Source organism: Anomaloglossus baeobatrachus, chromosome 9 (assembly GCF_048569485.1).
Source record: "Anomaloglossus baeobatrachus isolate aAnoBae1 chromosome 9, aAnoBae1.hap1, whole genome shotgun sequence".
NCBI classification, from domain to species: domain Eukaryota; kingdom Metazoa; phylum Chordata; class Amphibia; order Anura; family Aromobatidae; genus Anomaloglossus; species Anomaloglossus baeobatrachus.
The window spans coordinates 228,796,878-228,868,966 of record NC_134361.1 but is presented as its reverse complement, the minus strand read 5'-3'; the positions used below and the strand labels follow the sequence as shown (position 1 = coordinate 228,868,966).

The following is a 72,089-nucleotide window of genomic DNA, read 5'->3' as shown; positions in this document are numbered from 1 at the left end:
GTCTGTGGGGGGGGGAGTAATGTCAGGTTTCCAGGTTTTCCAGTTCTCTTTTGACTGCCCTTGCCCTCGGTTAACATGGAGGTTACCGTTCTGTTGCCCTACTTCCTGTCCAGCTGCTTAAAAGGCCGCCTCCCAGCCCAGTCCAGTGCCTGAGTATACTGCCTGCTGTGTGCTCCTGCTGTGTTTGCTGCTTATTCCTGATTGCCTCTGGATTCCCCTAAAAGACTACCTACCGATTGACTCTGGACTGTACCCGGCTCTTCAAGGCTGTGCCCGGATTCCGTTTTACCATCTTCGGTCAGCACTCCGCCTGGTTCTCTTTTGGTTCGTAACCATTCTGGACAAACATTTCCGTACGGACACTCATTGACTTTACCGCTTGCTCCTTATCCCGGCTGCTGCGCATTTAGGCCTTCCGGGGTAGATTGCCGGACAGTCCCTGTATAGGGGTTCGCTCTGGTGGTCTCCCTGGGGGAGTCCGGTGCGTGGCCCCGGGAATCCCCTGCGTGTCTATTCCGGAAAGTATTGTATGTGTTATTGTGTTGTTGTGTTTGTTCTGTATCTACCGTGGTGACATACTATAAAACATCTTGTACCCGGAACTCGTCTCTGATTGTCATTGCCCTACGCTATCGAAATCCTCAGAACATAGAATAAGTATTACATCAGGAGCTTTATATATGGCGGGTGTATTCAGCGAGCTCAGGAGCTTTATATATGGCGGGTGTATTCAGCGAGCTCAGGGGCTTTATATATGGCGGGTGCTATTCAGCGAGCTCAGGAGCTTTGTATATGGCGGGTGTATTCAGCGAGCTCAGGAGCTTTATATATGGCGGGTGTATTCAGCGAGCTCAGGAGCTTTATATATGGCGGGTGTATTCAGCGAGCTCAGGAGCTTTATATATGGCGGGTGCTATTCAGCGAGCTCAGGAGCTTTATATATGGCGGGTGTATTCAGCGAGCTCAGGAGCTTTATATATGGCGGGTGCTATTAGGTGAGCTCAGGAGCTTTATATATGGCGGGTGCTATTAGGTGAGCTCAGGAGCTTTATATATGGCGGGTGTATTCAGCGAGCTCAGGGGCTTTATATATGGCGGGTGTATTCAGCGAGCTCAGGAGCTTTATATATGGCGGGTGTATTCAGCGAGCTCAGGAGCTTTATATATGGCGGGTGCTATTCAGCGAGCTCAGGAGCTTTATATATGGCGGGTGTATTCAGCGAGCTCAGGAGCTTTATATATGGCGGGTGTATTCAGCGAGCTCAGGAGCTTTATATATGGCGGGTGCTATTCAGCGAGCTCAGGAGCTTTATATATGGCGGGTGTATTCAGCGAGCTCAGGAGCTTTATATATGGCGGGTGTATTCCGCGAGCTCAGGAGCTTTATATATGGCGGGTGTATTCAGCGAGCTCAGGAGCTTTATATATGGCGGGTGTATTCAGCGAGCTCAGGAGCTTTATATATGGCGGGTGTATTCAGCGAGCTCAGGAGCTTTATATATGGCGGGTGTATTCAGCGAGCTCAGGGGCTTTATATATGGCGGGTGCTATTCAGCGAGCTCAGGAGCTTTGTATATGGCGGGTGTATTCAGCGAGCTCAGGAGCTTTATATATGGCGGGTGTATTCAGCGAGCTCAGGAGCTTTATATATGGCGGGTGTATTCAGCGAGCTCAGGAGCTTTATATATGGCGGGTGCTATTCAGCGAGCTCAGGGGCTTTATATATGGCGGGTGTATTCAGCGAGCTCAGGAGCTTTATATATGGCGGGTGTATTCAGCGAGCTCAGGAGCTTTATATATGGCGGGTGCTATTAGGTGAGCTCAGGAGCTTTATATATGGCGGGTGCTATTAGGTGAGCTCAGGAGCTTTATATATGGCGGGTGTATTCAGCGAGCTCAGGGGCTTTATATATGGCGGGTGTATTCAGCGAGCTCAGGAGCTTTATATATGGCGGGTGTATTCAGCGAGCTCAGGAGCTTTATATATGGCGGGTGCTATTCAGCGAGCTCAGGAGCTTTATATATGGCGGGTGTATTCAGCGAGCTCAGGAGCTTTATATATGGCGGGTGTATTCAGCGAGCTCAGGAGCTTTATATATGGCGGGTGTATTCAGCGAGCTCAGGAGCTTTATATATGGCGGGTGCTATTCAGCGAGCTCAGGAGCTTTATATATGGCGGGTGTATTCAGCGAGCTCAGGAGCTTTATATATGGCGGGTGTATTCAGCGAGCTCAGGAGCTTTATATATGGCGGGTGCTATTCAGCGAGCTCAGGAGCTTTATATATGGCGGGTGTATTCAGCGAGCTCAGGAGCTTTATATATGGCGGGTGTATTCAGCGAGCTCAGGAGCTTTATATATGGCGGGTGTATTCAGCGAGCTCAGGAGCTTTATATATGGCGGGTGTATTCAGCGAGCTCAGGAGCTTTATATATGGCGGGTGTATTCAGCGAGCTCAGGAGCTTTATATATGGCGGGTGCTATTCAGCGAGCTCAGGGGCTTTATATATGGCGGGTGTATTCAGCGAGCTCAGGAGCTTTGTATATGGCGGGTGCTATTCAGCGAGCTCAGGAGCTTTATATATGGCGGGTGTATTCAGCGAGCTCAGGAGCTTTATATATGGCGGGTGTATTCAGCGAGCTCAGGAGCTTTATATATGGCGGGTGTATTCAGCGAGCTCAGGAGCTTTATATATGGCGGGTGCTATTCAGCGAGCTCAGGAGCTTTATATATGGCGGGTGTATTCAGCGAGCTCAGGAGCTTTATATATGGCGGGTGCTATTCAGCGAGCTCAGGGGCTTTATATATGGCGGGTGTATTCAGCGAGCTCAGGAGCTTTGTATATGGCGGGTGCTATTCAGCGAGCTCAGGAGCTTTATATATGGCGGGTGTATTCAGCGAGCTCAGGAGCTTTATATATGGCGGGTGCTATTCAGCGAGCTCAGGAGCTTTATATATGGCGGGTGTATTCAGCGAGCTCAGGAGCTTTATATATGGCGGGTGTATTCAGCGAGCTCAGGAGCTTTATATATGGCGGGTGATATTCAGCGAGCTCAGGGGCTTTATATATGGCGGGTGTATTCAGCGAGCTCAGGAGCTTTGTATATGGCGGGTGCTATTCAGCGAGCTCAGGAGCTTTATATATGGCGGGTGTATTCAGCGAGCTCAGGAGCTTTATATATGGCGGGTGTATTCAGCGAGCTCAGGAGCTTTATATATGGCGGGTGTATTCAGCGAGCTCAGGGGCTTTATATATGGCGGGTGCTATTCAGCGAGCTCAGGGGCTTTGTATATGGCGGGTGTATTCAGCGAGCTCAGGAGCTTTATATATGGCGGGTGTATTCAGCGAGCTCAGGAGCTTTATATATGGCGGGTGTATTCAGCGAGCTCAGGAGCTTTATATATGGCGGGTGTATTCAGCGAGCTCAGGAGCTTTATATATGGCGGGTGATATTCAGCGAGCTCAGGGGCTTTATATATGGCGGGTGTATTCAGCGAGCTCAGGAGCTTTATATATGGCGGGTGTATTCAGCGAGCTCAGGAGCTTTATATATGGCGGGTGTATTCAGCGAGCTCAGGGGCTTTATATATGGCGGGTGTATTCAGCGAGCTCAGGAGCTTTATATATGGCGGGTGCTATTCAGCGAGCTCAGGAGCTTTATATATGGCGGGTGTATTCAGCGAGCTCAGGAGCTTTATATATGGCGGGTGCTATTCAGCGAGCTCAGGAGCTTTATATATGGCGGGTGTATTCAGCGAGCTCAGGAGCTTTATATATGGCGGGTGTATTCAGCGAGCTCAGGAGCTTTATATATGGCGGGTGCTATTCAGCGAGCTCAGGAGCTTTATATATGGCGGGTGCTATTCAGCGAGCTCAGGAGCTTTATATATGGCGGGTGCTATTCAGCGAGCTCAGGAGCTTTATATATGGCGGGTGCTATTCAGCGAGCTCAGCAGCTTTATATATGGCGGGTGTATTCAGCGAGCTCAGCAGCTTTATATATGGCGGGTGTATTCAGCGAGCTCAGGGGCTTTATATATGGCGGGTGCTATTCAGCGAGCTCAGGAGCTTTTATATATGGCGGGTGCTATTCAGCGAGCTCAGGAGCTTTATATATGGCGGGTGTATTCAGCGAGCTCAGGAGCTTTATATATGGCGGGTGCTATTAGGCGAGCTCAGGAGCTTTTATATATGGCGGGTGTATTCAGCGAGCTCAGGAGCTTTATATATGGCGGGTGTATTCAGCGAGCTCAGGAGCTTTATATATGGCGGGTGTATTCAGCGAGCTCAGGAGCTTTATATATGGCGGGTGATATTCAGCGAGCTCAGGGGCTTTATATATGGCGGGTGTATTCAGCGAGCTCAGGAGCTTTATATATGGCGGGTGTATTCAGCGAGCTCAGGAGCTTTATATATGGCGGGTGCTATTCAGCGAGCTCAGGTGCTTTATATATGGCGGGTGTATTCAGCGAGCTCAGGAGCTTTATATATGGCGGGTGCTATTCAGCGAGCTCAGGAGCTTTATATATGGCGGGTGCTATTCAGCGAGCTCAGGGGCTTTATATATGGCGGGTGTATTCAGCGAGCTCAGGAGCTTTATATATGGCGGGTGTATTCAGCGAGCTCAGGGGCTTTATATATGGCGGGTGTATTCAGCGAGCTCAGGAGCTTTATATATGGCGGGTGTATTCAGCGAGCTCAGGGGCTTTATATATGGCGGGTGTATTCAGCGAGCTCAGGAGCTTTATATATGGCGGGTGTATTCAGCGAGCTCAGGAGCTTTATATATGGCGGGTGCTATTCAGCGAGCTCAGGAGCTTTATATATGGCGGGTGTATTCAGCGAGCTCAGGAGCTTTATATATGGCGGGTGTATTCAGCGAGCTCAGGAGCTTTATATATGGCGGGTGCTATTCAGCGAGCTCAGGAGCTTTATATATGGCGGGTGCTATTCAGCGAGCTCAGGAGCTTTATATATGGCGGGTGCTATTCAGCGAGCTCAGGAGCTTTATATATGGCGGGTGCTATTCAGCGAGCTCAGCAGCTTTATATATGGCGGGTGTATTCAGCGAGCTCAGCGGCTTTATATATGGCGGGTGTATTCAGCGAGCTCAGGGGCTTTATATATGGCGGGTGCTATTCAGCGAGCTCAGGAGCTTTTATATATGGCGGGTGCTATTCAGCGAGCTCAGGAGCTTTATATATGGCGGGTGTATTCAGCGAGCTCAGGAGCTTTATATATGGTGGGTGCTATTAGGCGAGCTCAGGAGCTTTATATATGGCGGGTATATTCAGCGAGCTCAGGAGCTTTATATATGGCGGGTGTATTCAGCGAGCTCAGGGGCTTTATATATGGCGGGTGCTATTCAGTGAGATCAGGAGCTTTATATATGGCGGGTGTATTCAGCGAGCTCAGGAGCTTTATATATGGCGGGTGCTATTCAGTGAGATCAGGAGCTTTATATATGGCGGGTGCTATTCAGCGAGCTCAGGAGCTTTATATATGGCGGGTGTATTCAGCGAGCTCAGGAGCTTTATATATGGCGGGTGCTATTCAGCGAGCTCAGGAGCTTTATATATGGCGGGTGCTATTCAGCGAGCTCAGGAGCTTTATATATGGCGGGTGCTATTCAGCGAGCTCAGGAGCTTTATATATGGCGGGTGCTATTCAGCGAGCTCAGCAGCTTTATATATGGCGGGTGTATTCAGCGAGCTCAGGAGCTTTATATATGGCGGGTGTATTCAGCGAGCTCAGGAGCTTTATATATGGCGGGTGTATTCAGTGAGATCAGGGGCTTTATATATGGCGGGTGTATTCAGCGAGCTCAGCAGCTTTATATATGGCGGGTGTATTCAGCGAGCTCAGGAGCTTTATATATGGCGGGTGTATTCAGCGAGCTCAGGAGCTTTATATATGGCGGGTGTATTCAGCGAGCTCAGGAGCTTTATATATGGCGTGTGCTATTCAGCGAGCTCAGGAGCTTTATATATGGCGGGTGCTATTAGGCGATCTCAGGAGCTTTATATATGGCGGGTGTATTCAGCGAGCTCAGGAGCTTTATATATGGCGGGTGCTATTAGGCGAGCTCAGGAGCTTTATATATGGCGGGTGCTATTAGGCGAGCTGAGGAGCTTTATATATGGCGGGTGTATTCAGCGAGCTCAGGAGCTTTATATATGGCGGGTGTATTTAGCGAGCTCAGGAGCTTTATATATGGCGGGTGTATTCAGCGAGCTCAGGGGCTTTATATATGGCGGGTGTATTCAGCGAGCTCAGGAGCTTTATATATGGCGGGTGTATTCAGCGAGCTCAGGAGCTTTATATATGGCGGGTGTATTCAGCGAGCTCAGGAGCTTTATATATGGCGGGTGTATTCAGCGAGCTCAGAAGCTTTATATATGGCGGGTGTATTCAGCGAGCTCAGGAGCTTTATATATGGCGGGTGATATTCAGCGAGCTCAGGAGCTTTATATATGGCGGGTGTATTCAGCGAGCTCAGGAGCTTTATATATGGCGGGTGTATTCAGCGAGCTCAGGAGCTTTATATATGGCGGGTGTATTCAGCGAGCTCAGGAGCTTTATATATGGCGGGTGTATTCAGTGACCTCAGGAGCTTTATATATGGCGGGTGTATTCAGCGAGCTCAGGAGCTTTATATATGGCGGGTGTATTCAGCGAGCTCAGGAGCTTTATATATGGCGGGTGTATTCAGTGACCTCAGGAGCTTTATATATGGCGGGTGTATTCAGCGAGCTCAGGAGCTTTATATATGGCGGGTGTATTCAGTGACCTCAGGAGCTTTATATATGGCGGGTGTATTCAGCGAGCTCAGGAGATTTATATATGGCGGGTGTATTCAGCGAGCTCAGGAGCTTTATATATGGCGGGTGTATTCAGCGAGCTCAGGAGCTTTATATATGGCGGGTGTATTCAGCGAGCTCAGGAGCTTTATATATGGCGGGTGTATTCAGCGAGCTCAGGGGCTTTATATATGGCGGGTGTATTCAGCGAGCTCAGGAGGTTTATATATGGCGGGTGTATTCAGCGAGCTCAGGGGCTTTATATATGGCGGGTGTATTCAGTGAGAGCGGCTATAGGGGCGAGGAAAAAACATCACAAAGGGATCGATTCAAGGGGAAGGGGTTAATGCTGTTCATTATGTCTCTGCAAACAGTTATAAATAAAGTTATTTAGAAGGCTGCTTATCAATGTCCTGGTTTCAAATAACTTTATTTATAAAGTGTATTCGTTACAGGCTTATTATATCGGGTCACTGCTGATGCAGAACCTCTTGGCTACCCGCTCTGACAGTCTGCGGTGCTGGGACTTGTAGTACCACAAGTATCAATGTCACAATTACCGGTCCACTCTGCCCTCCAGGTCCTGGATCTGCAGCTGATAATGCTCCTTGCTCCCCTCAGGCACCGGCTCCGGTTTGCTCGGCTCCGGCAGCGTCTTCTTCTTCTTGGCGCTTCCCTTTTTCTTCTTGGGCGGCATCTTGCTTCTCTCCCGATGTCTCCGTGTAGCGTCCTGTTACCTAGCAACCAAGCCCCGCCCTTTGATACGCCCAGTGTAAAACATCACTAAAGCCACGCCCACACCATGACAAACACGAGAGGGCGGGGCCTCAGGCTGCAGACTGCCCGCCTGCCAGCAGACACCACGTGGTATATCCGCTCAGTGGTGACGTAATCAGCGGTTTCTAATTTTGAATGTTACCATTTTTTTCTTTATTTATTATTATTATTATTATTATTTTCTTGGGGTAGAAAATGGTGTGTGTGTATATATATATTTAATATGTTTTCATTGTTGGATGTTATTTTATTACTTTATTTTTGGATGGTGTCATTATTATTAATTATTATTTTTGTTTGTTATTGGTTATTTATTTTTTATATTTCTTATTATTTTTGGAAACTTAATTCTAATTTATTATTGGTTATTATTTTACTATATTATTGTATTTTATATTGGTTATTATGGTTAGATGTTATGTAATTTTTGGTTATCATTATTATGCATTTTTGGGGGGGAACGTTAAATATATACTTTTTTTCATTTTTGGCAATATTATTTTATTATTGGATATTTTATTTTTGCATGTTTATTATTAATTTTATTTTTGCATGTTTTTTATTATTTGATTATATTTCTATTGGTTGCTGTTGTTATTATTATTGGTGGTGGTTATATCCTTTTTATTAGATGTTATTTTTTTATTTTTGGATGTTATTATTACTTTTGGGTGGAGAATGTTGTTGTTTTTTTTTTTTAATTTTTGGCTATTTTACTTTTGGATGTTATAATAATATTATTATTGGATATTATTGCTTTTCTATTTTTTTAGGTTTTTATTTTTTTATTAATTATTTTTATTACTAATTATTTGTATATTTTTATTTGATAATTAATATTACTAATTTTATTTTTGTATGTTTATTTGATATTATTTCTATTGGTTGTTATGTTATTATTGCTGATTTTTTTTATACTTTTATTAGATGTTAATATTTTTATGGTTAATTATTATTTATTATTATTATTATTATTATTGTTGGATATTACTTTTTTATTTTTGGATGTTTTTATTATTTATTATAATTTCAAGTTAGTTTATTTTTGTATGTTCTTTTTTATTTGATATTATTTCTATTGGTTATGTTATTATTGGTTGTTATAATATTTTTATAAGATGTTATTAGTATTATTTTTATGTTTGGATGTTATTATTAGATTATTGGATTCATTATTAAGATTGTTGATTTTTATATTACTGTTATTAGATGTTAATATTGTGTTTTGATGTTTATTATTGGATATAACGTTTTATTATTAATTATTATTTCAAATCATTTTATTTTGCATGTTCTTTTTATTTGATATTATTAATTATTAATATCAAATAAAAAAACCAAAATAATTTGTAGTAATAATGTTATTTCTATTGGTTGTTATGTTGTTATTATTATTATTATTGCTGATTTGAGTTTTATATTTTTATATTTGGATGTTTATTATTATTATTAGATATTACTTTTTAATTTTGGGGTTTTTATTATTATTATTATTTTCTATTGGTTGTTTTTTTATTATTATTGGTTATTTTTATTAGATGTTATTAATATTTGTATGTTTGGATTTTTTTTATATATTATTGAATATTAATATTATTTTATTAGATATTATTTCTTCACTCATTCCCATCCCTAGGGGTCTTGAAGGTGATTGGTCACTTAGTTCTGCTGTATACAGGGATAATATAGTATAAAGAGTCTATGGAGCCCGGTCTATTCAATAGGAGGAAACCGCAAATAGAGATCTTGACGAACCGATACAGAAGCTTCATTGTGAAATGGTATCTCTATTACACGAGTCGCAATATCCGCCAATAGTGGAAGACCCCTTTAATTCTGCCCACTTCAGTTTGTGCACAGATGGTCCAAGATGGCAGCACAGGGGCCTCCGGGTATAAATGTCATGTAGTGTGAATTATAGGATCTTCCACTGTCAACTGATTATTATTATTATTTATTATTATAGCGCCATTTATTCCATGGCGCTTTACAAGTGAAAGAGGGTATATGTACAACAATCATTAACAGTACAAGACAGACTGGTATAGGAGGAGAGAGGACCCTGCCCGCGAGGGCTCACAGTCTACAGGAGGAGAGAGGACCCTGCCCGCGAGGGCTCACAGTCTACAGGAGGAGAGAGGTCCCTGCCCGCGAGGGCTCACAGTCTACAGGAGGAGAGAGGACCCTGCCCGCAAGGGCTCACAGTCTACAGGAGGAGAGAGGACCCTGCCCGCAAGGGCTCAGTCTACAGGAGGAGAGAGGACCCTGCCCGCGAGGGCTCACAGTCTACAGGAGGAGAGAGGACCCTGCCCGCGAGGGCTCACAGTCTACAGGAGGAGAGAGGACACTGCCCGCGAGGGCTCAGTCTACAGGAGGAGAGAGGACCCTGCCCGCGAGGGCTCACAGTCTACAGGAGGAGAGAGGACCCTGCCCGCGAGAGCTCACAGTCTACAGGAGGAGAGAGGACCCTGCCCGCGAGGGCTCACAGTCTACAGGAGGAGAGAGGACCCTGCCCGCGAGGGCTCACAGTCTACAGGAGGAGAGGACCCTGCCCGCGAGGGCTCACAGTCTACAGGAGGAGAGGACCCTGCCCGCGAGGGCTCACAGTCTACAGGAGGAGAGAGGACCCTGCCCGCGAGGGCTCACAGTCTACAGGAGGAGAGAGGACCCTGCCCGCGAGGGCTCACAGTCTACAGGAGGAGAGAGGACCCTGCCTGCGAGGGCTCACAGTCTACAGGAGGAGAGAGGACCCTGCCCACGAGGGCTCACAGTCTACAGGGAATGGGAGATAGTACAATAGGTGAGGACAGAGCTGGTTGTGCAGTGGTCTACTGGACTGAGGGCTATTGTAGGTTGTAGGCTTGTTGGAAGAGGTGGGTCTTGAGGTTCCTCTTGAAGCTTTCCACGGTAGTGGAGAGTCTGATATGCTGAGGTAGAGCGTTCCAGAGTATGGGGGATGCGCGGGAGAAATCTTGTACGCGATTGTGGGAAGAGGAGATAAGAGAGGAGCAGAGAAGGAGATCTTGTGAGGATCTAAGGTTGCGTGCAGGTGAGTACCGGGAGACTAGGTCACAGATGTAGGGGGGAGACAGGTTGTGGATGGATTTGTAGGTCATGGTTAGTGTTTTGAACTGGAGTTGTTGGATGATGGGAAGCCAGTGAAGGGATTGGCAGAGTGGCGAGGCTGGGGAGTAGCGAGGGGAGATGTGGATTAATTAGGCCTTAGAGTTTAGAATAGCTTGGAGGGGTGCAAGAGTGTTGGAAGGGAGGCCAGAGAGCAGGAGGTTGCAGTAGTCGAGGCGGGAGATGATGAGGGCATGCACTAATGTTTTTGCTGATTCTTGGTTAAGGAATGCACGGATCCGGGAGATATTTTTGAGTTGTAATCGGCATGAGGTGAAGAGGCTTGGATGTGTGGCTTGAAGGATAGAGCAGAGTCGAGGGTTACTCCCAGGCAACGAGCTTGTGAGACTGGGGAGAGTGAGCAGCCATTGACATTGATGGAAAGGCTTGTTGGAGGAGATGAGTGAGGAGGAGGAAAGACAATAAACTCTGTTTTGTCCATGTTAAGTTTTAGGAATCGCGCAGAGAAGAAGGATGAAATAGCAGACAGACATTGTGGGGTTCTGGTTAGTAGAGAGGTGATGTCAGGTCCAGAGAGGTAGATCTGTGTGTCATCGGCATAGAGATGATACTGGAAGCCGTGGGACTCTATGAGCTGTCCCAAGCCAAAGGTGTAGAAGGAGAACAGCAGGGGTCCAAGAACTGAGCCTTGGAGGACCCCGACAGATAGGGGGCGAGATGAGGAAGTGGTGTGAGAATGGGAGACGCTGGAAGTTCGGTCGGTTAGGTATGAGGAGATCCAAGATAGGGCCAAGTCTGTGATGCCCAGAGATGAGAGAATCTGTAGTAGGAGGGAATGGTCTACTGATACCATTTCCCAGTATCCTTTCTGGCTTTCTGGATCGGTTCTACTAGGTCTCTGCTTGCTGTCATTTAAGGAACGGATCCCCATTCACTTCAGTGGAGCAGAGCTGCAATACCAGACACAACCTGAGGACGGAGGTGGCGCTGTTTGTGGCCGGATTTATAATGCATGCAGTATGGGTCAGAAATGCCTCCACCTCGAGTCTCTGGGATCAGCGGAGGCTGAGCTCGTATTCTCCATGAATGACAGACCTCTCATTATACAGAGCAGCATGGCCGCCCCGCATGGTTCCCCCAATTAGTAAATCTTACCCCTTCTACACCGGCCAAGTGCGGCTCCGGGGGACTGGAGTCCGTCCAGATTTATGATCTGCTTTAATTAGTACATAATTAATGTAAACCTTAATTAACGGTCGGCACAGCGGGTCCGTTCCTAGGCAGAGCGTTTCCCTGCAAGAAACATGCTGCGTCAGCAAAACTTTTTTTTTTTTCTTCTTCGCTTTTTTGAGAGAGAAAAAAAACAAAAAAAAAACAAATAAAAAAAAGAAGGGAATTTTGTTACTTACCGTAAATTCCTTTTCTTCTAGCTCCTATTGGGAGACCCAGACGATTGGGTGTATAGCACTGCCTCCGGAGGCCACACAAAGCATTACACTAAAAAGTGTAACCCCTCCCCTTCTGGCTATACACCCCCAGTGGGATCACGGGCTGCTCAGTTTTAGTGCTAAAGCAAGAAGGAGGAAAGCCAATAACTGGTTTAAACAAATTCACTCCGAAGTAACATCGGAGAACTGAAAACCGTTCAACATGAACAACATGTGTACCCGAACAAAACCAACAATCCCGAAGGAAAACAGGGCGGGTGCTGGGTCTCCCAATAGGAGCTAGAAGAAAAGGAATTTACGGTAAGTAACAAAATTCCCTTCTTCTTCGGCGCTCCATTGGGAGACCCAGACGATTGGGACGTCCAAAAGCAGTCCCTGGGTGGGTAAAGAAATACCTCATGTTAGAGCTGCGAAGACAGCGCTCCCCTACGGGGAGGCAACTGCCACCTGCAGGGCTCTTCTACCTAGGCTGGCGTCCGCCGAAGCATAGGTATGCACCTGATAATGTTTGGTGAAAGTGTGCAGACTCGACCAGGTAGCTGCCTGGCACACCTGTTGAGCCGTAGCCTGGTGTCGTAATGCCCAGGACGCACCCACGGCTCTGGTAGAGTGGGCCTTCAGCCCTGATGGAACCGGAAGCCCAGCAGAACGGTAGGCTTCAAGAATTGGTTCTTTGATCCATCGAGCCAGGGTGGCTTTGGAAGCCTGCGACCCTTTGCGCTTACCAGCGACAAGGACAAAGAGTGCATCCGAGCGGCGCAGGGGCGCCGTGCGGGAAATGTAGATTCTGAGTGCTCTCACCAGATCTAACAAATGTAAATCCTTTTCATACCGATGAAGTGGATGAGGCAAAAGGAAGGTAAGGAAATATCCTGATTAAGATGAAAAGAGGATACCACCTTAGGGAGAAACGCCTGAATGGGGCGCAGCACTACCTTGTCCTGGTGGAACACCAGGAAAGGAGCTTTGGATGACAGCGCTGCTAGCTCAGACACTCTCCGAAGAGACGTGACCGCCACTAGAAAGGCCACTTTCTGTGAGAGACGAGAAAGTGAAACATCCCTCAGAGGCTCGAAGGGCGGCTTCTGGAGAGCAACTAGTACCCTGTTTAGATCCCATGGATCTAACGGCCGCCTGTACGGAGGGACGATATGACAAACCCCCTGCAGGAACGTGCGCACCTGAGAAAGTCGTGCTAGACGCTTCTGAAAAAACACGGATAGTGCCGAGACTTGCCCTTTAAGGGAGCCGAGCGACAAGCCCTTTTCCAACCCAGATTGCAGGAAGGAAAGAAAAGTAGGTAACGCGAATGGTCAGGGGGATACTCCTTGTGCAGAGCACCAGGATAAGAAAATCCTCCACGTTCTGTGGTAGATCTTAGCAGAAGTGGACTTCCTAGCCTGTCTCATGGTGGCGACGACTCCTTGGGATAATCCTGAAGACGCTAGGATCCAGGACTCAATGGCCACACAGTCAGGTTCAGGGCCGCAGAATTCCGATGGAAAAACGGCCCTTGGGACAGTAAGTCTGGTCGGTCTGGTAGTGTCCACGGTTGGCCGACCGTGAGATGCCACAGATCCGGGTACCACGACCTCCTCGGCCAGTCTGGGGCGACGAGTATGACGCGGCTGCAATCGGATCTGATCTTGCGTAGCACTCTGGGCAAGAGTGCCAGAGGTGGGAACACATAAGGGAGCCGGAACTGCGACCAATCTTGCACTAAGGCGTCTGCCGCCAGAGCTCTTTGATCGCGAGACCGTGCCATGAACGTCGGGACCTTGTTGTTGTGCCGCGACGCCATTAGGTCGACGTCCGGCACCCCCCAGCGGCGACAGATTTCCTGAAACACGTCCGGGTGAAGGGACCATTCCCCTGCGTCCATACCCTGGCGACTGAGGAAGTCTGCTTCCCAGTTTTCTACGCCCGGGATGTGAACCGCTGATATGGTGGATGCTCTGTCCTCCACCCACAACAGAATCCGCCGGACTTCCTGGAAGGCTTGCCGACTGCGTGTCCCTCCTTGGTGGTTGATGTATGCCACCGCTGTGGAGTTGTCCGACTGAATTCGGATCTGCTTTCCTTCCAGCCACTGCTGGAAGGCTAGTAGGGCAAGATACACTGCCCTGATTTCCAGAACATTGATCTGAAGGGTGGACTCCTGCTGAGTCCACGTCCCTTGAGCCCTGTGGTGGAGAAAAACTGCTCCCCACCCTGACAGACTCGCGTCTGTCGTGACCACTGCCCAGGATGGGGGTAGGAATGATCTTCCCTGTGATAATGAGGTGGGAAGAAGCCACCATTGCAGAGAGTCCTTGGCCGTCTGGGAAAGGGAGACTTTCCTGTCCAGGGAAGTTGACTTCCCGTCCCATTGGCGGAGAATGTCCCATTGAAGTGGGCGCAGATGAAACTGTGCAAACGGGACTGCCTCCATTGCTGCCACCATCTTCCCTAGGAAGTGCATGAGGCGCCTTAAGGAGTGCGACTGACCATGAAGGAGAGACTGTACCCCTGTCTGTAGTGACCGCTGCTTGTCCAGCGGAAGCTTCACTATCGCTGAGAGAGTATGAAACTCCATGCCAAGATACGTTAGTGATTGAGTCGGTGACAGATTTGACTTTTAAAAGTTGATGATCCACCCGGAAGTCTGGAGAGTCTCCAGCGCAACATTCAGGCTGTGTTGGCATGCCTCTTGAGAGGGTGCTTTGACAAGTAGATCGTCCAAGTAAGGGATCACCGAGTGTCCCTGGGAGTGCAAGACTGCTACCACTGCCGCCATGACCTTGGTGAAAACCCGTGGGGCTGTCGCCAGACCAAATGGCAGAGCTACGAACTGGAGATGTTCGTCTCTTATCACAAAACGTAGAAAACGTTGGTGCTCTGTAGCAATCGGCACGTGGAGATAAGCATCTTTGATGTCTATTGATGCAAGGAAATCTCCTTGAGACATTGAGGCAATGACGGAGCGGAGGGATTCCATCCGGAACCGCCTGGCGTTCACATGCTTGTTGAGCAGCTTTAGGTCCAGAACAGGACGGAACGAGCCGTCCTTTTTTGGAACCACGAAGAGATTGGAGTAAAAACCTTGCCCTTGTTCCTGAAGAGGAACAGGGACCACCACTCCTTCTGCTCTTAGAGAATGCACCGCCTGCAGAAGAGCATCTGCTCGGTCGGGATGTGGGGAAGTTCTGAAGAACCGAGGCGGAGGACGAGAACTGAACTCTATCCTGTACCCGTGAGACAAAATGTCTGTTACCCACCGGTCCTTAACCTGTGGCATCCAAATGTCGCAAAAGCGGGAGAGCCTGCCACCGACCGAGGATGCGGAGGGAGGCGGCCGAAAGTCATGAGGCAGCCGCCTTGGAAGCGGTTCCTCCGGTTGCTTTCTTGGGGCGTGAGTGAGCCCGCCAGGAATCTGAGCCCCTTTGCTCCTTCTGAGTCCCTTTGGACGAGGAGAATTGGGCCTTGCCGGAGCCTCGAAAGGACCGAAACCTCGACTGCCACCTCCTTTGTTGAGGTTTGCTTGATCTGGGCTGGGGTAAGGAGGAGTCTTTACCCTTGGACTGTTTAATAATTTCAGCCAATTGCTCACCAAACAGTCTGTCTACAGATAGTGGCAAGCTGGTTAAACATTTTTTGGAAGCAGAATCCGCTTTCCATTCTTTTAACCACAAGGCTCTGCGCAAAACCACCGAGTTGGCAGACGCCATTGAGGTACGGCTCGTAGAGTCCAGGACAGCGTTGATAGCGTAGGTCGCAAACGCAGACATTTGCGAAGTTAAGGACTCCACTTGCGGCACTGCTGGACGTATGACAGAGTCCACCTGCGCCAGACCAGCTGAAATAGCTTGGAGTGCCCACACGGCCGCGAATGCTGGAGCAAACGACGCGCCGATAGCTTCATAGACAGATTTCAACCAAAGGTCCATCTGTCTGTCATTGGCATCTTTAAGTGAAGCCCCATCCTCCACTGCAACTATGGATCTAGCCGCAAGCCTGGAGATTGGGGGATCCACCTTTGGACACTGGGTCCAGCGTTTGACCACGTCAGGGGGAAAGGGATAACGTGTATCCTTAAGACGTTTGGAGAAACGCTTGTCTGGATAAGCATGGTGTTTCTGGACTGCTTCTCTGAAGTCAGCGTGGTCCAGAAAAGTACTCAGTTTAGGCTTGGGATACCTGAAATGGAACTTCTCCTGCTGTGCAGCTGCCTCCTCTGCTGAAGGGGCTGGGGGAGAAATATCCAACAGCCTATTGATGGCCGCTATAAGGTCATTTACCATGGCGTCACCATCTGGCGTATCCAAATTGAGAGCGGTCTCAGGATTAGACTCCTGATCCCCCACCTCTGTCTCATCATATAGAGACCCTTCTCGCTGAGACCCTGACCCGCGTGACGACGTGGAGGGTCTCTCCCAGCGAGCTCGCTTAGGCTGCCTGGGACTGTCATCCGAGTCAGAGCCTTCAGCCTGAGATGCCTGGGACCCCCTTGAAGCACGGATTAACTCCAACTGAGCGGGACCGGGGAACATTGACGCAGCAGTGTCCATGGTCTGAGTAACTGGCCTGGCCTGCAAGGTCTCTAGGATTTTTGTCATAGTGACAGACATCTTGTCAGCAAAAACTGCAAACTCTGTCCCCGTCACCGGGACCGGGTTCACCGGTGACTCTGCCTGGGCCACTACCACCATAGACTCCGGCTGACGAAGTGGCACAGGGACCGAACATTGCACACAATGGGGGTCATTGTAACCTGCCGGTAGATTAGCCCCACAAGCGGCACAAGTAGCGTATACAGCCTGTGTCTTGGCACCCTTGCGTTTTGCGGATGACATGTTGTCGTGTCCTCAGAGCAATATAGGGTATACAGCCAAGGAGCGACCTTACAGTGCAATATATATATATATATGGTATAGAGAAAAAAATACACCAATATAACACTGTGGCACTAGTGGGGCCAGCACTAATGTGCTGCTTACCGCCCGCTTAACGCGGGTGTGTGGTCGCCAGAAATCCCTTGTCTGGGTCTCCCAGAGCCTGTGTCCGTTCTCCAGCCAGACTGCATGTAGGAATGGCTGCCGGCGTCCTGTGGAGAGGGGCGGGCCCTGGGCGTGTGCAGACAACGAGCGGGAAACCTGCGCCCCACTGTGTTCAGTGAGAGGGCTGGAGTATGTAAATTAGACTCCAGCCCTCGGCGCTGACTATCGTACAGCGTCTCTCCCTTGCCCTGATTGACAGGGTGGGGGCGGGAACGAAGCGGAGCTAGGCCGCAAAAGCCGGGGACTAGATTTATAAGCGCCGCCGTCGTAAAAGCACGGTCGGCGCTAAGTCCCCGGCGCACCACAAGTCTCAGCCGCGCCGCCGCTCCAGGGGCGGCCGGCGCGGCAGTCCCCAACACAAAAAGTCCCTCAGAGAAACTGCAGTGACTGTAACCCCAGCGCGCAGCGCTACTGTCCCCGGCGCACTAGCACACCCAGCAAGTCTGGGGTGTGCGCGGCCTGTACATACGGGGACACAGAGTACCTTAATGTCGCAGGGCCTTGTCCCTGAACGGTACCCAGCTCCGTATCCAGCAGGTTCTACGGGTCTGTGGATGGAGCCCGGCCTCAGGGCTTGGGGGCCGGTAAGATCCCACTTCCTCAGAGCCCCTCAGGGGGATGGGGAAGGAAAGCAGCATGTGGGCTCCAGCCTCCGTACCCACAATGGGTACCTCAACCTTAACAAACACCGCCAATAGGAATGGGGTGAGAAGGGAGCATGCTGGGGGCCTTAGAATGGGCCCTCTTTTCTTCCATCCGATATCGTCAGCAGCTACTGACTAAACAGTGGAGCTATGCGTGGATGTCTGACCTCCTTCGCACAAAGCAGAAAACTGGTGAGCCCGTGATCCCACGGGGGGTGTATAGCCAGAAGGGGAGGGGCCTTACACTTTTTAGTGTAATGCTTTGTGTGGCCTCCGGAGGCAGTGCTATACACCCAATCGTCTGGGTCTCCCAATGCAGCGCCGAAGAAAATAAAAATATAATATAAAAAAAATTCCAACAGAAGCAGCCCCACCCTTACCTAGAGGCTGTGACTGGTACTGCAGCTTAACCAAGAATTTCAGAACAGCCTGTGACAACTATGACCTCAACCATTTTTCTCTTTTTTGTGCTTTGTTGTTTTTTTTCGTGGCAAGTTGTAGTTTTTATTGGCACCATCTGGGTGTATACTGTACATTATGGTTTGATAGCTTTTGGTGCAGTTGTAGGGGGAGGGCCAAAAAACTGCAGTTCTGCATTACAAGGGTGTTGGGAACGCTGGAACAATTGCATCAGTTATATGTTGTTGTCAGCGACAACAGCAGCAATCAGAGCCAGCTCTGGTCACTGCCGGCTGTAGAACACAGCTGATACCCACCATGTATAACAGTTTCTGAGCCCTCTACACCCCCCCCACCCCGTGCCTATACATTGACCTTATTTGCAAAGTGATTTTCAAAGGATAAGTAATAAGTGTATGATCCCACTTCATTCTAATGGGGCCTAAATAAGATGTAAACAAATATAAAAGTGTTAATATCTCGAGAATGGGTAAACATTTTAATAAATAGTAAATTGCAAAAATGCATCTTTCTTAAAGCACTATCTGAAAATACCTATTTTTGAAAATGGGAAAAACCCCCTTTAAATCAGCTGATCGGTGGGGGCACAGGGAGTCGGACCCTCACTGACCTTACCTAAAGAGAGGTCATCAGTCGTCCCAGAAATCTCTTTAATGTTTGATTTTTGCTCCCCCCCCTCCACTCGCTGCAGTTCCCCAATGATCCGACATTTTTCAACTAAGCCAGAAAGCGAGATCTTGCAGCATGTAAAACTTTATTTATAAAGACATTCTATCACAAACCTGAGATGTTACCTGTAACAAGTGAATAATGACCTATAATAACCCCAACTGCCAAATATTTACATTACATTATGTTCTAGATTTACAGCACAAATTGTCCTTTTACGACAGTGTTCTGCCATCGGTGGCCCTCCAGCTGTGGCAGGGCATGCTGGGAGTTGTAGTTCTGCAACGTGTGGATGGCTCCAGGTTGCAGAGGACGGATAGAATTTGGATGTGGATAGTATTGTAGTGATCCTGGATGAAGAACAATCACTCCCATCAGATCACGCATCACGTGTTTTTGGTTCAGAAAGTGACGGGAAATCTCTGCAAATACTAAAATCCCCCCCATCCGTGTTATCGAGCGGCCGGAATAATCACACCAGCACCTCCAGTCTAGAAGGGATTGTTGGCTTCTATCATAGTTCCCATAAAGATGGCTGCTCTGTCCTCTCTCTGATGTGACCTTTCCAGTAAATAGTTGTATCCCCCATATTAGAACAACGCTGGATCATCTAATCTTAGAGCTGAGCATTGTGATGTTCCTCTGTTACTCCTCCTGGAAGGCTTTGAATCAATTACCAATTGGGTGTACCAGTTGGGGGCTATTTTTTCACTACACAGTGACACTCCCCAATTAGTGCGGTCAGACCATGTGGTGGGGACAGGCCCGTGCACTTTTCACACCCACTTGTCAATTTATTTTTACACTTCAAGGAAAAATATGGCTAGGTTCACATTTCCGTCAATTTGTATCAGTCACAATCCGCGGCTCTGGTAAACAACAGAATCCGTTTGGCGGATTCCGTTGTTCCCATAGACTTGTATGAGCGGCAGATTGTGACTGATGATGCTGCGTTGCATCCTCCGCCCGACTGATCAGTCGTGGAACGACTGACCGCTGGGCAGAAGGAACGCATCTTGTAACGTTTTTTGAGCAGCGCAATCTGTAAGATTTCACTGCACATGCTCTCTCTGGTTCCCTGCACACGTAACCAGGGTACACATCGGGTTACTAAGCAATGAGCTTTGCTTAGTTACCCGATATTTTCCCTGGCTACGTGTGCAAGGAGTCAGCGCTAAGAGGTGTACGCTGGTACCCAAGGTAAATATCGGGTAACCAAGCAAAGTGCTTTGCTTAGTTACCTGATATTTACCCTGGCTACGTGTGCAGGGAGCCCGACACTTCCCCGCTCGGCTCCGCCCCCTCCCGCACTTGGCATGTACACACACACACACACACACACACACACACCTGTCCCCAGCCATGCAGTCCCCGGCACTGACGTCCTCAGCTCCATGGCCCGGCTCAGCTCCACCCACTCCGCAATCCGCCCCCCGCACACATTCTCGGCGTCCGGCTGCTGTGAGCGATCGGCTGATCGCTCTCTCTTTTACAACAGAGTCCGACAATGAATTTTAATCTTGTCATCCGTTACGCATCAGTCACAAGCGTCAAGCAACACATGTGACTGATGAAAAACAGCGGAAATGTGAACCAAGCCTAACAGAGGAGCAGAAGGCAAAGTTCTAATGAAAAATATATATATATATTATATATGAAAAAATTGTAAAATATAATATATTACACACTAACTTAAATATATATTTAATATAAATAATTTACATTATACATATACTGTATATAACGTGTGTGTGTATATATATATATATATATATATATATATATAAAAATATATATTACAATGTGTATATTATATATAATATATAATAAATATATATACACACACACACACAGATTATAAATATATATATATACACACAATGTAAATTTATATTAAATATATTTTATTTAGTGTGTGTAATTATATATATATAATGTGTGTATATAGATACAGTATATAAATATATTATAATTTGAGTGTGTTTGTGTGTGTGTATATATATATATATATATATATATATATATATATATATATATATATACACACATTCATTTTTTTTTCTAAAAAATATACTTATGAAAATATATACATACACAGATTATATAAGGAATGGAAATTAGACCAGTGGAGATCTGTGCTTTGCTCTGATGAGTCCAAATTTGAGATCTTTGGATCCATCCACCATGTCTTTGTAGAAAAGGTGAACGGATGGACTCTACATGGTTGGTTCCCACCGTGAAGCATGGAGGAGGTGTGATGGTGTGGGGGGGCTTTGCTGGTTCCCACCGTGAAGCATGGAGGAGGAGGTGTGATGGTGTGGGGGGGCTTTGCTGGTTCCCACCGTGAAGCATGGAGGAGGAGGTGTGATGGTGTGGGGGGGCTTTGCTGGTTCCCACCGTGAAGCATGGAGGAGGAGGTGTGATGGTGTGGGGGGGGCTTTGCTGGTGACACTGTTGGGGATTTATTCAATATTGTAGGCATACAGAACCAGCATGGCTACCACAGCATCTTGCAGCGGCGTGCTATTCCATCCGGTTTGTGTTTAGTTGGACCATCATTTATTTTTCAACAGGACAATGACCGCAAACACCCCTCCAGGCTGTGTAAGGGCTATGTGACTAAGAAGGAGAGTGATGGGGTGCTACACCAGATGACTTGGCCTCCACAGTCACCAGACCTGAACCCAATCGAGATGGTTTGGGGTGAGCTGGACCGCAGAGTGAAGGCAAATATTGTCAGTTGTTTCACACTTTTTTGTTAAGTGTTTCATTCCACATGTGATATAATTCATAGTTTTGATGCCTTTAATGTGAATCTACAATTTTCAGAGTCCTGAAAATAAAGAAAACTGTTTGAATGTGAATGTGTGTCCAAACTTTTGGTCTGTACTGTAAATATATATATATATATATATACACACACACACACACATATAGATAATATATATTTTTTTAGAAAGCTGTGTATATATATATATATCTTTCTAAAAAAATATATATTATAATCTATATATGTGTGTGTGTATATATATATATATATATATATATGAAATAACTTGTAAATATACATAATTTACAATTTTTTTCATATACAATATATAGTTTTAGTTTTCTAATGGGGGGTACAAATATTCTCGTCTCTTTTTTAATCTCACCTAAATATATTTATAGACAATATTCCCATCGGATGCGCTTGACCTGAGCACAGAGCTATAGAGTGTCAGTAGGATGATCCCCCCTTATCTGTACAGTAATGATTCCTGTAACAGCCGGATCTGACTCCATCTATGTGAGATCTGCGCCCACAAAAAAAACGGGAAATGTTAAAAAAAAAAAAACCCCCCTCTATGCTTACAGGGCTATTCCCAGATCCCCATCCTGTGGCTGCGCCATCACTATCCGCTGCGGACCCCTATAACGCACCATCGTCCGGTCACTGTGACCCTTTAAGGACCTGTTCACTCGCTGCAGATTTTCCCATTACAAGTCCTCCTACACCCGATATGCTGAAAACCTGCATTACATTTTAACCCCTTCCCAACCAGAAAGTTTCTTTTTTCCCCTTTTTCCACCAGCCATAACTGCAGGAGCGTGCGGTGCCGACCCTCTGCCTGCAGGGGGCGCTAGTGTGACAGGTTGTGCCCAGCGTCGCCGAGAAGCGTGAGGATCACAGCTCGTCCCGTGAGGCGGAGCGCAGTCCATGAGGAACGTTCCCCCGCGAGTCCTTCAGGGTCTTCTGGGATCCGCTCCAGCCGGTCCGCACGTTGTCGTCGTCCCACAGCGTGGAGGTCTCGGTGTCGCTTTTCCAGCTGGGATCCCCGGTGTAGTGAGTGGGGTACACCAGGAGCGGGTGCACCGAGAAAACCTTCAGGTCCCGGTGGCGAAAATGACTTTTATATTCTTTACTGTGAAATTAAAGAGAAAAGGACGTCAGCGGGAGACTGGACACAGAGGGGCCCGACGTCTACCGGAGAACGGACGCCGAGGGGCCCCGACGTCTGCCGGAGAACGGACGCCGAGGGCCCCGACGTCTGCCAGAGACCGGACACCGAGGGGCCCAACGCCAGCGGAGAACAGACACCAAGGGCCCCGACGTCAGCAAGAGAATGGACAACGAGGGCCCCGACGTCTGCCGGAGACCGAGGGGCCCCGACGTCTGCCGGAGAACGGACACCGAGGGGCCCCGACGCCTGCCGGAGAACGGACACCGAGGGCCCCGACGTCAGCAAGAGAACGGACAACGAGGGGCCCCGACGTCAGCAAGAGAACGGACACCAAGGGGCCCCGACGTCTGCCGGAGAACGGACACTGTGAGGCAAATCCCGGGATATGAAGATGAATTATGACTCCAGTCATAATCTCTCATCACTCCCTGGCAGTGCCCCCTCCCTTCTTGTTCTCAGTGTTCCACTTACACCTCCATGGCCATGTCCTGTGATATGGAAATGAGGTGGTGTGGGAACAATGGACACAGGATGACTCCCTGCCGTCACCCTGTAACAAGAGTTGTATCTCATTAGCAAGGCTATGGAAATAGCCAGACAGAACGACTCCAGTAAAAAATGGTTCATATCTCGCAAGCCATATTTCCGATAAATATGGCAACCATAAAAATGGTGTCTCCGCATGCGGACGATGCCGGCACACCCTTTTTATGGGAGCAGGACATTGGGAAATGCCCCAGGCGTGATATCAGCCAATGGGGAACTGGCAGACAGGTCATGAGTCCCCTCGTTCTGTAGCTAAATTCATAACTGTCACAATGAGAGCATTGGCGTCTGCCTACGACGCTCCCAGGCAAAGTTATGGCCAATATCCCCTTTGCTGGATAATTCTGATCCATGCAGGGGGAGTGGCAGTGCTTCCCTGTGAGGTCACTAAGGTAGGAGGGGACCTGGATCTGCCCAGGTTGATAACCCTACTCCGGCCATTTTCCAGTGTTCTTTTCGCTGGGGGCACGTGTAGGAAACATCTGTGGGAAGGATCCTAGAAACCTGAGTACAGCGCCCCCCTGTGGCCAGACGCACAAGGTAACTGCTGGAACTGTGTATGCCTGTTTGTAACCCATGCTTTGATTGTAACTGTACTCTGACATATGTATATTCTGTAGATTCCCTATTGTATATATTGTAGTTTCTAGTGTGCTTTAGGCTGATTAAATTATATAATTAATCTTGGGCTGTTCTGTTATCTCGATCTTGAATCCCACGTCTGTGTGTTCGGCTAATAGTTACCGTAAATCGGTTGGTGGCAGCGAATTGTGCCAAGGATTATTGTGGGGAGGCCAGTGAGATTCGGGGAGATTTTATATATTCCGCCCGCGGAGGTCGGGGGAATATATACCTTACTCTCACCGGGGACCCTTCAATAATCGGCATAAGTAGTATAGCGGCCTCCTTGCTTATTGTCGGGCAATTCCATAATTGGCCTGACTATAAGAGGGGCGCTAGAGAGCGCGTCACGTGCTCTGTCTGTCTGTCGGTCGGGAGGTATAAAGGAGGGGTGACCCCCACTTGTTACCCCCCGATTGTGACGTACTGGTAGCCAGCGCGGGGGATTTCTGAGTGACCCCCCCGGTGGTTCGTGACATATTGGTGGCATAGCGGTGGGATCGAGATAATAGTGTGTGTGAGTGTGAGACCCATACTCCCAGACACTAAAGACTGCCTGCAGCAGCTGTGGCTGCTGGGGTCTTCAGACTAGCTCAACACTAGAGTGTCAGAGTGCAGATACTGTAAGGTGTGTGGAGGCATCAGGTGTCAGTTCTGTGTCAGTGACCAAAAGTCTGCAAGAATGGCTGATGGCACCAGGAGCAGAGCTATGCAACTGGCCAATGCTAAGGCAGGAGCCGAAGAGAGGGAGGACGGTGCTGTGGACAGCAATGAGGAGGTTGCCCACGAGTCCTCCAGGAGCTCGACGCCAGAAAACCGTTCTGCCGAGGACATTGCGCAACCTGGCACTGCTGGACAAGATGAGGAGGAGCTCACCCAAGGTTCCTCAACGAGCCAGATGCCAGCCCTCCGCTCTGAAAGGGACAGTGAATCACCAGGCTCCGCAGCGTGCCGCAGATCACCACGTGCCATTCCACCGAGCCTGGGAGGCTCGGATAGCCTTCTTCAAATGGCTATGGCCCTTCTCCAGGCTGGAGACCAGAAGGGCTACAAGGAACTCCTGGCAGAGCGCAGGGCAGAGCGGCACGCAGAGCGTGAGGCTGCGGAGCGAGAGCGGCAGGCAGCGCGTGAAGAGCGAGAGCGACAGGCAGACCGTGACTACCAGCTGCAGCTAGCTCAGCTCCGGCCCTCATCAGCCACACGTGACCTTCGAGACACCAAACTTCCAAAGGTCCGTGTTGAGGACTTCCCAGTGCTGGAGAAGGATGGAGACTTGGACTCTTTCTTGACTGCTTTTGAACGGACTTGCTTGCAGCACCATCTGGACAAGGACCAGTGGGCCAAATACCTGACCCCCCGTTTAAGGGGTAAGGCCCTGGATATCCTTGGGGACTTGCCTGCTGAGGCAGATCAGGGCTACGACACCATCAAGCGGGCCCTGATCCAACAGTACAACCTCACTCCAGAGTCCTACCGCAAGAAGTTCCGGAGCCTACAGAAGGGACCAAAGGACTCCTGGGCTGACCACCGGCGGGCACTTGCCCGAGCTGCCGACCACTGGACCCAAGGCCTGCAGCTTTCCACCGGACCGGAGATCCTGGACTTGTTCATCACGGAGCAACTCTTGTGGAACTGCCCTGAGGATCTCCGCCAGTTCATCCGAGACCAGAAGCCAAAGGGGTCCACGGCTACAGCTGCCCTTGCCGATGACTACACCAACAACCGGGCTCCTGAAGCCAGGAGAGCAGCCACCAGCAGCACCTGGAGAGGGGGTAAGATGAATTCTGCGACTGCCCCACCTGCCCCTAGACTGCAGGGGGTGTCCCCCTCAACTCCCCTCTCCAGGCCCGTGGCAGAACCAAGACGGTGCCACCAGTGCAACCTACCTGGACACTTCAAGGCCATGTGCCCTCAGCGTCCCAAGGCCCCGGCTCCGTCCCCGTCCCAAGGGCCGCCCAAGGTGTATTGTGTGGGTGGGGGTGGTGGTAGGTCCCTGGACAGCTTCCAACCTGTCACCGTCGGCCGGTCTGTGACCATGGGACTGCGAGACAGCGCCTCGGAGGTGACTCTGGTGCGGCCTGAGATGGTGTCCCCCCAAGACTTGATCCCTGGAAAAACCCTCGCTGTCTCCGGGATTGGAGGCATTGACCCGGCGCTGCCTGTTGCTGACATTTATGTGGACTGGGGCGCAGGGCGAGGGGTGAGGGAGGTGGGGGTAACTGATCGGATCCCTGCAAACGTGCTACTTGGGACAGATTTGGGGCAGATAACCTCCCAGTTTGGGCCCCCCCCAAGGGCTGAACCTTCAGCCAGTACTGACATGACTCCTGACAATGTTAATGTGTTATCTATGAATGATGTAAGGGAGGAGGGAGTGAACTCTGATATTTCTGCTTGCACAGACACCATAGACACACACGCAGCTGCAGCTGTGACAGGGGAGGGGGTCAGAGAAAGGTGTGACAATGCCTCTACAAGTAACCAGCCTGTGAGCTGGGATCTGTTGCCCTCTGCAGGGATAAGCAGAGAGCAGGGTGCTGCAGGGGGAGGACCAGTGTGTGGGGTGGGGGCTACCACAGCAAATGTGGGGTCCCCAGAGATTTCACAGCGGGGTTCTGTTGCTGCAGGAGGGGAACAGGCAGGTGAGATTGGGGCCGGTCCAGGAGCGGAAGTGCTCCCAGGTAAGATCTCGGTGCATGGTTCCCCCACAACCGGGGTGTCAGGAAGCCAGGTAGGTCTGCCTGAACCGGCGACTTGGTCAGGAACGGAGGAGGAGCAGGCACGACCCACGGTCGCAGCGGCTGTGGCCGCTGTCACCCGCAGTGGGAGTGCTGGAAGCCAAGGGGCCTCCCGGAGGTCCGATAGCTCTTCCCCTTCTGACCAAGTGGCAGCCGAGTCAGGTGGAGGCCAGGACACAGGTCCCGGGGTACTGACTGAAGATGTGACAGTCTCGTCGATTCTGGCCACATCTAGTCAGGGGTTTCAGGCAGCGTTAGAAGCTGACGACAGCCTGAAAGCTCTTAAGGAGCAGGCGGCACAGCCTCCCTCGGACTCGGACCCGGAGCGAGTGGTCTGGGACCAAGGACGGCTGTACCGGGCCACGGTCCAGCAGGGTTCACCGGAGGCGTGGCCCAGGGACCGACAGTTGGTGGTACCCTATCCGTTCCGGACGGAGTTGTTGCGGATCGCACATGAGATTCCGATGGCCGGACACCTAGGGATCGCTAAGACCAAGGCCAGGTTAAACCAGCATTTCTACTGGCCAAAAATGGGGGCCGATGTGGCTGCCTACTGCCGTTCGTGTGAAACCTGTCAGAGAGTGGGGAAGGCGGGGCCACGCCCCAAAGCCCCACTGGTATCTCTGCCAATCATCGATGAGCCTTTCAGGAGGGTGGCTGTGGATCTGGTCGGCCCGCTGGCCATCCCCAGCAGCTCCGGGAAACGCTTCATACTGACGGTAGTGGACTATGCCACCCGGTACCCAGAAGCAGTGGCCTTGTCGTCCATTCGGGCTGACAAGGTGGCCACCGCATTGCTGGAGATTTTCTCCCGAGTGGGTTTTCCCCAGGAAATGCTCACTGACCGGGGGACCCAATTCATGTCCCAGCTGATGGAGGCCCTCTGTAAGCAGGTCCAGGTGCGACATCTGGTGGCCAGCCCGTACCATCCACAGACTAATGGCCTGTGCGAGCGGTTTAATGGCACCTTAAAGCAGATGCTTAAGATGTTGGTCGACTCCCATGGGCGTGACTGGGAGCGGTATCTCCCACACCTGTTATTTGCTTACCGGGAGGTTCCACAGGCCTCAACAGGATTCTCACCGTTTGAGCTCCTGTACGGGCGACGTGTGCGGGGCCCCCTGGCTCTGGTGAAAGAGGCTTGGGAAGGGGATTTGGCCACCCCTGGAGTGTCGGTTATCGAGTATGTCATGCGCTTCCGGGACAAAATGCAGGCCTTGACGCAACTGGTACACGACAATATGGCTCAAGCCCAGGCCGATCAGAAGCGTTGGTACGACCAGAACGCTTGTGAGAGGACCTACCAAGTGGGTCAAGAGGTGTGGGTACTGGTCCCCGTACCACAGGACAAGCTTCAGGCAGCCTGGGAAGGCCCATACCTCGTGTACCAGCAGCTCAACCCTGTGACGTACCTGGTCACCCTGGACCCTGCCCGTGGAAGGCGGAAGCCCTTCCATGTGAACATGATGAAGGCACATCATGAGCGGGAGGCATGTGCGCTCCCCGTGTGCAACCTGCCCGAGGAGGGAGAAGCGGAAACCCTCTTGGATATGCTAGCCCAGGTTAGGGCAGGCGGATCCATTGAGGATGTGGAGGTTGGCCACCAGCTCTTGGAGGACCAACGGTCCCAGCTGTGGGCCACCCTACACCCCTTCCGGGGGTTGTTTACCAACCAGCCCGGAAGGACTGACTTGGCTGTCCATCACGTGGACACTGGGGATCATCCCCCGATCCGGCGTTCAGCATATCGGGTCTCCCTGGAGGTGCAGCAACACATGCGCCAGGAGATTGACGAGATGCTGAAGCTGGGGGTGATCCAGGCATCCAACAGCGCTTGGGCCTCGCCTGTAGTCCTCGTCCCTAAGAAGGACCGAACCACTCGGTTCTGCGTGGACTACAGGGGGCTCAATGCGGTCACGGTCGCCGATGCGTACCCAATGCCACGCATCGATGACCTGCTCGATCAGTTGGCCGGGGCTCAGTACCTGACCATCATGGATCTGAGCCGGGGATATTGGCAGATCCCCCTGACTCGCAAGGCCAGGGAACGCTCTGCCTTTATTACCCCATTTGGACTGTACGAGTCCACGGTGATGCCATTCGGGATGAGGAATGCCCCTGCCACTTTCCAGCGGATGGTCAACACCCTGCTCAAGGGACTTGAAGGGTACGCGGCCGCGTACCTGGATGACATTGCCGTCTTCAGTCCCACCTGGGAGGACCACCTAGAGCATCTAGCACAGGTGCTCAGGCGGATCCACCGGGCAGGTTTGACCATCAAGCCGGGAAAGTGTCAGCTGGCCATGAGCGAGGTCCAGTACCTCGGTCACCGGGTAGGTGGGAGAACACTGAAGCCCGAGCCTGAGAAAGTGGAGGCCATCGCATCCTGGCCCACCCCCAGGACCAAGAAGCAGGTGATGTCCTTCTTGGGGACCGCTGGGTACTATAGGAGGTTTGTTCCATGCTATAGTAGCCTGGCAAAGCCCTTGACGGACCTCACCAAGAAGAAGCTGCCCTCTGCAGTCGATTGGACAATGGACTGCGAGACAGCCTTCCGGGCCCTAAAGGACGCCCTGTCCAGCCCGCCCGTGCTACAGGCAGCCGACTTCACGCGGCCGTTTGTAGTACAGACCGACGCCAGTGACTTCGGCCTCGGTGCGGTGCTCAGCCAGGTGGACTCTGCGAGCCAAGAGCACCCAGTCTTGTACCTGAGCAGGAAGCTGTTACCAAGGGAAGTTGCCTATTCCACGATGGAGAAGGAGTGCCTGGCCATAGTGTGGGCCCTGCAGCGTCTGCAACCCTATCTATACGGGCGCCACTTCATCGTGGAGACGGACCACAATCCCCTCAGCTGGTTGCACACCGTCTCTGGGACGAATGGGCGATTGTTGCGATGGAGCCTTGCGCTCCAGCAATACAACTTCACCATTCGCCACAAAAGGGGCCGTGACCACGGTAACGCAGACGGGCTGTCCCGACAAGGAGAGGTCGCGGACGGGCGCACGGGGGAACACCGGAGTGTGCTGACCCCTAGCGCCCTCAAAAGGGGGGAGGTGTGAGGCAAATCCCGGGATATGAAGATGAATTATGACTCCAGTCATAATCTCTCATCACTCCCTGGCAGTGCCCCCTCCCTTCTTGTTCTCAGTGTTCCACTTACACCTCCATGGCCATGTCCTGTGATATGGAAATGAGGTGGTGTGGGAACAATGGACACAGGATGACTCCCTGCCGTCACCCTGTAACAAGAGTTGTATCTCATTAGCAAGGCTATGGAACTAGCAGACAGAACGACTCCAGTAAAAAATGGTTCATATCTCGCAAGCCATATTTCCGATAAATATGGCAACCATAAAAATGGTGTCTCCGCATGCGGACGATGCCGGCACACCCTTTTTATGGGAGCAGGACATTGGGAAATGCCCCAGGCGTGATATCAGCCAATGGGGAACTGGCAGACAGGTCATGAGTCCCCTCGTTCTGTAGCTAAATTCATAACTGTCACAATGAGAGCATTGGCGTCTGCCTACGACGCTCCCAGGCAAAGTTATGGCCAATATCCCCTTTGCTGGATAATTCTGATCCATGCAGGGGGAGTGGCAGTGCTTCCCTGTGAGGTCACTAAGGTAGGAGGGGACCTGGATTGCCCAGGTTGATAACCCTACTCCGGCCATTTTCCAGTGTTCTTTTCGCTGGGGGCACGTGTAGGAAACATCTGTGGGAAGGATCCTAGAAACCTGGGCACAGCGCCCCCCTGTGGCCAGACGCAACAAGGTAACTGCTGGAACTGTGTATGCCTGTTTGTAACCCATGCTTTGATTGTAACTGTACTCTGACATATGTATATTCTGTAGATTCCCTATTGTATATATTGTAGTTTCTAGTGTGCTTTAGGCTGATTAAATTATATAATTAATCTTGGGCTGTTCTGTTATCTCGATCTTGAATCCCACGTCTGTGTGTTCGGCTAATAGTTACCGTAAATCGGTTGGTGGCAGCGAATTGTGCCAAGGATTATTGTGGGGAGGCCAGTGAGATTCGGGGAGATTTTATATATTCCGCCCGCGGAGGTCGGGGGAATATATACCCTACTCTCACCGGGGACCCTTCAATAATCGGCATAAGTAGTATAGCGGCCTCCTTGCTTATTGTCGGGCAATTCCATAATTGGCCTGACTATAAGAGGGGCGCTAGAGAGCGCGTCACGTGCTCTGTCTGTCTGTCGGTCGGGAGGTATAAAGGAGGGGTGACCCCCACTTGTTACCCCCCGATTGTGACGTACTGGTAGCCAGCGCGGGGGATTTCTGAGTTACCCCCCCGGTGGTTCGTGACATATCTGCCACCAATATGTCACGAACCACCGGGGGGGTCACTCAGAAATCCCCCGCGCTGGCTACCAGTACGTCACAATCGGGGGGTAACAAGTGGGGGTCACCCCTCCTTTATACCTCCCGACCGACAGACAGACAGAGCACGTGACGCGCTCTCTAGCGCCCCTCTTATAGTCAGGCCAATTATGGAATTGCCCGACAATAAGCAAGGAGGCCGCTATACTACTTATGCCGATTATTGAAGGGTCCCCGGTGAGAGTAAGGTATATATTCCCCCGACCTCCGCGGGCGGAATATATAAAATCTCCCCGAATCTCACTGGCCTCCCCACAATAATCCTTGGCACAATTCGCTGCCACCAACCGATTTACGGTAACTATTAGCCGAACACACAGACGTGGGATTCAAGATCGAGATAACAGAACAGCCCAAGATTAATTATATAATTTAATCAGCCTAAAGCACACTAGAAACTACAATATATACAATAGGGAATCTACAGAATATACATATGTCAGAGTACAGTTACAATCAAAGCATGGGTTACAAACAGGCATACACAGTTCCAGCAGTTACCTTGTTGCGTCTGGCCACAGGGGGGCGCTGTGCCCAGGTTTCTAGGATCCTTCCCACAGATGTTTCCTACACGTGCCCCCAGCGAAAAGAACACTGGAAAATGGCCGGAGTAGGGTTATCAACCTGGGCAATCCAGGTCCCCTCCTACCTTAGTGACCTCACAGGGAAGCACTGCCACTCCCCCTGCATGGATCAGAATTATCCAGCAAAGGGGATATTGGCCATAACTTTGCCTGGGAGCGTCGTAGGCAGACGCCAATGCTCTCATTGTGACAGTTATGAATTTAGCTACAGAACGAGGGGACTCATGACCTGTCTGCCAGTTCCCCATTGGCTGATATCACGCCTGGGGCATTTCCCAATGTCCTGCTCCCATAAAAAGGGTGTGCCGGCATCGTCCGCATGCGGAGACACCATTTTTATGGTTGCCATATTTATCGGAAATATGGCTTGCGAGATATGAACCATTTTTTACTGGAGTCGTTCTGTCTGCTAGTTCCATAGCCTTGCTAATGAGATACAACTCTTGTTACAGGGTGACGGCAGGGAGTCATCCTGTGTCCATTGTTCCCACACCACCTCATCTCCATATCACAGGACATGGCCATGGAGGTGTAAGTGGAACACTGAGAACAAGAAGGGAGGGGGCACTGCCAGGGAGTGATGAGGGATTATGACTGGAGTCATAATTCATCTTCATATCCCGGGATTTGCCTCACAGACACCGAGGGGCCTGACGTTGCGGCACTTACTTAGGATGGGTGTCTGACATGATGGGTAGGAACTCGTCCACAGGCAGCATCTTGGAGAGCGGCTCCGCGTTCAGCAGCTTCTGCGCCCCCCGCAGGGAGATCATATAACACAGGGTCCAATAGGAGTAATCGGCCTCCACCAGGTTCCTCACGCTCTCCACCGGCTTCTCGGGATCGGTGGTCACTTGTTTCCTTCCTATGTATCTGTAAGAGGAAGAGTCGTCAGTTCTGACCGACATAGAACATCGTCAATATACCGCCGGCGTCTTACATCAGGTCCCAGTCTAGCTCGGCGCTGCGGACGTCGCCCAGGAGGCGGATCATCTTCCTCTTAAAATAGGATTCAAAGCGGACGTCGTCCTCGAACACCAGAGCGACCTCCAGATGCCGATCTGCCATCTGAAAATGTGGATGGAAAACTTTACAGCAGGACGAAAAGCAAACATGCAGTGGACTGTGCTCAGTATCGCCCCCCTGTGGTGCTGCTAAGAAGAGTGGGGGATGGGAGGGGTTGTCACTTGTCAAGACCAACTCATTCATGGTCCATATTTAAAGGGGTTGTCCCAAAAAAGTAAGTAGACTATCAGCAGCTCTTCCCTCCGGTGTATGGGGCACGATCTCCTCCCTGGGGTCCACACAGAAAGGGGCAGATAAAAATTCATGTATTCTCTATGGGACGGATGAAAATTGTCAAGTCCCATAGAGAATGAATAGAGTGGTGTCGCTCCTCCTCGGCGTGCGGTGTCGCTCATCAGTGGTGTCGCTCCTCCTCGGCGTGCGATGTCGCTCATCAGTGGTGTCGCACCTCCTCGGCGAACGGTTTCGCTCATCAGTGGTGTTGCTCCTCCTCGGCGAGTGACTTTCTTTCTCCTCAGCGAGCGGTGTTGCTCATCAGTGGTGTCGCTCCTCCTTAGCGAATGGTGTCGCTCCTCCTCGGCGTGCGGTGTCGCTCCTCCTTGGCGAGTGGTGTCGCTCCTCCTCGGCGTGCGGTGTCGCTCATCAGCGGTGTCGCTCCTCCTCGGCAAATGGTGTCGCTCCTTTTCGAGTGATTTTCCTTCTCCTCGCCGGGCGGTGTCACTCCTCCTCGGTGAGGGGTCGCACCCTCAGTGAGCGGTGTTCCTCCTCCTTGGCGAGCGGTGTTGCTCCTCCTCGATGAGCAATTTTCCTCCTCGGCGAGCGGTGTCACTCATTCTCAGTGCTCAATGAGGGGTCGCCCTCAGCGAGCGATGTTGCTCCTCCTCAGCGAGCGGTGTTGCTCCTCCTTGGCGAGCGGTGTTGCTCATCAGCGGTGTTGCTCCTCCTCGGCGAGCGGTGTTGCTTCTCCTTGGCGAGCGATGTTGCTCATCAACGGTATTGCTCCTCCTCGGTGAGCGGTGTTGCTCCTCCTCGGTGAGCGGTGTTGCTCCTCCTCGGTGAGCGGTGTTGCTCCTCCTCGGTGAGCGGTGTTGCTCCTCCTCGGTGAGCGGTGTTGCTCCTCCTCGGTGAGCGGTATTGCTCCTCCTCGGTGAGCGGTGTTGCTCCTCCTCGGTGAGCGGTGTTGCTCCTTCTCTGTGACCGGTGTTGCTCCTCCTCGGTGAGCGGTGTTGCTCCTCCTCGGTGAGCGGTGTTGCTCCTCCTCGGTGAGCGGTGTTGCTCATCAGCGGTGTTGCTCCTCCTTGGTGAGCGGTCTTGCTCCTCCTCGGTGAGTGATGTTGCTCCTCCTCGGTGAGCGGTATCACTCCTCGGCGAGCGGTGTCGCTCATCAACGGTGTTGCTCCTCCTCGGTGAGTGATGTTGCTCCTCCTCGGTGAGCGGTATCACTCCTCGGCGAGCGGTGTCGCTCATCAACGGTGTCGCTCCTCCTCGGTGAGCGGTGTCGCTCCTCCTCGGTGAGCGGTGTCGCTCCTCCTCGGTGAGCGGTGTCACTCATCAGCGGTGTCGCTCCTCCTCGGTGAGCGGTGTCACTCATCAGTGGTGTCGCTCCTCCTCGATGAGCGGTGTCGCTCATCAGTGGTGTCGCTCCTCAGTGGTGTCGCTCCTCCTCGGTGAGCGGTGTCACTCATCAGTGGTGTCGCTCCTCCTCGATGAGCGGTGTCACTCATCAGTGGTGTCGCTCCTCAGCGGTGTCGCTCCTCCTCGGTGAGTGGTGTCGCTCATCAGCGGTGTCGCTCATCCTTGGCGTGCGGTGTCGCTCATCAGCGCTGTCGCTCCTCCTCGGCCAGAGATGCCATCAGGAGCATTTCCAAGCTCCGTTCTCAGGGCCGAGACCCCCCAAACACCCCCCGTTATCATCTCTCCTATGGATCGGTGGTAGTGATCAATGTTGGGATTAACCCTTCATGTATACGCCTCCCCCTTACCTCTTGCCAGATCTTGTAGTGGCTGAGGAAGCAGCCCACCTCCCCTTTTGTGAGGGTCCGTCCCGAGTACGGGTCGTAGAATCCCGGCAGCAGGTTCACGCCCAGACGCTTGATGTCGCTGCTGTTCAGAGCCCTGCAGGAGACCGGACGAGAGAAGAAGCGTAAAGCACGCGGCACTGTGAGTGTGAACACGAGACATCTGCGTGACTGCGGCGCTCTGACGTCAGGGTGCGCGGGGTCGGCGGGATCTGGCGGCGCGGCTGTCTGATGTGATGAGCAGCGCGGGCTGCAGTCTGCTGCGCTGACAGGTCTCACAGCATCGGCCCCGCTCCCCCCACATCACCGCCGACATTCGCTTCACCCCCTGGGATACTGGTCCACCACACAGCGCCCAGCCCAGCTGCTGCAGAACCTGATGGACTGACGTGAGCGCCGCGTTCCCTGCACGGACAGGTTGTGCGGCAGCTGCCGAAACTCTTCAGGGACCGCAGGGAAACGTCAGGAATAACACTCAGGAAATGTGGAGGTTTATACTCATAAGATCTGTAAGAGATGAACGGCCGAACCTCATCATACACCTCAGCTGCTGCAGAACCTCATAATACACACCTCAGCTGCTGCAGAACCTCATCATACACACCTCAGCTGCTGCAGAACCTTATAATGTAAACCTCAGCTGCTGCAGAACCTTATAATACACACCTCAGCTGCTGCAGAACATCATAATACACACCTCAGCTGCTGCAGAACCTCATAATACAAACATCAGCTGCTGCAGAACCTCATAATACAAACCTCAGCTGCTGCAGAACCTCATAATACACACCTCAGCTGCTGCAGAACCTCATAATACACACCTCAGCTGCTGCAGAACCTCATCATACAAACCTCAGCTGCTGCAGAACCTCATAATACACACCTCAGCTGCTGCAGAACCTTAAAATGTAAACCTCAGCTGCTGCAGAACCTCATAATACACACCTCAGCTGCTGCAGAACATCATAATACACACCTCAGCTGCTGCAGAACCTCATAATACACACCTCAGCTGCTGCAGAACCTCATCATACAAACCTCAGCTGCTGCAGAACCTCATAATACACACCTCAGCTGCTGCAGAACCTTATAATGTAAACCTCAGCTGCTGCAGAACCTCATAATACACTCCTCAGCTGCTGCAGAACATCATAATACACACCTCAGCTGCTGCAGAACCTCATAATACAAACATCAGCTGCTGCAGAACCTCATAATACACACCTCAGCTGCTGCAGAACCTTATAATGTAAACCTCAGCTGCTGCAGAACCTCATAATACACACCTCAGCTGCTGCAGAACATTATAATACACACCTCAGCTGCTGCAGAACATTATAATACACACCTCAGCTGCTGCAGAACCTCATAATACACACCTCATCTTCTGCAGAACCTCATAACACACACCTCAGCTGCTGCAGAACCTCATCATACACACCTCAGCTGCTGCAGAACCTCATAATACACACCTCAGCTGCTGCAGAACCTTATAATACACACCTCAGCTGCTGCAGAACATTATAATATACACCTCAGCTGCTGCAGAACCTCATAATACACACCTCAGCTGCTGCAGAACATCATAATACACACCTCAGCTGCTGCAGAACATAATACACACTTCAGCTGCTGCAGAACATCATAATACACACCTCAGCTGCTGCAGAACATTATAATACACACCTCAGCTGCTGCAGAACCTCATAATACACACCTCAGCTGCTGCAGAACATTATAATACACACCTCAGCTGCTGCAGAACCTCATAATACACTCCTCAGCTGCTACAGAACATAATACACACCTCAGCTGCTGCAGAACATTATAATATACACCTCAGCTGCTGCAGAACCTCATAATACACACCTCAGCTGCTGCAGAACCTCATAATACACACCTCAGCTGCTGCAGAACATAATACACACCTCAGCTGCTGCAGAACCTTATAATACACACCTCAGCTGCTGCAGAACATTATAATACACACCTCAGCTGCTGCAGAACCTCATAATACACACCTCAGCTGCTGCAGAACGTCATAATATACACCTCAGCTGCTGCAGAACATCATAATACACACCTCAGCTGCTGCAGAACATCATAATATACACCTCAGCTGCTGCAGAACATCATAATACACACCTCAGCTGCTGCAGAACATTATAATACACACCTCAGCTGCTGCAGAACATCATAATATACACCTCAGCTGCTGCAGAACATCATAATATACACCTCAGCTGCTGCAGAACATCATAATACACACCTCAGCTGCTGCAGAACATTATAATACACACCTCAGCTGCTGCAGAACATTATAATATACACCTCAGCTGCTGCAGAACCTCATAATACACACCTCAGCTGCTGCAGAACATCATAATACACACCTCAGCTGCTGCAGAACCTCATAATACACACCTCATCTTCTGCAGAACCTCATAACACACACCTCAGCTGCTGCAGAACCTCATCATACACACCTCAGCTGCTGCAGAACCTCATAATACACACCTCAGCTGCTGCAGAACCTTATAATACACACCTCAGCTGCTGCAGAACATTATAATATACACCTCAGCTGCTGCAGAACCTCATAATACACACCTCAGCTGCTGCAGAACATCATAATACACACCTCAGCTGCTGCAGAACATAATACACACCTCAGCTGCTGCAGAACATTATAATACACACCTCAGCTGCTGCAGAACCTCATAATACACACCTCAGCTGCTGCAGAACCTCATAATACACACCTCAGCTGCTTCAGAACATAATACACACCTCAGCTGCTGCAGAACATTATAATATACACCTCAGCTGCTGCAGAACCTCATAATACACACCTCAGCTGCTGCAGAACCTCATAATACACACCTCAGCTGCTTCAGAACATAATACACACCTCAGCTGCTGCAGAACCTTATAATATACACCTCAGCTGCTGCAGAACCTCATAATACACACCTCAGCTGCTGCAGAACATAATACACACCTCAGCTGCTGCAGAACCTTATAATACACACCTCAGCTGCTGCAGAACATTATAATACACACCTCAGCTGCTGCAGAACCTCATAATACACACCTCAGCTGCTGCAGAACGTCATAATATACACCTCAGCTGCTGCAGAACATCATAATATACACCTCAGCTGCTGCAGAACATCATAATACACACCTCAGCTGCTGCAGAACATAATACACACCTCAGCTGCTGCAGAACCTTATAATACACACCTCAGCTGCTGCAGAACATTATAATACACACCTCAGCTGCTGCAGAACCTCATAATACACACCTCAGCTGCTGCAGAACATCATAATACACACCTCAGCTGCTGCAGAACCTCATAATACACACCTCAGCTGCTGCAGAACATTATAATACACACTTCAGCTGCTGCAGAACATCATAATACACACCTCAGCTGCTACAGAACATCATAATACAAACCTCAGCTGCTGCAGAACATCATAATACACACCTCAGCTGCTACAGAACATCATAATACAAACCTCAGCTGCTGCAGAACATTATAATACACACTTCAGCTGCTGCAGAACATCATAATACACACCTCAGCTGCTACAGAACATCATAATACAAACCTCAGCTGCTGCAGAACATCATAATACACACCTCAGCAGCTGCAGAACCTCATAATATACACCTCAGCTGCTGCAGATCATCATAATATACACCTCAGCTGCTGCAGAACACCATAATACACACCTCAGCTGCTGCAGAACCTCATAATACACACCTCAGCTGCTGCAGAACCTCATAATACACACCTCAGCTGCTGCAGAACATCATAATACACTACTCAGCTGCTGCAGAACCTCATAATACACACCTCAGCTACTACAGAACATCATAATACACACCTCAGCTGCTGCAGAACCTCATAATACACACCTCAGCTGCTGCAGAACATCATAATATACACCTCAGCTGCTGCAGAACATTATAATACACACCTCAGCTGCTGCAGAACCTCATAATACACACTTCAGCTGCTGCAGAACCTCATAATATACATCTCAGCTGCTACAGAACATCATAATACACACCTCAGCTGCTGCAGAACCTCATAATACACACCTCAGCTGCTGCAGAATCTCATAATACAGACCTCAGCTGCTGCAGAACATTATAATACACACCTCAGCTGCTGCAGAACATCATAATATACACCTCAGCTGCTGCAGAACATTATAATACACACCTCAGCTGCTGCAGAACATTATAATACACACCTCAGCTGCTGCAGAACATTATAATACACACCTCAGCTGCTGCAGAACATTATAATACACACCTCAGCTGCTGCAGAACATTATAATACACACATCAGCTGCTGCAGAACCTCATAATACACACCTCAGCTGCTGCAGAACCTCATAATACACACCTCAGCTGCTGCAGAACATTATAATACACACCCCAGCTACTACAGAACATCATAATACACACCTCAGCTGCTGCAGAACCTCATAATACACACCTCAGCTGCTACAGAACATAATACACACCTCAGCTGCTGCAGAACATAATACACACCTCAGCTGCTGCAGATCATCATAATACACACCTCAGCTGCTGCAGAACCTCATAATACACACCTCAGCTGCTACAGAACATAATACACACCTCAGCTGCTGCAGATCATCATAATACACACCACAGCTGCTGCAGAACCTCATAATACACACCTCAGCTGCTGCAGAACATTATAATACACACCTCAGCTGCTGCAGAACATTATAATACACACCTCAGCTGCTGCAGAACCTCATAATACACACCTCAGCTGCTGCAGAACCTCATAATACACACCTCAGCTGCTGCAGAACCTCATAATACACACCTCAGCTGCTACAGAACATAATATACACCTCAGCTGCTGCAGAACCTCATAATATACACCTCAGCTGCTGCAGAACATTATAATACACACCTCAGCTGCTGCAGAACCTCATAATACACACCTCAGCTGCTGCAGAACCTCATAATACACACCTCAGCTGCTGCAGAACATTATAATACACTCCTCAGCTGCTGCAGAACCTCATAATACACACCTCAGCTGCTGCAGAACCTCATAATACACACCTCAGCTGCTGCAGAACCTCATAATACACTCCTCAGCTGCTGCAGAACCTCATAATACAGACCTCAGCTGCTGCAGAACATAATACACACCTCAGCTGCTGCAGAACCTCATAATATAAACCTCAGCTGCTGCAGAACATCATAATACACACCTCAGCTGCTGCAGAACATTATAATACACACCTCAGCTGCTGCAGAACCTCATAATATACACCTCAGCTGCTGCAGAACATTATAATACACACCTCAGCTGCTGCAGAACATCATAATACACACCTCAGCTGCTGCAGAACATCATAATACACACCTCAGCTGCTGCAGATCATCATAATACACACCTCAGCTGCTGCAGAACCTCATAATACACACCTCAGCTGCTGCAGAACATCATAATACACACCTCAGCTGCTGCCGATCATCATAATACACACCTCAGCTGCTGCAGAACCTCATAATACACTCCTCAGCTGCTGCAGAACATCATAATACACACCTCAGCTGCTGCAGATCATCATAATATACACCTCAGCTGCTGCAGAACCTCATAATACACACCTCAGCTGCTGCAGAACCTCATAATACACACCTCAGCTGCTGCAGAACATAATACACACCTCAGCTGCTGCAGAACCTCATAATATACACCTCAGCTGCTGCAGATCATCATAATACACACCTCAGCTGCTGCAGAACCTCATAATACACACCTTAGCAGCTGCAGAACCTCATCATACACACCTCAGCTGCTGCAGAACATCATAATACACACCTCAGCTGCTGCAGAACATCATCATACACACCTCAGCTGCTGCAGAACCTCATAATACACACCTCAGCTGCTGCAGAACCTCATAATACACACCTCAGCTGCTGCAGAACCTCATAATACACACCTCAGCTGCTGCAGAACATCATCATACACACCTCAGCTGCTGTAGAACCTCATAATATACACCTCAGCTGCTGCAGAACCTCATAATACACACCTCAGCGGCTGCAGAACCTTATAATGTAAACCTCAGCTGCTGCAGAACATAATACACATCTCAGCTGCTGCAGAACATCATAATATACACCTCAGCTGCTGCAGAACCTCATAACACACCTCAGCTGCTGCAGAACATCATAATACACACCTCAGCTGCTGCAGAACCTCATAATACACACCTCAGCTGCTGCAGAACATTATAATACACACCTCAGCTGCTGCAGAACCTCATAATACACACCTCAGCTGCTGCAGAACCTCATAATACACACACCTCAGCTGCTGCAGAACCTCATAATACACACCTCAGCTGCTGCAGAACATAATACACACCTCAGCTGCTGCAGAATCTCATAATACACACCTCAGCTGCTGCAGAACATTATAATACACACCTCAGCTGCTGCAGAACATAATACACACCTCAGCTGCTGCAGAACCTCATAATACACACCTCAGCTGCTGCAGAACATTATAATACACACCTCATCTGCTGCAGAACCTCATAATACACACCTCAGCTGCTGCAGAACATAATACACACCTCAGCTGCTGCAGAACCTCATAATACACACCTCAGCTGCTGCAGAACATAATACACACCTCAGCTGCTGCAGAACCTCATAATACACACCTCAGCTGCTGCAGAACCTCATAATACACACACCTCATCTGCTGCAGAACCTCATAATACACACCTCAGCTGCTGCAGAACATAATACACACCTCAGCTACTGCAGAACTTCATCATACACACCTCATCTGCTGCAGAACCTCATAATACACACCTCAGCTGCTGCAGAACATAATACACACCTCAGCTACTGCAGAACTTCATCATACACACCTCATCTGCTGCAGAACCTCATAATACACATCTCAGCTGCTGCAGAACCTCATAATACACACACCTCATCTGCTGCAGAACCTCATAATACACACCTCAGCTGCTGCAGAACATAATACACACCTCAGCTGCTGCAGAACATCATAATACACACCTCAGCTGCTGCAGAACCTCATAATACACACCTCAGCTGCTACAGAACATCATGATACACACCTCAGCTGCTGCAGAACACCATAATACACACCTCAGCTGCTGCAGAACCTCATAATACACACCTCAGCTGCTACAGAACACCATGATACACACCTCAGCTGCTGCAGAACACCATAATACACACCTCAGCTGCTGCAGAACCTCATAATACACACCTCAGCTGCTACAGAACACCATGATACACACCTCAGCTGCTGCAGAACACCATAATACACACCTCAGCTGCTGCAGAACCTCATAATACACACCTCAGCTGCTACAGAACATCATGATACACACCTCAGCTGCTGCAGAACACCATAATACACACCTCAGCTGCTGCAGAACCTCATAGATAGTTAATGTTTATCAGTTATTGGTGGCAGGTATCTGTTAGTTTTCCCGGTGTGGGATGTGCATTGTCACCTTCCATCCACGGCGTCCTGCACCCGGCAGGAGACTTCTTGCTCGTGCAGGGAGCGCAGCATTCTCTTACGACGTTCGGGGCGGCGGAGAAGATTGATGAGAAATACCTAAAGCAGATAAACAGGCGTGTTACAGGGGTGCTGTGCAGGGGCCAGAGCGGGGCACTGTGCAGGGGCCAGAGTGGGGCACTGTGCAGGGGCCAGAGTGGGGCACTGTGCAGAGGCCAGAGTGGGGCACTGTGCAGAGGCCAGAGTGGGGCACTGTGCAGAGGCCAGAGTGGGGCACTGTGCAGAGGCCAGAGTGGGGCACTGTGCAGAGGCCAGAGTGGGGCACTGTGCAGAGGCCAGAGCGGGGCACTGTGCAGAGGCCAGAGTGGGGCACTGTGTAGAGGCCAGAGCGGGGCACTGTGTAGAGGCCAGAGCAGGGGTACTGTGCGGGGGTCAGAGCGGGGTAATGTGTGGGGGCCAGACAGTGATGCTGTGCAGGGGCCAGATTGGGGTGCTGTGTGGAGGTCAGAGAGCGATACTGTGCAGAGGTCAGAGAGCGATACTGTGCAGTGGTCAGAGAGCGATACTTTGCAGAGGTCAGAGAGCGGTACTGTGCAGAGGTCAGAGAGCGGTACTGTGCAGAGGTCAGAGAGCGGTACTGTGCAGAGGTCAGAGAGCGGTACTGTGCAGAGGTCAGAGAGCGGTACTGTGCAGAGGTCAGAGAGCGGTACTGTGCAGAGGTCAGAGAGCGGTACTGTGCAGAGGTCAGAGAGCGGTACTGTGCAGAGGTCAGAGAGCGGTACTGTGCAGAGGTCAGAGAGCGGTACTGTGCAGTGGTCAGAGAGCGATACTGTGCATAGGTCAGAGAGCGGTACTGTGCAGAGGTCAGAGAGCGGTACTGTGCAGAGGTCAGAGAGCGGTACGGTGCAGAGGTCAGAGAGCGGTACTGTGCAGAGGTTAGAGAGCGGTACTGTGCAGAGGTTAGAGAGCGGTACTGTGCAGAGGTCAGAGAGCGGTATTGTGCAGAGGTCAGAGAGCGGTATTGTGCAGAGGTCAGAGAGCGGTACTGTGCAGAGGTCAGAGAGCGGTACTGTGCAGAGGTCAGAGAGCGGTACTGTGCAGAGGTCAGAGAGCGGTACTGTGCAGAGGTCAGAGAGCGGTACTGTGCAGAGGTCAGAGAGCGGTACTGTGCAGAGGTCAGAGAGCGGTACTGTGCAGAGGTCAGAGCGGTACGGTGCAGAGGTCAGAGCGGTACTGTGCAGAGGTCAGAGAGCGGTACTGTGCAGAGGTCAGAGAGCGGTACTGTGCAGAGGTCAGAGAGCGGTACTGTGCAGAGGTCAGAGAGCGGTACTGTGCAGAGGTCAGAGAGCGGTACTGTGCAGAGGTCAGAGAGCGGTACTGTGCAGAGGTCAGAGAGCGGTACTGTGCAGAGGTCAGAGAGCGGTACGGTGCAGAGGTCAGAGAGCGGTACGGTGCAGAGGTCAGAGAGCGGTACGGTGCAGAGGTCAGAGAGCGGTACTGTGCAGAGGTCAGAGAGCGGTACTGTGCAGAGGTCAGAGAGCGGTACTGTGCAGAGGTCAGAGAGCGGTACTGTGCAGAGGTCAGAGAGCGGTACTGTGCAGAGGTCAGAGAGCGGTACTGTGCAGAGGTCGCAGACACCCAGATTCATGGAAATATTGTCCAATACATGGAGCATTTCAGGGAACTCTCCTCACCCGAGAGCGTACAATGTGCACAAACCTCATCAAATCCCATTTTGTCGGGGTTCTTCTCGGGCAGGGCCACATGGGGGGACGCAGTGAACGGGAAGCCCTCCACTGCAAGAAAGGAGGACGGAGGAGGATGAGCGCCGATCAGTGCAAATAACACAAACTAAAATTGTCCGATGTCTGCAACCTAAAGGCGCCAGACACGGCCCTGATATTTAGCTTGGCTTCTATATTGCAGCGATGCAGAATCACACACCTGTCAGGAGGAGCTCACTGACAGATCCTCAGTTAACTCATTCTGCAGCCGCAATAGACACAGGCTACAGAAGACAAATGGTGCAACATTTGTAATGAAATCCAAAAATGTATTTTTTGGGGTTTTTTTGGCCAAAAATGGCCTAAAAGGTGTAGAACCCCTTTGAAACCCTCTTTAGCTAGGTCAGTGCTCACCCATTGCCTCCAGTATGAGGTGTACAAAGTTCAGCTGGTCGTCCTCCAGGTCCTGGTGCGGCAGCGGTGGTACATTGATGTATCCGAAGCGATGCTCGTTGGTGACATAGGCTTGTACCCCTGAAACAGACAACGGTTACCAACATCCAACGCCAAAAGACAAACCCTGGACGGAGCCGCCGAAAAATCTGATGACTTTCTATACGCACCGGATGCCAAACACGAGTACGCGAACACAATGACATCATCAAAGGTCCAGGTGTAATTGGGGTGAGGGGGGTAAAACGCCAGTTTTCTGCTTTCTTCCTTGCGCAGGTCCAGCAGAAAGGTGGAGTGCACCATGGGGACAGGGAAGCAGCCGACGCGCTGGCGGTTCTTTGTGGGGTAATAATCTGCCGTCCGACGGTAAAAGCCCTGAAAATAGGAATACATATAATTTCCAGACGTGACTAAGGCTGGAGGATGAAATGCAATGTAACTAGTGATGAGCGGGCACTACCATGCTCGGGTGCTCAGTGCTGGTAACTAGTGATGAGCGGGCACTACCATGCTCGGGTGCTCAGTACTGGTAACTAGTGATGAGCGGGCACTACTATGCTCAGGTGCTCAGTACTGGTAACTAGTGATGAGCGGGCACTACCATGCTCAGGTGCTCAGTACTGGTAACTAGTGATGAGCGGTCACTACCATGCTCAGGTGCTCAGTACTGGTATCTAGTGATGAGCAGGCACTACCATGCTCAGGTGCTCAGTACTGGTAACTAGTGATGAGCGGGCACTACCATGCTCGGGTGCTCAGTACTGGTAACTAGTGATGAGCGGGCACTACCATGCTCAGGTGCTCAGTACTGGTATCTAGTGATGAGCAGGCACTACCATGCTCAGGTGCTCAGTACTGGTAACTAGTGATGAGCGGGCACTACCATGCTCGGGTGCTCAGTACTGGTAACTAGTGATGAGCGGGCACTACCATGCTCGGGTGCTCAGTACTGGTAACTAGTGATGAGCGGGCACTACTATGCTCAGGTGCTCAGTACTGGTAACTAGTGATGAGCGGACACTACCATGCTCGGGTGCTCAGTACTGGTAACTAGTGATGAGCGGGCACTACCATGCTCAGGTGCTCAGTACTGGTAACTAGTGATGAGCGGGCACTACCATGCTCAGGTGCGCTGTACTGGTAATTAGGGCAATATTCGGGTCAGTGGGAACCCGTTTTCCTTCTCGGTAAGGTACCTGTGGAGTTATCCCGCACCAGAAGTTGGAGAATCCGGTCTGGGCGTCCATCATTGGCGCCACCAGGGTCTTGTTCATCGCCATCAGTAACTGCACGGTCTGGGCGTTGGTCAGGACGTTGTCCGCGTCTGTGAACTGGAAGGTGACAGGGTTTGATCCGTGACTCAGACATGTTGCGTTTTTCTTTGCGGACATGTGAACAACCCCATAGACCACTATGGGCACGATCCAGACCCCCCCCCCCACAGGTGGCGCAGGTGTGAACGAGGCCTTACCAGGATGTAGTCGGCCTGGCTCTCTCGGGCGTAGTCCAGGGCCTCCTGGCGGAGCCTCATCACGTGCTCGTAGCGCTCCGGGGGCCACTGCTTCGGACCAGTTTCTTCAGGAAACCACCTGTAGATGCAAAATTTAAAATGTCTCCCTCCAAATAATGCCGCCAAACTGTCACAGAGGAGCCGTCACGGTGAGTGGTGAGGTTAGACTCAGTATAGGGACCCCCTTGTGTAGTAGAGTGTGGAGCGGGGGTCGATACACCTTAATTTAGTGACCCAAAAGGGTCCTACGGCCAACAGTAAGATCGGTGCGGGAGCGTTAGATTGCCAAAATGGCCGACGTTCCCCCCGCCAGGGTGCAGCTTGTCAAGCGTGTTCCCTGCGGCTCCATTCTCAGTCGATGGCACTTCAGAGCTGCGCTCCGCTACCCTCGACTAGGATCCGTCAACAACGGACCCAAAGGGGCTTTAGCGGAAAAAATAGCGCATTGTTTTTTTCTGACAAATGCGCCATAATCTTCGACTTTGGAATAAGACGTCCTCAGGCCGAGAAGGAAGGCGAAGACCACCCAGTGCGGAGAGGTACGAGCCCGGGCGTGCGGACCTCACCTGGGCGCCTCCTGCGCTCTCCACACCACGGAGCGGTACGAGGGGCGCACGCTCTCCAGCCACCCCCGCAGCACCGCCAGCGTCCCGTCCTCATTGTGGTCACTCACAATCCTGCGCAAAAGACACAAAATAACAGTGGATATATAATGCAAGAGAAAGGGGGGCACTGAGAAAAGGGGGGCACTGAGAAAAGGGGGGGCACTGAGAAAAGGGGGGGCACTGAGAAAAGGGGGGCACTGAGAAAAGGGGGGCACTGAGAAAAGGGGGGGCACTGAGAAAAGGGGGGCACTGAGAAAAGGGGGGCACTGAGAAAAGGGGGGGCACTGAGAAAAGGGGGGGCACTGAGAAAAGGGGGGCACTGAGAAAAGGGGGGGCACTGAGAAAAGGGGGGGCACTGAGAAAAGGGGGGACACTGAGAAAAGGGGGGCACTGAGAAAAGGGGGGCACTGAGAAAAGGGGGGACACTGAGAAAAGGGGGGACACTGAGAAAAGGGGGGCACTGAGAAAAGGGGGGCACTGAGAAAAGGGGGGACACTGAGAAAAGGGGGGCACTGAGTAAAGGGGGGACACTGAGAAAAGGGGGGACACTGAGAAAAGGGGGGACACTGAGAAAAGGGGGGCACTGAGAAAAGGGGGGACACTGAGAAAAGGGGGGACACTGAGAAAAGGGGGGCACTGAGAAAAGGGGGGACACTGAGAAAAGGGGGGCACTGAGAAAAGGGGGGCACTGAGAAAAGGGGGGCACTGAGTAAAGGGGGGACACTGAGAAAAGGGGGGACACTGAGAAAAGGGGGGCACTGAGAAAAGGGGGGACACTGAGAAAAGGGGGGCACTGAGAAAAGGGGGGCACTGAGAAAAGGGGGGACACTGAGAAAAGGGGGGCACTGAGTAAAGGGGGGACACTGAGAAAAGGGGGGACACTGAGAAAAGGGGGGACACTGAGAAAAGGGGGGCACTGAGAAAAGGGGGGACACTGAGAAAAGGGGGGACACTGAGAAAAGGGGGGCACTGAGAAAAGGGGGGACACTGAGAAAAGGGGGGCACTGAGAAAAGGGGGGCACTGAGAAAAGGGGGGCACTGAGTAAAGGGGGGACACTGAGAAAAGGGGGGACACTGAGAAAAGGGGGGCACTGAGAAAAGGGGGGACACTGAGAAAAGGGGGGCACTGAGAAAAGGGGGGACACTGAGAAAAGGGGGGCACATGGAACCCATGCACTGTGCATGCTGGGAGCTGTGGTGACTGCAGTAATGGCCGCTCACCAGACAGACGTCCTCTCCTGCGGGTACTGCAGCCTCTCTAGCGCCCCCAGGCTGTAGGGCAGCGCATGTGCGGCGTTACGGGCCAGGAGGGCAATGACCAGGCCGGGGGGCGAGGGGTCCGCACCGGAGGAAAGGAGCAGCCCCGGGAGGAGAAGGAGCAGGACGGCGGCGGCGGCGGGGGCCATGGAGGACGTGTCAGAGGCGGGGAGCAGAGAGGGGCGAGGAGGAGAGGGGAGGTCCATGCACTCCGCAGCGCCCCCCGCAGTCCGGCGCCATTGTCGCACAGTTTACAGACACTTCCTCAGAACTTCCCCATCTGGAGAGCAGCTCCTTCCCCAGCTTTCCCACAACCCTGAGTGGCCAAAGTGAGCAAACTGCCCCAAAATGGAGGGGAGGTGCCCCCCACATCACACTATGGCGGCCCCTCACTTGTATCAGGGCGGGGGGTGCAGTAGGAATTGTAGTTTTTATCATTAATATTTTGGGGTCTGTACAACTTTCTGACCCTTATTCCATTTTTTTTTGGGGGGGGAGTGACCACAAAACAGAAATCCTGCCATTAAGATTTTTTTTTAATACCCTTTAGATTTTATCTGTATGTGAAATATTGGGGTGTTTATCAGTTTGTACACTTTTATTATTATTTTATTTACTATATATTTATATTATATTAATAGTTTCTTTTTCTTATATTTTATTTACTATATTTATATATATTTATATTTTTATTATTATTCTATTTTATTATTTTACTCTATATTTTACTATATATTTCTAATATTTTATTTTTATTTTATTTACTATATATTAATCTTTTATTATTTTATTTACTATATAGATTTTATTTTTATTCTATTTTTACTATATTTATATCTTTAATATATTTTTGTTTTATTTTACCTATATTTATATTTACTATATTTTTAGATATATATTTTTAATTTATTTAATATATATAATATATATATATATATATATATAGTAAATAAAATATAAATATATACTGTGTGTATATATATATATACATATATATATATATATATATATATATATACACACACACATATATTTTATATATATATATATTCTTTTATTATTATTTTACTTACTATATATATTTTAAGTTTGGGCACACCTTCTCATTCAAAGAGTTTTCTTTATTTTCATGACTCTGAAAATTGTAGATTCACATTGAAGGCATCAAAACTATGAATTATCACATGTGGAATGAAATACTTAACAAAAAAGTGTGAAACAACTGACAATCTGTCTTATATTCTAGGTTCTTCACAGTCGCCCCTTTTGCTGTGATTGCTGCTTTGCACACTCTTGGCATTCTCTTGTCACAGGAAATGGTCTTCACTTCACAGGTGCGCCCTGTCAGGGTTAATAAGTGGGATTTCTTGCCTTATAAATGGGGTTGGGACCATCAGGTGTGTTGTGCAGACGTCTGGTGGATACAGCTGATAGTCCTACTGAATAGACTGTTAGAATTTGTATTATGGCAAGAAAAAAGCAGCCAAGTAAAGAAAAACGAGCGGCCATCATTACTTTAGGAAATGAAGGTCAGTCAGTCCGAAAAATTGGGCAAACTTTGAAAGTGTCCCCAAGTGCAGTGGGAAAAACCATAAAACACTACAAAGAAACTGTCTCACATGAGGACCGCCTCAGGAAAGGAAGACCAAGAGTCACCTCTGCTGCGGAGGATAAGTTTATCCGAGTCACCAGCCTCAGAAATCACAGGTTAACAGCAGCTCAGATTAGAGACCAGTTCAATGCCAGACAGAGTTGTAGCAGCAGACACATCTCTAGAACAACTGTTAAGAGGAGACTTTGTGCAGCAGCCTTCATGGTAAAATAGCTGCTAGGAAAACAATGCTAAGGACAGGCAACAAGCAGAAGAGAACACAAGGAATGGACATTAGACCAGTGGAAATCTGTGCTTTGCTCTGATGAATGCAAATTTGAGATCTTTGGACCCAACCACCGTGTCTTTGTAGAAAAGGTGAACGGATGGACTCTACATGGCTGGTTCCCACCGTGAAGCATGGAGGAGGAGGTGTGATGGTGTGGGGGGGGCTTTGCTGGTTCCCACCGTGAAGCATGGAGGAGGAGGGGTGATGGTGTGGGGGGGATTTGCTGGTTTCCACCGTGAAGCATGGAGGAGGAGGTGTGATGGTGTGGGGGGGCTTTGCTGGTTCCCACCGTGAAGCATGGTGGAGGGGGTGTGATGGTGTGGGGGGGCTTTGCTGGTGACACTGTTGGGGATTTATTCACAATTGCAGGCATACAGAACCAGCATGGCTACCACAGCATCTTGCAGCGGCGTGCTATTCCATCCGGTTTGCATTTAGTTGGACCATCATTTATTTTTCAACAGGACAATGACCCCAAACACACCTCCAGGCTGTGTAAGGGCTATGTGACTAAGAAGGAGAGTGATGGGGTGCTACGCCAGATGACCTGGCCTCCACAGTCACCAGACCTGAACCCAATCGAGATGGTTTGGGGGTGAGCTGGACCGCAGAGTGATGGCAAAAGGGCCAACAAATGCTAAGCATCTCTGGGAACTCCTTCAAGACTGTTGGAAGATCATTTCTGGTGACTACGTCTAGAAGCTCATCAAGAGAATGCCAAGAGCGTGCAAAGCAGTAATCAAAGCAAAAGGCGGCGACTGTGAAGAACCTAGAATATAAGACAGATTGTCAGTTTCTACAAAGAAAAGAACACAGCACCTACAGTCTGACATGATGGAGGTCAGACATATTGTGGCGTTGTTTTGTTCCCTCTGGCACTGGGTGCCTTGACTGTGTGCAAGACATCATGAAATCTGAAGATTACCAAAGAATTTTAGGGCACAATCTAATCCCAAACACTTCAAGAAGCCCCAGAAATGGATGGGAACAAAGCGCTGGAGAGATCTGAAGTGGCAGCAATGAGTCCAAACCTAAATCCCATTGACACCTGTGGAGAGATCTGAAGATTGCTAATGGGAGGAGAGAAGATGCCTTCAAGTACGAGAGACCTGAGGCAGATTATAAAGAAGAGTCTGAAATTCCAGCCAGGTTAGAGGAGTAAGAGGCCATGACTGTGTGTGCACATCTAATATATAAAGTTGAATGTGTGCGTGTGTGTGTCCGCTAAAGGAATACGCACCGTTGCATTTACAATCAGGGAGCGTCGTAGACTATGTTTTAACAGAAAAATGTAACCCCGTGCTTTACAGTTAGTCTCTAAAATCCTGCCGCCATTACACTGAATGGAGGTGGGAGCTACAGGTTATTAATAGCAACTGTCAGTGGTTGCTATAGGAACAAAATAAACTGTTAGTTGAAGCTTATGCATGAGGTTGTATGATGTCGGTGGAGAGATTGATAGAGACACAGAAAAAGACAGAGACAGATGGGGAAAGAGACAGCCCTGGAAAGAGACAGCCGGGCAAAGAGCCGGGCAAAGAGACAGCCCGGGAAAGAGACAGCCGGGCAAAGAGACAGCCCGGGAAAGAGACAGCCGGGCAAAGAGACAGCCCGGGAAAGAGACAGCCGGGCAAAGAGACAGATGGGCAAAGAGACAGCCGGGCAAAGAGACAGCCCGGGAAAGAGACAGCCCGGGAAAGAGACAGACCGGGAAAGAGACAGCCCGGGAAAGAGACAGACGGGGAAAGAGACAGACGAGCAAAGAGACAGCCCGGGAAAGAGACAGACGGGCAAAGAGACAGCCGGGCAAAGAGACAGCCGGGCAAAGAGACAGCCCGGGAAAGAGACAGCCGGGCAAAGAGACAGCCGGGCAAAGAGACAGCCGGGCAAAGAGACAGCCGGGCAAAGAGACAGCCCGGGAAAGAGACAGACGGGCAAAGAGACAGCCCGGGAAAGAGACAGCCCGGGAAAGAGACAGCCGGGCAAAGAGACAGCCGGGCAAAGAGACAGCCCGGGAAAGAGACAGCCGGGCAAAGAGACAGCCGGGCAAAGAGACAGCCCGGGAAAGAGACAGATGGGCAAAGAGACAGCCGGGCAAAGAGACAGCCGGGCAAAGAGACAGCCCGGGAAAGAGACAGCCCGGGAAAGAGACAGACGGGCAAAGAGACAGCCCGGGAAAGAGACAGCCCGGGAAAGAGACAGCCCGGGAAAGAGACAGCCGGGCAAAGAGACAGCTGGGCAAAGAGACAGCTGGGCAAAGAGACAGCCGGGCAAAGAGACAGCCCGGGAAAGAGACAGCCCGGGAAAGAGACAGACGGGCAAAGAGACAGCCCGGGAAAGAGACAGCCCGGGAAAGAGACAGCCGGGCAAAGAGACAGCCCGGGAAAGAGACAGCCGGGCAAAGAGACAGCCGGGCAAAGAGACAGCCGGGCAAAGAGACAGCCGGGCAAAGAGACAGCCGGGCAAAGAGACAGCCCGGGAAGAGTCAGACGGGCAAAGAGACAGCCCGGGAAAGAGACAGACGGGCAAAGAGACAGCCCGGGAAAGAGACTGGCAAAGAGACAGACGGGCAAAGAGACAGAACTGGAAAGAGACAGAACTGGAAAGAGACAGAACTGGAAAGAGACAGAACTGGAAAGAGACAGACCTGGAAAGAGACAACCCTGGAAAGAGACAGACGGACAAAGAGGCAGCCGTGGAAAGAGGCAGCCGTGGAAAGAGGCAGCCGTGGAAAGAGGCAGCCGTGGAAAGAGGCAGCCGTGGAAAGAGACAGCCGTGGAAAGAGACAGCCGTGGAAAGAGACAGCCGTGGAAAGAAACAGTCCTGGAAAGAGTCAGCTGGGCAAAGAGACAGACCTGGAAAGAGACAGACCTGGAAAGAGACAGACCTGGAAAGAGACAGATCGGGAAAGAGACAGCCGGGGAAAGAGACAGACCTTGAAAGACAGCCAGGGAAAGAGACAGACCTGGAAAGAGACAGACCTGGAAAGAGACAGACCTGGAAAGAGACAGACCTGGAAAGAGACAGACCTTGAAAGACAGCCAGGGAAAGAGACAGACCTGGAAAGAGACAGACCTGGAAAGAGACAGACCTGGAAAGAGACAGACCTGGAAAGACAGCCAGGGAAAGAGACAGCCCTGGAAAGAGACAGACCTGGAAAGAGACAGACCTGGAAAGAGACAGACCTTGAAAGACAGCCAGGGAAAGAGACAGACCTGGAAAGAGACAGACCTTGAAAGACAGCCAGGGAAAGAGACAGCCCTGGAAAGAGACAGACCTGGAAAGAGACAGACCTTGAAAGACAGCCAGGGAAAGAGACGGACCTGGAAAGAGACAGACCTGGAAAGAGACAGACCTTGAAAGACAGCCAGGGAAAGAGACAGACCTGGAAAGAGACAGACCTGGAAAGAGACAGACCTGGAAAGAGACAGACCTGGAAAGAGACAGACCTTGAAAGACAGCCAGGGAAAGAGACAGACCTGGAAAGAGACAGACCTGGAAAGAGACAGACCTGGAAAGAGACAGACCTTGAAAGACAGCCAGGGAAAGAGACAGACCTGGAAAGAGACAGATCGGGAAAGAGACAGACCTGGAAAGAGACAGATCGGGAAAGAGACAGCCCGGGAAAGAGACAGACTGGCAAAGAGACAGCCCGGGAAAGAGACAGACGGGCAAAGAGACAGAGCTGGAAAGAGACAGAACTGGAAAGAGACAGACGGGCAAAGAGACAGACCTGGAAAGAGACAACCCTGGAAAGAGAAAGACGGGCAAAGAGACAGCCGGACAAAGAGACAGCCGGACAAAGAGACAGCCGGACAAAGAGGCAGCCATGGAAAGAGGCAGCCATGGAAAGAGTAAGCCATGGAAAGAGACAGCCATGAAAAGAGACAGCCGGGGAAAGAGACAGGCGGGGAAAGAAACAGTCCTGGAAAGAGTCAGCTGGGCAAAGAGACAGACCTGGAAAGAGACAGACCTGGAAAGAGACAGACTGGCAAAGAGACAGCCATGGAAAGAGACAGCCGGGGAAAGAGACAGCCGGGGAAAGAAACAGTCCTGGAAAGAGTCAGCCGGGGAAAGAGACAGCCATGGAAAGAGACAGCCGGGGAAAGAGACAGCCGGGGAAAGAAACAGTCCTAGAAAGAGTCAGCTGGGCAAAGAGACAGACCTGGAAAGAGACAGATCGGGAAAGAGACAGCCGGGGAAAGAGACAGACCAAGACAGACGAAAAAGAGACAGACGGGGAAAGAGACACACACACATAGAGACAGAGATAGAGACAGACAGACACAGAGATGTAGACAGACTGATACAAATACAGACAGAGATAGAAATAGTCAGAAAGAGACATAGACACAGACAAGGAAAGAGACAGACAGCGACACACAGACAGAGACTGGGAGAGAGAGTGACAGTTACTATCCCGGGCAATACTACAGCTAGTATATATATATGAATATTGCTGCCATTTTTTCTTTATTTCCACCAAGTCATTGATCATTCTGTAACAAGTCTGTGCATCCCCTCTTAGACGGAAGCGATCCCCTGATTTCTGACCCTCAATCTACTTTGAAAATGGCTGATTTTTGCAGAGAGAAGCAGCGACTAAGCAAATATTTCCCCTGCCGAGGGCGCTATAGAGGAAACGTGACCAGATAACTCATAGTGAGGGGTGCTGTATCGCGTCTCTTAAGGTTGGGGGGTTTCTTTCTCAAATCCAATACAAAATATAAATGGAAATTTCATCAGATCCAGTTTAGGCAAATTTGCCCCTAGGATGCCGAGGCCCCGGGGGTCCCTCTACTAGCGCCATCTACTTAAACTCCAGCTGCTAGAAGTGACCCCCAAACTTATTACCACATAATATAACACCCCCATCCACCTGGCTTACCCCTCGCTTACAGGTTAGCATAAAACATCCCCCATCAGGACCCCATAAACCGTATTATCGGGGTTCTCTGGATCAATAACAGTTTAATGAAAAATATAGCAACTTCACAATATATATAGGTGATTTTCTCAAGATCTCTAATGTGACAATCCTGGCTCTTTACGATATTCCTGGTGCGGTGGCAATCAGGGTAATATAAGGGGTTAATAACATTCAGCTGCCATTAAGCCCTAGATTAGTAATGGGAGGCGTCTATGAGATCCCCATTACTAATAGTGTAAGTGAAAAGAAATAAACACAAACATTGAAAAAAATCCTTTATTTGAAATAAAATACAAAAAAAAATCACACTCTTTCACCACTTTATTAACCCCTAAAAAAACATTTCCAATGTAATCCACATGAGGTCCCGCGACGATTCCGGCTCTGCTACTTACTGAAGACACAGTGCACGGGCACAGAGCATGTCTGCATGCTGTGGCTTCATGCAGAGACTGAGTTGCAGCTCTGAGCAGTGACATCACGCAGTTTATCTGCAGTCACAGCTGGAAGTTCCCACGATACCCCACCTGTGACCTCAGGTGACCTCATTGAACTCAGTGACCTCACCTCAGGTCAACTGAGTTCACAGACCTGCATCTCCTGGCAGAAAACTGCAGGGGGGGTTGCCAAGAGATGCAGATTTGGTGCTGAAATTTATACACCATATTCCTGCACGAAATCTGCATCTCCTGGCAAACAAATCGCATCAATACCGCATTAAAACTGCATCAATACCACCTTTTTTTGCCAGAAGATGCAGATTTTGTACAGGAATATGGTGCATAAATTTCAGCACCAAATCTGCATCTCTTGGCAAACAAAATGTGGTTTTCTGTCAGGAGATGCAGGTCTGTAAAAGCCGTTCATCTGGAGTTCAGTGAGGTCAGTTTACCTGCGGTGACAGGTGGGACACCGTGTGAACCTCCAGCTGTGACCACAGATAAATTGAGTGACTTCACCGCTCACAGCTGTGGCTCAGTTTCTGCCTGAAGCCACAGCATGCGGTCATGTTCTGTGCCCACGAGCCGTCACTTCAGTATGTAGCACAGCCGGAATCGTCGTGGGACCTCGTGTGGATTACGTTGGAACTGGGTGTTTGGGTATTAATAAAGTGGTGAAAGAGGGTGGGTTTTTCATTTACAGATTAGTAATGGGGGGTTCATAGATGCCTCCCATTACAAATCCAGGGCTTAGTGACAGCTGTGAGCTTTCATTAACCCCTGATATTACCCTGATTGCCACCGCACCAGGGCAATTGGGATGAGCCGGAAAAAGTTCAGGGATTATTACATCTAATAGATGCGACAATTCTGGGCGGCTGTGGGCTGCTATATTTAGGTTGGGGGCCCAATAACCATGCCTGAGAATACCAGCCCCCAGCTTTTGGCCTTATCATCGGTGGGTATCAAAATTGGGGGGACTGCACGCCATGTTTTAAAATTATTTAAATAATTTTTAAAAAGCCGCATGCGGTCCCTCTTATTTTGATACACAGCCAATATAAGCGCACGGCTGTGGGCTGCAGCCTGTAGCCATAGGCTTTATCTGTGCTGGGTATCACAATATAGGGGAACCCTACCCCAATTTTTTTTTTTACACCACTATAGATACACAGATAGCGTGTGTAATTCCAAGCATTCACAGACGCTGTCACACAGGGTGGGGGTTCCATCTGACTGCAACCAATCACAGACGTCGGGACTGCCGGTGGGCGGGGGAAGCAGTGAGTATGTATGAGAGTTAATGAGCAGCCCCGGAAGTAGTGTTACAGCTGTGCGGGTGATACGATAAGTAGAACACGTCTGCTCTAATCCCCCTAACCCTTTCTACCAACATTTTAAAGCACAATATTCGGGTCCCCATTATATGGGGATCGGGGTCCGGGCAGATATTCCGGATTAATTCAGGTCCTGAACTGGGGTTTTTTTTCCCAAAAAGCCAGTTGGACCCACTGATCCCGAATATCTGCGCATTCGCCCATCTCTACTAAAGAGCAGACAAAGAACTTTATTACAGAGATGGAAAACGAATATCTGAAGGGCAAGACCAGGAAGGCACCAGAAGATCAAGGGGATGCCACAAACGTTTCGACCAAGAGTGTGAATGTTGAAGGACACCAACGGGAACAAAGTGACTGAGCCAGAAGAGATGGAAAGGATATACAGAGCATCTGTACCAGAACGACTCAGTGATACGGGGAGAAACTGAAACTGGAAATGATAGCGTAGTGAACATCTTGAAACACGAGTCAGATAAGACCGCTGTCAAACAACAAAGCAACTGGATGTGGCACTCTTACAATAGAGCTAATAAAGTCTTCTGAAGCAGCAGATGATCATCACACGCTTGTGTCAGCAGATATGGCCAACGGGTGAAGGACTTATTACAGAGTCAAGATGGAAAGCTCGAACATGGGACTTCTACTCAAGACAAAGAAGACAAAGATATTGACTAATGCCAGGTACGACCGAGACACATTTAAAATGGATGGCAACAAACTGGAAGTTGTAAAGGGCTTCAACCTATTTGGATCAATGATCACTCAAGATGCAGCGACAACACCAGAAGTCACTAGGAGAATGGCTATGGGCAAATCAACAAGTCACCAGCCCAGATCCCCAAATCAAGGGGCATTTCACTGGTGACAAAGACATGACTCGTACATAATTTGGTCTCTGTTCATACATAGTCTGGTCTCGGCTCGTACATAGTCTGGTCTCGGCTCGTACATAGTCTGGTCTAGGCTCGTACATAGTCTGGTCTCGGCTCGTACATAGTCTGGTCTTGGCTCGTACATAGTCTGGTCTCGGCTCGTACATAGTCTGGTCTAGGCTCGTACATAGTCTGGTCTCGGCTCGTACATAGTCTGGTCTAGGCTCGTACATAGTCTGGTCTCGGCTCGTACATAGTCTGGTCTAGGCTCGTGCATAGTCTGGTCTAGGCTCGTACATAGTCTGGTCTCGGCTCGTACATAGTCTGGTCTCGGCTCGTACATAGTCTGGTCTTTTCTGTAGTCACATATGGATGCAAAACTTGGACGACAAAGGAACAAGACAGAAGAAGAATCAATACCTTCAAGAAAAAAGATGTTATCAATACCAGAACAGAGCATTCATACAACAAGTCGCCATGGCTTGAGATCAAGCTTAAGGTTGTTAACTACTACTAATAATAAAATAATTGCAAAATGCAACTCAAACCCACAAACTTTAAATGTCTACACTATAATTGAAGTCCAATGCGCTATCCATTGTAAAGGACTTCAACCTACTTGGATTAATGATCACTCAAGATGCAGCGACGACATCGGACGTCAATAGGCAAATACTATAGCTATGGGCAAATCAGCAATGAAGTTACTGGACAAGGTCCTCAATTCGAGGGACATTTCACTGGTGATGAAGACATGGCTCATACATAGTCTGGTCTCTGCTTGTACATAGTCTGGTCTCGGCTCGTACGTAGTCTGGTCTCGGCTCGTACATAGTCTGGTCTCGGCTCGTACATAGTCTGGTCTTTTCTGGATGCAAACCTGAACAATAAAAGGAACAAGACAGAAGAAGAATCAACACCTTCAAGATGTGGTGCTGGATAAGGATGTTATTAATCTCATGGAGGCAAAATGGACAAACAAATCAATGTTGGAACAAATCAAGCCAGACATGTCACTCGACTTGCCCACTGTGGATACATCATATGAAGAGAATAATCACTGGAGAAGAACATCATGGTCAGAAGAATAGAAGGAATAAAGCGAAGAGGAAGAGCTGCAATCTGATGGCTTGATACAATCAAGATAATGGTATTGAAGACACTGGTGGACCTATCTAGGAGGAGAAGACCCTGGTGGACCTATCTAGGAGGAGAAGACCCTGGTGGACCTATCTAGGAGGAGAAGACCCTGGTGGATCTATCTAGGAGGAGAAGACCCTGGTGGACCTATCTAGGAGGAGAAGACCCTGGTGGACCTATCTAGGAGGAGAAGACCCTGGTGGACCTATCTAGGAGGAGAAGACCCTGGTGGACCTATCTAGGAGGAGAAGACCCTGGTGGACCTATCTAGGAGAAGACTTTGGTGGACCTATCTAGGAGAAGACGACCCTGGTGGACCTATCTAGGAGGAGAAGACCCTGGTGGACCTATTTAGGAGGAGAAGACCCTGGTGGACCTACCTAGCAGGAGAAGACCCTGATGGACTCTAGGCTGCACAAGATCGAACTACCCACAGAGCATTCATCCATCAAGTTGCCATGGCTCGAGTTCAAGCTGAAGGCCGCTAAAAGAAAAAAGGAAAGGACTGTGCTCATAATAATAGCGCTAAAATAGTTACTAGCCTGTAATACCCATAAGCATCACTAGATGGCACTCTTTACTGTCAAAGTGACTTTATTACTTCTGCACTCTGGAAATCGCAGGATCCTTGGCTGCAATATGTTTTGCCACCTGTTTTCCAAAGTGGAGCACTCCTGCCAAGGAGATTATCACCCACTGTAGGAAGCTCATAATGCATTTGTGCCGGTCATCCGCAATGCCCTCTTTTATGCGGGCAAATAGCGCTGCGGACCTGGCAATGCGTGTCTGGCACTCATGCGGCTGCTGTATGCCAAACATATGGACCTCCTGGATGAGAGTGTCTGTCCATCTCACTCTGAACATCAGACAAAGCAAAGGAGGCAACCTGTACTCCGCGCCAAATACAAGCGAGTTGGCACCATTGGGTCCAGTTAGTGCCCAAATATGAGGTTGTGCATGAATATGCATGGGACGAACCACACAAAATTGCATGTGGCTACCAAACTTGTTGGGATGGACGAACACACTGGAGTAAAAAGGAGAAAAAAATCCAGTGAAAAAAAGAAAAGAAAATGGAGCATGTTGTCCACCAGAGGGCAGTCACCGGTCAAAGAATAATAACAAGTGAGCGCAACGTGTGCAGAATCCAATCTGTATCGTCTGCTGAGAGTTCAGGGGATGCAGAGATACGGAAGCCTAATGTGCCCAATATTCTAGACTTTTTGTTACATCCCCCTGACATTAGCCTCACTGTATCAGAATGGGGAGCTCCCTCTAGTGGTGACCACAGGAAATCACCATTTTATCACAACCCCTAGGCGATTTTCCATTTTCCGTGCTTTTTTTTTTGCACTTTTCTGTTATTATTTTTTGCTCCTTTTATGTGGGATCATGTGTAGTTTTAAACGCCGCCATTTATTTTTATCATTTAATCTACTGAAAAAATGTGAAAAAATTCCAAATATGGTGAAATAGTAATAAAAATAAACAGTTCCGCAATTTTTTTAATGGTTTTTTTTTTTATGCCGTTCATATGACCTGGCAGTAGGATTTTTCCAGGTCAGTGCGACTACTGTGATAACAAACTTGTAGATTTTTTTTTAGATATATTTTAAATTCAAATATTTATAATAATTATTAATAAGAATTAAAAATAATATAATAATGATAAATAAAATAATAACATGAAATATAATATAATAATAAAATGAAAATATAATAATTAAAAAAATTAAAATTAGAATAAAATAAAATAAAAAATACAATAGACATAATACATAAAATGAAAATAAATACTAATAATACCAATAAAATAAAAAATAGAATTAATATGCAGTAAAAATACAATAATAAAAATACAATAAAAATATTAATACAATTAAAATACAATAAAAATAATTAAAATAATAAAATTATACAATTAAAATACAAAAAATAATAATATAATAAAATATAATAATAACAATATATATAGTTTTTTGTCGCCATTTTCTCAACTATGTAATTTTTTTTTTCTATGAACAGAGATGTACCAAGCGCTAGTTTTTATTGGAACCATTTTGGGGTATATGTGGCACTTTGCTTTTTATTACATTTTTTGAGGGAAAAACAAGTGTTTTTTTTATTTTTCTTTCTCTTTTCACAGTGTTTATCATGCGGGTTGAATAATTGTATATAGATTGGAACATATATGTGTATAAATATTTATTTTTATTTGTTTTTTTACCTTATTTTTTATTTTTAGTTCTCTCAGAAGGGCTTGAACCTGCAATTATTAGATCACCGGGCAGCACGGTGGCTCAGTGGTTAGCACTGCAGTCTTGCAGCGCTGGGGTCCTGGTTCAAATACCACCAAGGACCCCATCTGCAAGGAGTTTGTATGTTCCCCCCGTGTTTACGTGGGTTTCCTCCGGGTTCTCCGGTTTCCTCCCACACTCCAAAGACATACAGATAGGGATTCCAGATTGTGAGCCCCAATGGGGACAGCATTGCCAATGTATGTAAAGCGCTATGGAATTAACAGCGCTATATAAATGAATAAAATTATTAATAATTATTATTATCACCAATTCTATACATTGCAATATCACGCTGGAACGGCCTCATAATAAGATTGCTCTCCATTGAAATCCTGAAAAAATCCTTTAAATAATAAAATGCTGGATACCTGTAGCCACCACTAGAGGGAGCTGGTAGATTACTGAGTTCACCATATAACTCTTATGCAGCAGGCTCCCTCTAGTGGTGGCAGCAGAATATTACGCTCATTATAGTAGCAGGCTCCATCTAGTGGTGGCAGCAGAATACTGCATTCATTATAGCAGCAGGCTCCTTCTATTGGTGGCAGCAGAATATTGCGCTCATTATAGCAGCAGGCTCCCTCTAGTGGTGGCAGCAGAATATTGCGCTTATTATAGTAGCTGGCTCCCTCTAGTGGTGGCAGCAGAATATTGTATTCATTATAGCAGCAGGCTCCCTCTAGTGGTGGCAGCAGAATATTACGCTTATTATAGTAGCTGGCTCCCTCTAGTGGTGGCAGCAGAATATTGCGCTCATTATAGCAGCAGGCTCCCTCTAGTGGTGGCAGCAGAATATTGCGCTCATTATAGCAGCTGGCTCCCTCTAGTGGTGGCAGCAGAATATTACGCTTATTATAGTAGCTGGCTCCCTCTAGTGGTGGCAGCAGAATATTGTATTCATTATAGCAGCAGGCTCCCTCTAGTGGTGGCAGCAGAATATTGCGCTTATTATAGTAGCTGGCTCCCTCTAGTGGTGGCAGCAGAATATTGTATTCATTATAGCAGCAGGCTCCCTCTAGTGGTGGCAGCAGAATATTGTATTCATTATAGCAGCTGGCTCCCTCTAGTGGTGGCAGCAGAATATTGCGCTCATTATAGCAGCAGGCTCCCTCTAGTGGTGGCAGCAGAATATTGCATTCATTATAGCAGCAGGCTCCCTCTAGTGGTGGCAGCAGAATATTGTATTCATTATAGCATCAGGCTCCCTCTAGTGCTGGCAGCAGAATATTGCATTCATTATAGTAGCTGGCTCCCTCTAGTGGTGGCAGCAGAATATTGCATTCATTATAGTAGCAGGCTCCCTCTAGTGGTGGCAGCAGAATATTGTATTCATTATAGCAGCTGGCTCCCTCTAGTGGTGGCAGCAGAATATTGCATTCATTATAGTAGCAGGCTCCCTCTAGTGGTGGCAGCAGAATATTGTATTCATTATAGCAGCTGGCTCCCTCTAGTGGTGGCAGCAGAATATTGTATTCATTATAGCAGCAGGCTCCCTCTAGTGGTAGCAGCAGAATATTGCGCTCATTATAGTAGCAGGCTCCCTCTAGTGGTGGCAGCAGAATATTACGCTTATTATAGCAGCAGGCTCCCTCTAGTGGTGGCAGCAGAATATTGTATTCATTATAGCAGCTGGCTCCCTCTATTGGTGGCAGCAGAATATTGCGCTCATTATAGTAGCAGGCTCCCTCTAGTGGTGGCAGCAGAATATTACGCTTATTATAGTAGCTGGCTCCCTCTAGTGGTGGCAGCAGAATACTGCATTCATTATAGCAGCAGGCTTCCTCTAGTGGTGGCAGCAGAATATTGCATTCATTATAGCAGCTGGCTCCCTCTAGTGGTGGCAGCAGAATATTGTATTCATTATAGCAGCAGGCTCCCTCTAGTGGTGGTAGCAGAATATTGTATTCATTACAGCATCAGGCTCCCTCTAGTGGTGGCAGCAGAATATTGCATTCATTATAGCAGCAGGCTCCCTCTAGTGGTGGCAGCAGAATATTGTATTCATTATAGCAGCTGGCTCCCTCTAGTGGTGGCAGCAGAATACTGCATTCATTATAGCAGCTGGCTCCCTCTAGTGGTGGCAGCAGAATACTGCATTCATTATAGCAGCTGGCTCCCTCTAGTGGTGGCAGCAGAATATTGCATTCATTATAGCAGCAGGCTCCCTCTAGTGGTGGCAGCAGAATATTGCACTCATTATAGTAGCAGGCTCCCTCTAGTGGTGGCAGCAGAATATTGCATTCATTATAGCAGCTGGCTCCCTCTAGTGGTGGCAGCAGAATATTGTATTCATTATAGCAGCAGGCTCCCTCTAGTGGTAGCAGCAGAATATTGTATTCATTACAGCATCAGGCTCCCTCTAGTGGTGGCAGCAGAATATTGTATTCATTATAGCAGCTGGCTCCCTCTAGTGGTGGCAGCAGAATATTGTATTCATTATAGCAGCTGGCTCCCTCTAGTGGTGGCAGCAGAATATTGTATTCATTATAGCATCAGGCTCCCTCTAGTGGTGGCAGCAGAATATTACGCTTATTATAGTAGCAGGCTCCCTGTAGTGGTGGCAGCAGAATATTGTATTCATTATAGCAGCTGGCTCCCTCTAGTGGTGGCAGCAGAATATTGCATTCATTATTGCAGCAGGCTCCCTCTAGTGGTGGCAGCAGAATATTACGCTTATTATAGCAGCTGGCTTCCTCTAGTGGTGGCAGCAGAATATTGCATTCATTATAGCAGCTGGCGCCCTCTAGTGGTGGCAGCAGAATATTGTATTCATTATAGCAGCAGGCTCCCTCTAGTGGTGGCAGCAGAATATTGTATTCATTATAGTAGCAGGCTCCCTCTAGTGGTGGCAGCAGAATATTGCATTCATTATAGCAGCAGGCTCCCTCTCGTGGTGGCAGCAGAATATTGCATTCATTATAGCAGCAGGCTCCCTCTAGTGGTGGCAGCAGAATATTGTATTCATTACAGCATCAGGCTCCCTCTAGTGGTGGCAGCAGAATATTGCATTCATTATAGTAGCAGGCTTCCTCTAGTGGTGGCAGCAGAATATTGCATTCATTATAGCAGCTGGCTCCCTCTAGTGGTGGCAGCAGAATATTGTATTCATTATAGCAGCTGGCTCCCTCTAGTGGTGGCAGCAGAATATTGTATTCATTATAGCAGCTGGCTCCCTCTAGTGGTGGCAGCAGAATATTGTATTCAATATAGCATCAGGCTCCCTCTAGTGGTGGCAGCAGAATATTACGCTTATTATAGTAGCAGGCTCCCTGTAGTGGTGGCAGCAGAATATTGTATTCATTATAGCAGCTGGCTCCCTCTAGTGGTGGCAGCAGAATATTGCATTCATTATTGCAGCTGGCTCCCTCTAGTGGTGGCAGCAGAATATTGTATTAATTATAGCAGCAGGCTCCCTCTAGTGGTGGCAGCAGAATATTGTATTCATTATAGCAGCAGGCTCCCTCTAGTGGTGGCAGCAGAATATTGTATTCATTATAGCAGCAGGCTCCCTCTAGTGGTAGCAGCAGAATATTGCGCTCATTATAGTAGCAGGCTTCCTCTAGTAGTGGCAGCAGAATATTGTATTCATTATAGCAGCTGGCTCCCTCTAGTGGTGGCAGCAGAATATTGCATTCATTATAGCAGCAGGCTCCCTCTAGTGGTGGCAGCAGAATATTGCATTCATTATAGCAGCTGGCTCCCTCTAGTGGTGGCAGCAGAATATTGTATTCATTATAGCAGCAGGCTCCCTCTAGTGGTAGCAGCAGAATATTGCGCTCATTATAGTAGCAGGCTTCCTCTAGTGGTGGCAGCAGAATATTGCGCTCATTATAGCAGCTGGCTCCCTCTAGTGGTGGCAGCAGAATACTGCATTCATTATAGCACAGGCTCCCTCTAGTGGTGGCAGCAGAATATTGCGCTCATTATAGTAGCAGGCTTCCTCTAGTGGTGGCAGCAGAATATTGTATTCATTATAGCACAGGCTCCCTCTAGTGGTGGCAGCAGAATATTGCGCTCATTATAGTAGCTGGCTCCCTCTAGTGGTGGCAGCAGAATACTGCATTCATTATAGCAGCAGGCTCCCTCTAGTGGTGGCAGCAGAATATTGCGCTCATTATAGTAGCAGGCTTCCTCTAGTGGTGGCAGCAGAATATTGCGCTCATTATAGTAGCAGGCTTCCTCTAGTGGTGGCAGCAGAATATTGTATTCATTATAGCACAGGCTCCCTCTAGTGGTGGCAGCAGAATATTGCGCTCATTATAGTAGCAGGCTCCCTCTAGTGGTGGCAGCAGAATATTGCGCTCATTATAGCAGCTGGATCCCTCTAGTGGTAGCAGCAGAATATTGCGCTCATTATAGTAGCAGGCTTCCTCTAGTGGTGGCAGCAGAATATTGTATTCATTATAGTAGCAGGCTCCCTCTAGTGGTGGCAGCAGAATATTGCGCTCATTATAGCAGCTGGCTCCCTCTAGTGGTGGCAGCAGAATATTGCATTCATTATAGCAGCTGGCTCCCTCTAGTGGTGGCAGCAGAATATTGTATTCATTATAGCACAGGCTCCCTCTAGTGGTGGCAGCAGAATATTGCGCTCATTATAGCAGCAGGCTCCCTCTAGTGGTGGCAGCAGAATATCGCGCTCATTATAGTAGCAGGCTCCCTGTAGTGGTGGCAGCATAATATTGCGCTCATTATAGCAGCTGGATCCCTCTAGTGGTAGCAGCAGAATATTGCGCTCATTATAGTAGCAGGCTTCCTCTAGTGGTGGCAGCAGAATATTGTATTCATTATAGTAGCAGGCTCCCTCTAGTGGTGGCAGCAGAATATTGCGCTCATTATAGCAGCTGGCTCCCTCTAGTGGTGGCAGCAGAATATTGCATTCATTATAGCAGCAGGCTCCCTCTAGTGGTGGCAGCAGAATATTGCATTCATTATAGCAGCTGGCTCCCTCTAGTGGTGGCAGCAGAATATTGTATTCATTATAGCAGCAGGCTCCCTCTAGTGGTAGCAGCAGAATATTGCGCTCATTATAGTAGCAGGCTTCCTCTAGTGGTGGCAGCAGAATATTGCGCTCATTATAGCAGCTGGCTCCCTCTAGTGGTGGCAGCAGAATACTGCATTCATTATAGCACAGGCTCCCTCTAGTGGTGGCAGCAGAATATTGCGCTCATTATAGTAGCAGGCTTCCTCTAGTGGTGGCAGCAGAATATTGTATTCATTATAGCACAGGCTCCCTCTAGTGGTGGCAGCAGAATATTGCGCTCATTATAGTAGCTGGCTCCCTCTAGTGGTGGCAGCAGAATACTGCATTCATTATAGCAGCAGGCTCCCTCTAGTGGTGGCAGCAGAATATTGCGCTCATTATAGTAGCAGGCTCCCTCTAGTGGTGGCAGCAGAATATTGCGCTCATTATAGCAGCTGGATCCCTCTAGTGGTGGCAGCAGAATATTGCGCTCATTATAGCAGCTGGATCCCTCTAGTGGTGGCAGCAGAATACTGCATTCATTATAGCAGCTGGCTCCCTCTAGTGGTGGCAGCAGAATATTGCGCTCATTATAGTAGCAGGCACCCTCTAGTGGTGGCAGCAGAATATTGCGCTCATTATAGCAGCTGGATCCCTCTAGTGGTAGCAGCAGAATATTGCGCTCATTATAGCAGCTGGCTTCCTCTAGTGGTGGCAGCAGAATATTGTATTCATTATAGTAGCAGGCTCCCTCTAGTGGTGGCAGCAGAATATTGCGCTCATTATAGCAGCTGGCTCCCTCTAGTGGTGGCAGCAGAATATTGCATTCATTATAGCAGCTGGCTCCCTCTAGTGGTGGCAGCAGAATATTGCATTCATTATAGCAGCAGGCTCCCTCTAGTGGTGGCAGCAGAATATTGTATTCATTATAGCAGCAGGCTCCCTCTAGTGGTGGCAGCAGAATATTGTATTCATTATAGCAGCTGGCTCCCTCTAGTGGTGGCAGCAGAATATTGCATTCATTATAGCAGCAGGCTCCCTCTAGTGGTGGCAGCAGAATATTGTATTCATTATAGCAGCAGGCTCCCTCTAGTGGTGGCAGCAGAATATTGTATTCATTACAGCATCAGGCTCCCTCTAGTGGTGGCAGCAGAATATTGTATTCATTATAGCAGCAGGCTCCCTCTAGTGGTGGCAGCAGAATATTGTATTCATTACAGCATCAGGCTCCCTCTAGTGGTGGCAGCAGAATATTGTATTCATTATAGCAGCTGGCTCCCTCTAGTGGTGGCAGCAGAATATTGCATTCATTATAGCAGCAGGCTCCCTCTAGTGGTAGCAGCAGAATATTGTATTCATTACAGCATCAGGCTCCCTCTAGTGGTGGCAGCAGAATATTGTATTCATTATAGCAGCTGGCTCCCTCTAGTGGTGGCAGCAGAATATTGTATTCATTATAGCAGCTGGCTCCCTCTAGTGGTGGCAGCAGAATATTGTATTCATTATAGCAGCTGGCTCCCTCTAGTGGTGGCAGCAGAATATTGTATTCATTATAGCATCAGGCTCCCTCTAGTGGTGGCAGCAGAATATTACGCTTATTATAGTAGCAGGCTCCCTCTAGTGGTGGCAGCAGAATATTACGCTTATTATAGCAGCTGGCTCCCTCTAGTGGTGGCAGCAGAATATTGCATTCATTATAGTAGCAGGCTCCCTCTAGTGGTGGCAGCAGAATATTGTATTCATTATAGCAGCTGGCTCCCTCTAGTGGTGGCAGCAGAATATTGCGCTCATTATAGTAGCAGGCTCCCTCTAGTGGTGGCAGCAGAATATTGCATTCATTATAGTAGCAGGCTTCCTCTAGTGGTGGCAGCAGAATATTGTATGCATTATAGCAGCAGGCTCCCTCTAGTGGTGGCAGCAGAATATTGCGCTCATTATAGCAGCAGGCTCCCTCTAGTGGTGGCAGCAGAATATTACGCTCATTATAGCAGCAGGCTCCCTCTAGTGGTGGCAGCAGAATACTGCATTCATTATAGCAGCAGGCTCGCTCTAGTGGTGGCAGCAGAATATTGCGCTCATTATAGTAGCAGGCTTCCTCTAGTGGTGGCAGCAGAATATTGTATTCATTATAGCAGCAGGCTCCCTCTAGTGGTGGCAGCAGAATATTGTATTCATTATAGCAGCAGGCTCCCTCTAGTGGTGGCAGCAGAATACTGCATTCATTATAGCAGCTGGCTCCCTCTAGTGGTGGCAGCAGAATATTGCGCTCATTATAGTAGCAGGCTCCCTCTAGTGGTAGCAGCAGAATATTGTATTCATTATAGCAGCAGGCTCCCTCTAGTGGTGGCAGCAGAATATTGCGCTCATTATAGCAGCTGGCTCCCTCTAGTGGTGGCATCAGAATATTGCATTCATTATAGCAGCTGGCTCCCTCTAGTGGTGGCAGCAGAATATTGCATTAATTATTGCAGCAGGCTCCCTCTAGTGGTGGCAGCAGAATATTGTATTCATTATAGCAGCAGGCTCCCTCTAGTGGTGGCAGCAGAATATTGTATTCATTATAGCAGCAGGCTCCCTCTAGTGGTGGCAGCAAAATATTGCGCTCATTATAGTAGCAGGCTCCCTCTAGTGGTGGCAGCAGAATATTGTATTCATTATAGCAGCAGGCTCCCTCTAGTGGTGGCAGCAGAATATTGCGCTCATTATAGCAGCAGGCTCCCTCTAGTGGTGGCAGCAGAATATTGCATTCATTATAGCAGCTGGCTCCCTCTAGTGGTGGCAGCAGAATATTGCGCTCATTATAGCAGCTGGCTCCCTCTAGTGGTGGCAGCAGAATATTGCATTCATTATAGCAGCAGGCTCCCTCTAGTGGTGGCAGCAGAATATTGTATTCATTATAGCAGCAGGCTCCCTCTAGTGGTGGCAGCAGAATATTGTATTCATTATAGCAGCTGGCTCCCTCTAGTGGTGGCAGCTGGCAGAAAGATTTATTATTGATTTTTATGTCTTTGCAGGGAATTTGGGGCAGAAATGCAGAGATCTGACCACTATACAGGTAAATATGACATTGATCAACACTTAATGTGCAAACCCCCCGTATGACCCCCTGAACTCTCCCGTTGACTAGTCCTATCCAGCTTTTCTTGCACAATAGAAGGGATTTTCCGGAGCTGCTGGATGAAAAGTTTGTCATAACTTTAAATTTCCTTTTTCTCCTCCTTTCCAGCAGATTCTCGCCAAGATCGACAGATGACAATGCATTCTTACGGCGGCGAAGCAGCTACATCTGTGCCGTAAGTGTAAGAGCGGTCAGATCTAATGTAAAGCAGCCCACCCACCCACGCTGACACCCACCCACGCTGACACCCACCCACGCTGACACCCACTGCAGACATGACCACATAGATGGCAGATGTCCCCTTTAATCCATTGAAAACTAGATGCCCGTTGAGTTCTATGGGCTCCATGCACATTTAATATAAAGTTTTCCCCATAACATTAGTCAATGGGTCTAAGGACCCCCCAATATTTCCAACCATGATAATCCCTTTAACCCCATCTCTACCACTCACCCTATGTGACTTCTTTCCCAGCACCGCTGCGGTCCGTGTCCTGTCTGCCGCTCGCTGCTCTGAGCCGTCGCTCCTATTTCCAGATGTACTTTCAATTACCGATCAGAAGCCAGACTGCCCACGTGTCGCCCCCGGAGTCCGGTTTCAGCACTGAATCTTCGCAATCATCCCTGAATCCTTCTCGTCGCCACCTCCGAACGATCTGACGTCTCCTGGGGGCTAATGGTCCTCCCCGGCCGTCACCGCTCATCTTCACGTTTTGTTGCGGTGGTCGTCGGATCATCCCTATAACACCTGTCATAAACGGGGTTTTTTTTCCCAATCTGGCTTCATTAAAAATTTTGCACCGTTTGCCTTCTGTGTAGCACCTTCTGTTGATGAAGGAGTTATCTGAGGATCCATCAGCGAGCTCACTTTTTTTTTTCGTTTTCTTCTGAGCGCCTCTTTGCTGATTTTTGACCATATCAGAGTTATTTTGCACCGTTTGCCTTCTGAGCTGCACCGTCTGTTACAGAATGAGTTAACTGAGGATCCATCAGCGAGCTCGCTCTCACGGGGGAGTTTGTAACTTTTTCATCTGTCTTTTTTGAGCTTTTCTGTGCTAATTTCTGACTGCATCAGATTTGTTTTGCACCATTTGCCTTCTGTGCGGCACGGTCTGTTGCTGAATGAGTTATCTGAGGATCCATCAGCGAGCTCGTTCTCTTTATTTCCTGTTTGTTCCTGAACTCCTCTCTGCCGATTTCTGACTACATCAGAGTTGTTTTGCACCACTTGCCTTCTGTGTTCCTCTGTATGTTGATGAAGGAGTTACCGGAGGATCCATCAGCGAGCTCGTTCTCTTGGGGGGAGTTTGTAGCTTTTTTTTTATCTCTTTTCCTGAGCTTCTTTATGTTGATTTCAGACCGCAGCAGAGTTGTTTTGCACCGTTTGCCTTCTGTGTTGCACGATCTGTTGATGAAGGAGTTATCTGAGGATCCATCAGCGAGCTCACTCTTTTTTTCTGTTTTCTTCTGAGCGCCTCTTTGCTGATTTCTGACCATATCAGAGTTATTTTGCACTGTTTTCCTTCTGAACTGCACAGTCTGTTACTGAATGAGTTATCTGAGGATCAATCAGCGAGCTCGCTCTCACAGGAGAGTTTGTAACGCTTATGTTTTTTTTATGAACTTCTTTGTGCTAAGTTTTGACTGCATCAGAGTTGTTTTGCACCGTTTGCCTTCTGAGCTGCACCGTCTGTTGCTGAATGAGTTATCTGAGGATCTGTCAGCGAGCTCGCTGTCACAGGAGAGTTTGTAACTCTTTTTATTGCTGAGCTTCTGTGTGCTGATTGTTTGCACCGTTTGCCTTCTGTGTTGCACCGTCTAGTGCTGAATGAGTTACCTGAGGATCCATCAGCGATCTTGTTATCTTCTTTATGCTGATTTTTGACCATATCAGAGTTATTTTGCACCGTTTGCCTTCTGAGCTGCACCATCTGTTACGGAATGAGTTAACTGAGGATCCATCAGCGAGCTCGCTCTCACTGGGGAGTTTGTAACTTTTTTATCTGTCTTTTTTGAGCTTTTATGTGCTAATTTCTGACTGCATCAGATTTGTGATGCACCGCTTGCTTTCTGTGCAGCACCGTCTGTTGTTAAATGAGTTATCTGAGGATCCATCAGTGAGCTCATTTTCACATGAGTGTTTGTAACTCTTTTTATGCTTTTCTGAGCTTTTATATGCTGATTTCTGACCACATCAGAGTTGTTTTGCACCACTTGCTTTCTGTGCAGCACCGTCTGTTGATAAATGAGTTATCTGAGGAGCCATCAGCGAGCTCGTTCTCACAGGGTAACATTTTTTTATGTATTTTTCTGAGCTTCTCTGTGCTGATTTCTGACCACATCCAAGTTGATGGGCACCATTTGCCTTTTGTACTGCACCATCAGTTGCTGAATGAGTTATCTGAGCATCCATCAGCGAGCTCATTCTTACGGGAGCGGTTTTAACTCTTTTTATGACTTTTTCTGAAGTTCTTTGTGCTGATTTCTGATCACATCAGAGTTGTTCTGTACCATTTGCCCACTGAGTTGCACTGTCTGTTGCTGAATGAGTTATCTGAGGATCCATCAGTGAGCTCGTTCTCACGGGGGAGTTTGTAACTTTTTTATCTCTCTTTTCCTGAGTTTCTCTGTGCTGATTTCAGACCGCAGCAGAGTTGTTTTGCACCGTTTGCCTTCTGTGTTGCACGATCTGTTGCTGAATGAGGTATCTGAGGATCCATCAGCGAGCTCGTTCTCACATGAGTGTTTGTAACTCTTTTTATGCTTTTCTGAGCTTCATTATGTTGATTTCTGACCACATCAGAGTTATTTTGCACCGTTTGCCTTCTGTGCAGCACCGTCTGTTGATAAATGAGTTACCTGAGGATCCATCAGCGAGCTCGTTATCATCTTTATGCTGATTTCTGACCACATCAGAGCTGATTGGCACGGTTTGCCTTCTGTGCAGCACCGACTGTTGCTGAATGAGTTAACTGAGGTGCCATTAGCGAGCTCACTCTCACAGGAGAGTTTGTAACTCTCCTTATGTCTTTTTCTGAGCTTCTCTATGCTGATTTCTGACCACATCAGAGCTGATTGGCACAGTTTGCCTTCTGTGTTGCACCGTCTGTTACTGAATGAGTTATCTGAGGATCTGTCAGCGAGCTCACTCTTTTTTTTTTTTTTCTCTGAACTCCTCTTTGCTGATTTCTGACCACATCAAAGTTGAG

At 49.0% G+C, this 72,089-nt stretch overlaps 2 protein-coding genes across 2 annotated transcripts in view; both read right to left on the bottom strand.

Moving 5' to 3' along the window:
* CFAP157 (cilia and flagella associated protein 157) overlaps window positions 1-7,557 on the bottom strand; it is a 111,911-nt gene extending 104,354 nt beyond the window's left edge. Inside the window, exon 1 of the mRNA XM_075324720.1 lies at window positions 7,362-7,557. Coding sequence (XP_075180835.1) covers window positions 7,362-7,498 — 137 coding nt within the window. The 5' untranslated portion in view covers window positions 7,499-7,557. The remainder of the gene's footprint in view (window positions 1-7,361) is intronic.
* A 13,243-nt stretch (window positions 7,558-20,800) lies between these two features.
* On the bottom strand, window positions 20,801-48,070 carry CERCAM (cerebral endothelial cell adhesion molecule). Its single transcript, XM_075323015.1, has 12 exons — window positions 47,865-48,070; window positions 46,605-46,715; window positions 46,000-46,117; window positions 45,725-45,859; window positions 44,699-44,903; window positions 44,490-44,609; window positions 44,071-44,147; window positions 42,344-42,450; window positions 34,727-34,859; window positions 32,659-32,786; window positions 32,388-32,591; window positions 20,801-22,784 (listed from the first exon to the last, which is right to left on the bottom strand). The coding sequence occupies exons 1-12, from the start codon at window positions 48,047-48,049 to the stop codon at window positions 22,547-22,549; spliced, it is 1,761 nt and encodes a 586-aa protein (XP_075179130.1). The 5' UTR covers window positions 48,050-48,070; the 3' UTR covers window positions 20,801-22,546.
* Window positions 48,071-72,089: the final 24,019 nt, after the last annotated feature.

Coding starts and splice junctions, on each gene's coding strand:
- CERCAM (XM_075323015.1), bottom strand. CDS start 48,049: ATGGCCCCCGCCGCCGCCGCCGTCCTGCTCCTTCTCCTCCCGGGGCTG. Junction 44,610..44,698: donor GTACTCGTGTTTGGCATCCG/GTGCGTATAGAA, acceptor TGTCTGTTTCAG/GGGTACAAGCCTATGTCACC. Junction 34,860..42,343: donor CAGGACGCCGTGGATGGAAG/GTGACAATGCAC, acceptor GGTCTCCTGCAG/GGCTCTGAACAGCAGCGACA.